This window comes from Lycium barbarum, chromosome 11 (genome assembly GCF_019175385.1).
Source record: "Lycium barbarum isolate Lr01 chromosome 11, ASM1917538v2, whole genome shotgun sequence".
NCBI lineage: Eukaryota > Viridiplantae > Streptophyta > Magnoliopsida > Solanales > Solanaceae > Lycium > Lycium barbarum.
In genome coordinates, this window is record NC_083347.1 from 7,722,278 (window position 1) to 7,794,366 (window position 72,089).

The following is a 72,089-nucleotide window of genomic DNA, read 5'->3' on the forward strand; positions in this document are numbered from 1 at the left end:
TAAGGGTACTTTGGCCCATAAAATTTCATTAAATGAAAAGTGAGGGCAAAAATTAAAGACTAGCGATTTGGGGGGAAAAAATTAAGGCAAACTTACTCAAATGACTACCTTATTATAGCTTCCTACCATTTGTAGCTACCCTTTTAAATATTATCATTTGTACCCACATTTTGACAAAATAGTGTATGTTTTCGCGTGTATTTGTTGCCAACAAATACATGAGAACAAGGTTAAAAAAAAAAATGATCCTTGATTTTAGCCTTTAACGGTGGAGCTATTAAATTAGATATTAATATTATTTTTTTGATGTATTTTAGTGATTTTTTTTATGTATTTCAGTGATATTTTTTCTGCCATAATGTATTTCTGTGTCTTTTTTTTTATGTATTTCAGTGAATTTTTTTTTATGTATTTTACTGATTTTTTTTTTGTTTTTGAAGTATTTCAATGGCTTTTTTTTGGTGTATTTCAAATACATTGTGTACATTCCAACTACTATGAAGCCAAATATATTCAAATTTTCATGTATTTGAATGGATTTCAACATATACATTCAGATACAAGACCAAAAAATTCAATACATGACAAATACATTAAAAAATAACAATGTGTTTGGCTATTAACAAAATACACTAAAAAGTGCACTCAAAAAATACAAAGACAAATACATTCAAAAACCGTGTATTTGTGAGATGTAGATTTTTGAATGTATTTGTATTTCACTTTTAACAAATACACATGGCCAGATCTGAGACACTACCACCACCAAAAAACCCTAATCTCTCCAACACCACAAAAATCCTAATCTGAGACACCACCACCATAAAAAACCCAAATCTGAGACACTACCACCACCACCAAAAAACCCTAATCTTTCCATCACCAACAAAACCCTAATCTCTCCACCTCTACGTCATCTTCTCTGCCGCCATCTCAAAATCAGTCCATCACTGCCGCCACCAACAATGCACACGGCCAGATCTGCGCCATCGCCTCACCGGATAGAGTGAAAAGAGAGAGAGAGGGGTGAGCACAGAGGGAGACGGAGAAGAGAGAGAGGGGAGACGGAGAAGAGAGAGAGGGGCGGCGGAGAGAGATAGGGGCGAGCACAGAGGGAGAGTGAGAAGAGAGAGGGGGGCGGTGCGGCCATGGTGGTGGTGGTTGAGAGAACGGGAGAGAGATTTTTTAGGGTTTTGAGAAATGAAAAATCTGAAATGGGTAGTTTGGGAAAAAAGAAAGATATATGTGTTTGGGTATGTATTTTTTGATATAGCTACCATTTGTAATTTAGAAAAGTTAATTAGCTACTAAATATAATTAAATAAATAGGTAGTTAATATTAATAATTAGGTCTTAAAAGAAGCTACAATGAGTAAAAATTTCAAAAATTAAAGACCAATCCATATGAAGGGCAATCTAAGCAAAAACTTGAAATTGAGAACATCACCCCCTAAACCAGCTCAAGTTTGGGCGGGCCAGTGACCCGGCCAATTTTTGCTAGTCCATTTTGACCTGTTCAGTTTAGCCCATAAAAGAATTCAACTGATATGTAATTGAGATTGCCCCATGAAAAACCTCGTCAAAATGTTTTTAAGAAGATAAATTTTTTATCGCCATAATAAAGAAAAAAAAAGTTTTATTAGGTACTTAAAAGAGTATAAAAGAGCAAACAAAGACATTAAAACTTAGTAAAATTTGGTGGATGGGGTCATGTCTCCTTTTTAGCCCATTTTAGTCCAAGTTATTTCAGGACAAGTTACTTTAGCGAGCTTATTTATTAACTCCATCCATTTTAATATGCTCAAGTTCAGCACAGTCTACCCATTTGACACGACAGAGAGAACTATTTCCTTCTATACCCGAGGGATCAAATGATACAAAAGTAAATCATGAACAAATGTGCAACCCTGAGCAACAGTCTTAACCTCTAGAGAAAGATTAGCAAACAATTTTATGTAATTAATTAGTAATCATATATAGTAAACGACGCCACTCACAATAATTCAATTCAACTAATGGAACTACACATCATAATAGCTCTTAGGTGTTAAGATCAGTAGATTATCATAATTAGATGAATGATTTGCATACCCTTATATGGAATGTCAAATAATATTTGATTTGTGATATTTCCTAGTCTTGGATTGGATTCCCACGTAAGTAATAATAACAGACAAGGCCTTAAAATTGGAAATATATATTTCGTGTTATAATACATCAATCACGAGTCCGGAGCCTAAAGGATACAAAAATACACGGTATAAACTAAAAGGGGATTGCCTTCCACTATATACCAAAAGGGGTATAACGTCGAGGGGCCAACGTTATACCCCAAAAAAAATTTCCAATTGTCAGACAAAAAAAATAATAATTTAATAGTATAACGTGGACTGATCCACGTTATACAAATAATTTTGTATAACGTGGACTGATATGTTGTAAAACGTGGACTGATCCACGTTATACAATATATATTGTAAAGAGTCCGGAACCAAAATGCCCCCAAAAAAATCATTTTGAACCAAAATACCCCAACAACAAAAAAATGTTACAAAAGTACCTTTAGCGCAGTAAATCACGGAGACGGAGCCGTTAACTGCTTTAGCGCAGTATTTTACTGCGTTATAGAAGCAGTTAAAAAAAAAAATCTATAACGCAATAAAATACTGCATTATAGAAACAGTACCAAAAAAAAAAAATGGCAAACTTTTTTTTTTTTGCAACACTTAGTGTGTTTTTTCATACTTTGACCAACAATTAGTCGTGTGTCAAGACTCCGAAACGTCAATATTTTATATAGAACCTGATATTTTTTTCTGCGTACAATAATGTAGGCTCAATACATCAAGGATACGTATATGTTCGGATCGTTATTTTAGGGGTTGAAAAGGTGCTCGAAGTAAGTTTTGTTTGAAAAAACTTAGTGTTTGACTGTAAGGTTATTTTAGTCAACTTTATATGTCGAGAAAATTAGTCAGCTTTATTTTCAAAAATTGAAACCGCAGAACTGAAGACATTCACAGCTACATTACCCCGGGATTTTTACGTTGAAATCAATTGCGTATCATTATCTTATAAGTAAATAAAACTGAAAATTTCACGCCAATCTGGGAGAAAATTGAAATTGAATGGGATAAAAGGTATTTTTTTTAAAAATCGGCTCGGCCAAACCGCCTTGCAGTAGTTTGTCCGCATAGATCTCGAAAAAATATGCAAGTTAAAAAAAAAACGCGTAAATCGGACGTCCGAGCGCAAAGTTATGACCATCTAAAGTTTGACCACTTTACAACTAGTTTTTCACCTTATATTTTTTAGAATTAGATTTATATTCAAAATAAAATTATGTCTTGATTAAAAAATAACACGCTTAAATCAAAATCTTAAGAAATAAAACACTTAAACCTTAAACAAAACTTACTTCGGGTACCTTTTCAACCCCTGAAATGACGATCCGAACATTTACATATCCTTCATGTATTGAGCCTACATTATAGTACGCAGAAAAAAAATATGGAAAAAACACTAAGTGCTGCAAAGAAAAGATTTATTAAAATAAGATGTTGCGATCTTTTTATGAAAAAAAAAAAAACATTAAGTTCCTTAAGTGTGTTATTTTTTAATGCGTAACTTTCTTTCGAATATGTTGCAAAAAAAAATGGCGTAAATCGGACGTCCGAGCGCAAAAAATCGCGTATATTCAAAATTTTTTGGGGGCATTTTGATTCCGGACTCTTTACAATATATATTATATAACGTGGACTGATCCACGTTATACAAATAATTTTGTATGACGTGGATCAGTCCACGTTATACTATTAATTTTTTACTTTTTTTTGTCTGACAATTGGAAAAAAAAATTGAGGTATAACGTTGGCCCCTCCACGTTATACCCCTTTTGGTATATAGTGGAAGGCAGCCCCCCTTTTGGTTTATACCGTGTATTTTTGTGCTCTTTACCCTCTGTTTGGATGGTTGTTTCCCATGGTTCATTAATGTACAGTATGGTATGGTACAGTATAGTGTTGTATTGTATTGTACTGTTTTAATAAATACAATGCTTGGATAGACTGTATCTTTTGTTGTGGTTTAATAACATTTGTATTGTTTGGTTTAACTGTATGGTACTGTATAATAACTTATAAGTTTACAAAAATACCCTTAGCTCTTAATTAGAAATTAGACAATATATATTAATAAAGTTCAGATAAAGAATAAAATAGGAACTTTAAAAAATAAGTAGCTAGTGAGCGGGGGTGGTGGAGGGGTGGGTGGTTATGGGATGAGGTTGGGGGTAGTGGGTGGTGGTGAGGGGTAGTAGGTGGTGGAGGGGTGGGTGGTGTGAGGTGGGTGGTTGTGAGATGAGGATGGAGGTAGTGGGTGGTAGGCTGGGGTGAGTGGTTGTGGGGGTGGGTGGTGGTGAGGGATAGTGGGTGGTGTGAGGTGGGTGGTTGTGGGATAAGGGTAGGATGGGGGTAAGTGGCGTGGGTGGGGCGGATGGTGGAGCGTGGGGCAGTGGTGGGGTGGCGGTTAGTGGTAGCGTGGGGGTGGGAGGGGGGTGGATGGTGGAGAGTGGAGAGTGGAGCAGGGTGGGGTGGGGTGAGTGGTAGGGTGGGGGTGGGGTGAGGTGGATGGTGGAGGGTGGGGTATAATGGGAAAATGAAATACGTACCCACGGAAAAACCACCAAATCCGTGGTTACAAAAATTGGGACTTTTCATGGTTATATAACCATGGGATGAACCACGGGTTACAACACCATATCACATAATTTTAAGAACAATGGAAACAAACATGATTTTATACAAAACCATACATTAATGAACCACACGAAACCACCATCCAAACAGGGGGTTAGGCTCCGGACTCCATCAATCACCATCCTTTGAAAACAAAAGGAAACAAAATATCCAAAACTTATTTGTGTTACTAAATATTTGTTTTAATATATATTTCTAATTGGATTAGGTATCACGTACGATGTTCAACCAAACACTTCTCTGCTTCTTTTTTAAAATCTATATGTGTTGTAATTTTAGGTTCGTGCAAATTCCTAGCACCTAAAGAGTAGACGATAAATTAATCAACCAACCAAGTGTGACGACATTAAGTTATCCAATTGGAACAATCAATAGCTCTGCTAATTATTTACCCGGTTTTTGGATAATCAATTAAATTTATGAGCGGGTATAAGATATGTGGCTAAGTCTTAGTCTATTTGATAAAAGAAGGATATGTGTATGGATACGATGCGATCAGATCAACAACAATCGGTGGTTGCCTATACGCTTATAAGTTCACTAATGTGTGAGTGATAATCGACTGAAATAATGCGAGGAATAGACACCACAAATATCAACGAAATCAAGTATTTTAGGAGAGAGAGAGATTTTGTATACATATATGTTTAGCTATTACAAGTGTTCTTGGAAAATGAAGAAGCCAGCCCCCTAAAAGGTGGGGAATGAGCTCTATTTATAGTGTTGCCTCTATGGGTCTCATGTCGTGTGACCCCTAAAAGGTGGGGAATGAGCTCTATTTATAGTGTTGCCTCTACGAGCCTCATGCCGTGTGAATCATAAAAATAATAATAATAAGGACAACTCTGAACGGATTTAGTGGGATTAGGTTGGCCGTACGGTCTGACACACGCATGGTTGGTGGTTGACCATGACAGGACGCTACTGACGCGTGGCTCACGTGCAACGGCTATACCGGACCAACGGCACGGATACTCGGACTAACGACCTTGATCAACTCAGTGACGAAGGAATCGGGCCAAGTGGTCCCCCGATTAGATCCGGACAAGCGTTCCTCTGATTCAGAATTAGTGTCTTTATGTATGTTCTTGTCCCCCTCTTCCTCCGGTTTTACGTCTCACCGGTTTGACTCATATCCGATTTTTACCGTATACACTAATAATATTACTTTCACTAATTTTAAAGTTTAGAAATTAATCTGACTTATCATGATCAAAATTAATCTAACTTATGAATAAAGTTGTTGCTTTGGTGTGATGTCTTCTTAATATCGATCGATATTCCTTAAACAGTAGTGAAACAGAGAATGATATCTTCATGACTTCATCTACCGTAAATAAATACACGACGAGATACTTTGAAATTTGGAAATATAAGTAAGACCACATTCTAAGCATGTGATATAATTTTTGTCCATTTAAAAAGATATACTTTTAAATTTGAAAGCGAATAACTTTATACTTTCTATTTTATCTTTAGGGCCTATTTGAAAAGCCACTCAGGTAATTGGAATTGGGTGTAATTGAATATAATTACAGAGTTTGGCATTTTTGTTTGATCAAGTAATTACACAGTTAGATGAAAATTGAGTGTAATTGAGAGAGTATAATTACACTCTCCAATTCTCAGAAATTGGGTGTAATTGAGAGAGTATAATTACACAGAGTTACTTTTTAGTTTGTTTCTTTTTTGCTTATTTTAATTTATTTTTATTTTTAATTTCTTTTGATTTTTAATTTATTTTTTATTTCTATTATTTTAATTTATTTTTTATTTTTAGTTTTTAATTATTTTATTTTTTTAAGTATTTTTCTTTTCATATTATTTATTTTTCATTTCCTTTATTCTCATTTCCAACCTTTACTTCTTGTGGTTCCATGTAACCGTGTTATTATTCTAATTTTTGAAACTACACATCTTAATATTGGAAAGAATGAGTCATTAACAAATTTGGCATATAACGAGTGACGTTATTAAAGTAGAATTTCGTTGTGAATGAGGTTATAGAATTATATTTTCCCTTTCTTTTGAATTATTTACTTAAGTTACGTTGGAACTTACTTATGTAATGTTGGAATTTGACATAAGAGTATTATGTTAAACTTTTTCTTTTGGATTTTGAATTTAGGTTATAATTTCAATTTTAAGTTATTTGCTTTCACATTGTATGTTGTTTATTTTCACTTACATTTGATGGATTTTTTGTGTTAAACATTTGAATAATGTTATCGCATTATATTTATAAATATTATTTTTTGTCAAACATCCAATCCATGACGTTCTCACAAAAAAAAGTCTTCTTTTAAGTTTTATAATTAATTAAAATTAAATATTATTAATTTAAAAAATATATATCAATTGTTTTTTACAATATTAGTTACAAATAGGGGTGTACAAAGTAAACCGACAAACCGCACCAAACCGATAAACCGAGTCAAACTGAGAAAAAAATCCAACTAGTGGTTTGGTTTGACTTGGTTTGGTGTTGAAAAAAAAAACCGACCATAATTGGTTTGGTTTGGTTTTAACTAAAAAAAGTCAAACCGAACCAAACTAACCCGACATTACATGTATTCAATTTTTAAAATATTTTATACATAAAAATATTTATTTGTAATGTAATTTATAAATATTTCTTAAATTTTTTCATACTTTTTTATCTATTATCATATTATTCAAGCTTGAACTTAGAATTTTGAATGTCAATAAGTTTTATATCCTATGGATGTTAGTAACTCAAATAAAGTCCAAACCAAAACCAACTCAACACTAATGCTAACAAAAGAAATTCAATTTACCATTAGGAATGACAATAATGTTGGATATCTATTCTTTAGTTTTGCATAATTGATTTAGAGAATGAAAATACATAACTTAAGTTTTTTTTCTATCATGTAATTAATACTTATTTGTCGTACTTATTTTAGCATGACTTAATATTTTTAGATTATGGTCATTTTCTTTATGGCTTGTTAATTAGCAATATTTATTTTAACCGATTTTATTAGCTTTTGTTAAATATTTTAATACAATGTCATCACTCTTCTCACATTTTGTGTTATTTTCTTAAGAAACACCTTAATTATATAGTTGTACCTTACTAGGACTAAAGAAATATTTGAAGTAAAAGTTATATGTTTTGTAGCAAGATTATTCCGAAAAAAAACCCGAGAAAACCGAATAACCCGAGAAAACCCGAGGTTGAAAAACCCGAATTTTATTGGTTTGGTTTGGTGTATAAATTTAAAAACCCGACGCAATTGGTTTGGTTTGGTGTTTAAAAAATCCGAACCAACCCGGTCCATGTACACCCCTAGTTAAAAATATATGATTATTAATTAATATATTTTCAAGAAACAGTATGTTATTAAATAACTAATTTAATATCATTTATAAAGGCAAATATTTTTTAAATATTAATTTTAAATTTTTTATAATTAAATTTTATTGTTAAATTAAACTAGCTGTGTAATTACACTCGTGTAACTAAACAACACGCTTGCAATTACACTGTAATTACGTTATGACAAACAAACAAATCGTTGTAGCTATACTATTGTGTAATTACTACCCTAGTATTTACACCAATTAATTACCCGAGATGCCCATTGTAGATGGGTGTATGCTGTATGCTTTTTCTTTGCTTTGCCATTCCATTGTCTTTGTCTTATTGTTATTATTATTTTTTTTTGTCTTTTTTCTCAATATTTGAAAACCTTAAGGCTGGCAAACTCCAAAATTTGCCACGTAGACAGCTTCATAGTTCACTCCTTTTGCTGTGTTGCTCTCTTTCTTCTTCATTTTGTTTTTTTTTCTGGAAAGAAAGAATTTTTATAACTGGAAAATAAAGTGCAGGAATTAAAGTCTTTACAATGCCGGAATAGATCTAAACGATTCTATTCCTACACAATCTTTGTTAACATGAGATGCGATAAAGCGTGGGGTGGGGGGAGGAGGGGGAGGAAATTTTGAATGGAGGGAAATTAGGGATTTTGATCAAAAGATCAAAATGCCCTTAGGAAGTCTCTATTTTAATTAGTTGATAGGGGTTTTTTTGCGAACTAAAAAATGGGTATATTGCTATCCTACGATCTTCATGTTGTAGATTAGCAAATCCCTATATATACAGAGAGAGAGAGGATTGAGGATTCAGGAGTGTCTTTTTAAGATGGATCTGTCCTTTATGATATACTGTCAGTAGATGATATATATCAGGTTAGTATCATAAAGGACTGGACTCTTTTTTAAAAAAAAAAAAATAGGGGACAGGTTGTGCTCTATGAAAGCATAGTTTCAATTTTCTTTGTCGTGCCCCGAACCATGGCCTGAGCGAAACACGGCACTCGGTGTCTTACTGCATGTGACCGAGCAAACCACATAGCTTGCTGAATCATCATGAGACATAACATGAGCGGAATATAACGTGAATGCATGATGAGCCTTTATGAAACGTAACAAGTCATGATACTTAATAAAAATACTCGTTTAAACATGAGTGTGGAAATAACATGAATGAGCCAAAAATGGCTATACGACTTCGAAAGTCTAACATAATATAATTGACTTGTCTAGTCTATGAAACCTCTATCATGAGTCTGACTGGAAACATACTTGCTGGGACAAGGCCCCCAGCATACCTTAGATGCATAGCTAATCATAAAATAAAGAGTTGACTAAACCCGAATGAGACGGGACTCACCAATAAGCTGATACGAATGTTGTCCTACTGAGCAGATGCGTCGTCCTGTAAATCAGTACCTGCATCGTGAAATACAGGCCCCGGGGCAATAAAAAGGGGACGTTAGCACATTGAATGTACTGGTATGTAAAGCAACTGAATGAAATAACATGGGACATGGAATATCATAATAGAGACTGAAATGAAACATGATCATGAACATGAGTACATATACATATATAACATGTGTAAAGTATCGTGAGTAAGGAGAGCAGTAAATATAACCGACAACATGGTCTGGTACTTGCGTCCTACCAGCAGAACACTCATACCTTGCCAGGGACATGAGATTTAATAATATTATGAAAGGATCCAGTCATTATGAGAGATCGTCCTAAGCATGGGTGGAGCGATCCTCATCCTACAGTAGCTACGTAGTTTCAGGCTGCTTGAAGCCTTCTCGGTAATTAATGCAACTCCCAAAAACATGAACATGGAAAATAAGTGGCACTTACTGCCCATGGCTTTTCATGAATCATAACTTGCATGTACATGGATATCATTCGGATTATTCTTGCATGAACTTATAAAACATATATAGCTTTTCTTGAAAATATCATAATAGTTCATAAACTTGCATGTAAGAACCCATGGAATGCAAAGTATGGGTTTTCATGGACTACGGACAGATTCTCAATAATCATAATGATGTATCAAGAACACAATGAAGAATTTATAACAATTTAATACATAATATAACATGGGGCATGGACCTAGGATTATCATGAACATAGTTCAAACCCTTAGTTTTCGTAACGCTTCATACTTTATGGAAGAAGAAGCGTAGAGAAGAACAACGATGTTCCCACACGTAGATAGCAACCCTACATACCTGGTAATGCTCCAAGCTTGAAACAAAAATCTAAACTTTAAAGAAAAATTCCAATCCTTGGTCTTGGATTCCTTTTGGTGGGTTTTCTTGAAAACCCTATGTTAAGAACATGAAATTCCTACTAAGAATTCTTGAGAAATTGATGGACTTCACTTAGGATGGTCTTAAGGAGCTTACCTTGATGCTTGGAAAAGTTGAGAGGAGAGAACTTTAGTGTTAGGGCTTGAGAGGAATGAGGCTTATGAAATAAAAAACTGAATTCCCGCCTTTTAATTGTCTCAGTCGAGGCACTGTTACGGATCATGTTACAGTCTATAACACTAGACCGTAACGCGTGTCAAATTTCCAGAGAGGGTCTAAGTTTTGAGGTTGGGTTACGGACACGAGATACGGACCGTATCTCGTGTTACGGTCTGTAATGATGAACCGTCCTTTGGTCCAAGTTACGAGACGGTGATTTTTCAAAGCCATACCCGTTACGATATGAACGACGGTCCGTAACACATATTACGGTCCGTCCCTTATAGCGTAATGCTGGATTTTATGAATTGAAACATATTTTCGATTCCAACACTCTCCTTCTTGGATTACTAACCTCTTGGGTCATGAATATGGTTTAGTACGGATTTACGAGGTGTAACAATTCAATTCAAAATTCAAATTGAAGTATGATACTTTTTTTATATCTAATAATGAAAACATAGTTTCAATTTTCTATTCAATTCAAAATTCAAATTGAAGTATGATACTTTTCAGATATCTAATAATGTATCATAGAGGAATAAGGAGTGTTTTCTTTTGAAGGAATGAATGTATAATCTATGATACTCTGTCAGTAAATGATATATTCTATGTATGTATCATCTAGGACTAAGAAGTGTTTTTTTACGAAATGGACTAGTCTCTATGATACCGTATCAGTATATTATATATATACGATATGGGTATCATGGATGATTGGGCTTTTTCTTGAATAAATGAATCTGTGCTTGTGAGTCAGTCATCTATGATGCCCTGTCAGTATATGATATATACCATATGAACGTCATAGAAGACTGAGTAGTGTTTCTTCTAAATGAATAAATCTGTCATCTATAATACCATGTCAGTATATGATATATACCATGTTAGTATCATAGAAGGCTGAGTATTTTTCTTGAACAAGTAAACGGTTAGTTTTCTATAATACCCTGTCAGTATATGGTATATACCATAGCAGTATGATGGAGGACCGAAGAGTGTTTTTTTGAAGAAATAAATCAATCTTTTATGATACTCTGTCAGTATATGATATATACCATGTGAGTATCATAGTATACAACTACAATATACTTCAACGGCTACTGATTTAGCACATTATATGCTAGAATAATTTGTTTTTTAAAGAAACCAATCATTCCTCTATGATATCTTGCAAGTATATGATATATCATGAGGGTCAATTATCCATGATACCCTTTCAGTATGTGATATATACTATGCGGATATCATACAGGATTGAGTTGCATTTTTCTTAAAGGAATTAACCAGTCCCATGTGATACTCTACCAGTATATGATATATATCATGTGGGTATCATAGAGGATTGAGGATTGTTTTTCTTGAAGAAACGAACTATTCCTCTATGATGCCCTGTCAGTACATGAAACATACCATGTGGGCATCATAGAGGACTGAGTAGTATTGGAATGATTTTGTCATTTATGATACCCTATTAGTATATGATATGTATTCGGATGGTATCTTAAAGGACTGAGTGTTTTTTCTTGAAGGAATGTAAACTGAGTGTTTTTTCTTGAAGGAATGTAACTGTGAGTCCTCCATCATAACATGTCAGTATATGGTATACCATGTGAGTATCATAGAGGACTGAATAGTATTTTTTTAAGGAATGAATTAATCTTCGATGATACCTTCTATGATACCTTGTCAGCATATGGTATATACCATGTGGGTATCGTAGAGGATTGAGCTGTGTTTTTCTTGAAGAGGTGAATCAGTCCTCTATGATACTCTATCAGTATATGTTAAATATCATGTTGGTATCATAGAGGATCGAGTGTTTTTCTTGAAGGAATGAACCGTTAGTCATGTATGATACCCTGTCAGTATATGACATATACCACATAGGTATCACAATATACTGTAACAGTATACTTCAACTGCTACAGATTTGATATACTATATGCTAGAATAATTTATTTTTTGAGAAATAGAAGAAGAAAAAATAATATACTCCCTCTGTCACAAAATGATTGTCGTAGTTTGACTTGACGCAGAGTTTAAAAAATAAAGGAATACTTCTGAAATGTGTGATCCAAAATAAGTCTTAGATGTTTGTGTGGCTGTAAATCATTTCATAAAGCTAAATTGTTTCTAAATATAGAAATGTGTCAATCTTTTTGGGACAAACTAATTAGGAAAGTAAAAAAATCTTTTTGGGACGAAGGGAGTATCAGTTATCCTTTTTATTAAAAAAGAAAATAAAGAAGCCAAAAGTGTGTAGAATTAGATTATGAACAAAAAACAGGAAATAATTTGAAAAAAATTTAACTAGAAAAGGATAAAAAGTAAATGAAAATCACCATAAATTAAAAAAGAAGAATAAATAAAAATAGCAAAAAGGTGAATGAAATTAGAATATAGAGATAAAAAAGAAGGAAAAAGAAAAGAAATAAATGAAATTAAAAAAGAAACAAGAAATAAAGAAATAAGAAAAGAAAAAAAGAAGAAGATAAGAAGTAGAGAAATAAAAAAGAAATGAAAAAAAAGAGACAATTACCTACAAAAGGTACAATGGGTATAAAGAGTAAATATTTTTTTGGGCATGAAAGTAAGGGGGACATAGAAGAATAATTATTTTGTGTGTAGTGGGCATTGATATTCTTTACCCTTTATATAATCATACAAACGTTATATCATATTTAAGACCACAAGTTTCAGAGTTTTATATCCACGCAATTGTTATAACATAACATGTTTTAGATTAAAAATTTCAAAAGTCATCAATTTTGTGTCGATATTATGTCACATAAACTTGAACAGAGGGCATACTAGTGTACTACTCAACACTTTACCAAAGAAATTTAAGACTGTTTTTACTCGTATTTTTATTTGGTATGATGATGACATGAGTTGAGCTTAAATTAAATAACATAATGAGTGAGAATTCATATAACCGATTCAATTTAATTGAAAATGAAGCGTATTATTGTACGATCTTGTTATATATATTAGAGAGCCTTTGGAGAAGCGTAAAACAGATCATGTATTTCTTATTTGGATTAGAACATTAAGAAATATTAGTATTTAAATTTAATTTAATAAACTATTAATAAGTGAAAGTTGCTAGATATGACTAAGGGTATAATCGTAAATATTCATTGTTTTATGGCTCAATTGTTAACTGTCTATTAACCTTGAATGGTAAACACGTGTTTTCCCTTGCTATAATTTGCACGTCATCCTTGCTTTTCTCTTTTCTCCGTTTTCCTCTTGTAAGTCTAGAGCTTCTGTGGAGAAAATACGAGTAAAGAAAGTCTCATAGCTTTTACTGACTACCAAATCATGCAGTAAGGGAATCGCTGTAACCATTTCTTCGAGTCAATTGAGGTAACTTAGTAATATAATATTTTAGTGGCGGAGCCAGAAATTTGGAGAAGGGTGTGCAAATTTTGTTCTCACTTGTGTTAAGGGTGGGCAAAATTAAATATATACTCATAACCGCTAACATTTAACCTATGTACACCGCGTAATTTTCCAGGGAAAGGTGTGCACCTGACCACCCTTTGCCTAAGGTGGCTCCGCCCATGTAATATTTTCTGTTCATATCCTATTTGGCAAAACAGCTTTAGTCGCTTTCTTGAAAATGCATATATGAATATCTCTAGTCCACCATTTTCAGTTTTGCATACTGAGCCAAGGTTCAACATATTCTCTAAGAAGAAGTAATAAAATTTGCGGTTTTACATGAATTAAAAGGATAAGGGGTTGATACTACTATACTAATAAAAAACTCAAACATCACATCTTTCACTTGCTGCGGCAATTTAATTTAGCATACCCCTTTTTAATAATGAGTTGAAAGAGCTGCACTCTATTTTAATTTATAGTCTTTCATCCAAATCAAAAAAAGATTATTCATTTTATTGCGCGGATTGCCCTTCTTTTGGGGTGGTCTTTAAATTTTTCCCCTCAAATTGGTGGTCATTAATTTTGTCCTTCGCTTACTACCCTGAGGTTCCGGGTTCGAACCCTAACTCAGTAAAAAAAAAAAAAAAAGAGAATTTTGCAAGACAGAGGTTTAGATTCGCAAGGCAGAATTTTGCCTTCAAAACTCTGCCTTAAGGCAGAAATTTAAAGCAAAATTTTGCCAAAACTCTACCTTAAGATAGAGTTCGAAACTCTGTCTGAAGCATGCAAAATTCTATCTTGCGAATTTTTTTAAAATTTTTAATTAAGCAGGAGTTTAAACCCGAAATCAAGAAATTTTTAGCGAAGAGCAAAAATTACAAACCACCCCCAGCGAAGGCCAATCCTGCAAATTGCCCAAGAATATTTGAGTTCTTTTATACTTAGGTCGTACATGGTACAAGTATCTAGTATTATTATTTTATGAGTTCAACAGGAAATTATATTTCCTTTTTTTGTGCAGAATGCCCTTCAAAGGCACCGGTTTTTAATTTTTGTCCTTTGCCTAAAAATCTATGGGTTCCGGGTTCGAACCCTCGCTCAATCAAATATTAAAAAAAAAATCGCAAGGCAGAAGTTTGTAGCAAATTTTGGTCTATTTGGGCAAAATTAGGCCATTCGGATAAAGTTAGGCCTATTCAGGCAGAGGTTTGTCTTAAAGTTAGGCCTAACTTTTTCCGAAAAGTAAGGCCTTAAGGCAGAGGTTTGCCACCCGAATGGACAAAAATTAGGTGAAGGGCAAAAATTAAAGACCAACAATTTGAGGGACAATAATTAAAGACCAGTGCCTTTTGAAGGGCAATCGTGCAAATGACCCATTATATTTTCCCCCGACAAATATACGCAAGAACTTAAATAATATCCTTAAGCGGCCAACTTAATTATTGGACAACATAATTAAATCCGGTAATTAGATTCGAAAATCTACTGATGACACGGCTAGCATATTAATCCAACTTGATCTTTAATAAATACTTTTTGTCCATATCCCATATAAAATTGGATTGCATTTTCTCTACTTGTATATAGAGCATTTTGCCTCATGGTTTGAGTACTAAATTTAAATTATTACTCTCTTTCTATTAGGATCTGTCACTTTTTTCTTGTTTTATATAATCTCAATCTTATGTTATCTTTCCATAAACGGAAAAGGGCCAAAATTACCCCTGAACTTTGGAAAATAGTTTATCCATACCCTTCGTTATACTTTAGGACCAATTATACCCTTACCGTTATACTATGGGGTCAATTATACCCTTATGTCTAACAGCTGTCACGTGGCATCATCCCAGCCCTTCAAAATTATTTTCCCCTCAAATAATTTTTTACCCACTAAAATAATCCAACCAGACCCGATTTTTTTTTCCAGCCAAACTGATACGGACCCAACCCAATACCCCTTGGCTCGAAAGAAAAAAAAATCAGGTCGGGTTGGGTTATTTTAGTGGATAAAAAATTATTTGAGGGGAAAATAATTTTGAAGGGCTGAGATGATGTCACGTGGCAGCTGTTAGACATAAGGGTATAATTGACCCCATAGTATAACGGTAAGGATATAATTGGCCTTAAAATATAACGAATGGTATGAATGAACTATTTTTTAAAGTTCAGGGGTAATTTTGACCCTTTTCCGTTCCATAAATGGTTACCTGTGGTCCAAATTAACATCGAGTATGATAACTTAAAAAAATTGTAAGAGTCTTATAACTCTCTTTCTATTCGGATCTGTCACTTTTTTCTTGTTTTATATCATCTCAATCTTATGTCATCTTTCCATAAATGGTTACCTGTGGGCCAAATTAACATCAAGTATGATAAAAAAATTGTAAGAGTCTTATGAGTCTCTTTCTATTCGGATCTGTCACTTTTTTTCTTGTTTTATATAATCTCAATCTTATGTTACCTGTGGTCCAAATTAACATCGAGTATGATAACTTAAAAAATTGTAAGAGTCATATAAGTAATACTGGAAGAAAATTATAATTAATCAATGGTTGTGATACGCCTAAGAGATAAAAATATGATAACTTAAACAGATACTCTTTTGAATAAGACGATCAAATATCTTTTTTAAGCGATACTTAAAAGTCTTAAAAACTCCGCCTGTGTGAGCTCGCTCACATTGCCGGTCCCAAGCCCGGATAAAGGAGGAGGGTTGCCGAGGGTCAATCGGAAACAGCCTCCCTACCCAGGTAGGGGTAAGACTGCGTACATCTTACCCTCCCCAGACCCCACTATTGTGGGATTACACTGGGTAGTGACCAAGACTTAAAAGTCTTAAAAGACAAATAATTAATATGGACTGATAGAGAGTAATGAAATTTAAAATTTACATGGACACGCGGCATAATTGACTCATGCGCAAATCAAATAACAGAGGTGAGGTTAATCTTTCTCAAGTTTCTATGATTTTTTTTTTTAAAATTGGAAAAAATCTAGTAGCCTAATCAATAGATTTTGCTTCTAGAAGTAATTTAAAATTAAATACCCACATTTTTCTCACCGCATATATAGGCTCAATACTTCTATTTCATTTGTTACAGCACTGTAGCTTGACAGGACACGAAATTTTAAAAAGAAAAAAGAAAAAAAAATTGAATTTCGTAATTCTAAAATAAGTATGTATACAACGTCTCAAAATGTCTTTGAATATTATGATTTTAAACATGTCATGTGAGATGTTAGAATTACAGAGTCACTAAATATAGAAAATGATATTTTTCTTTCTATACATACCAAAAATGAAAATAAGACATACAAATTGAATAAATAAAGTATTTTTATGAAACAATCGGTGGTAGAGTCACAACTTTTCATTAAAAAGAAATTTAGTGCATAAAGAAGTAAACACATAAAAAATTATGAAAATTTATAATATACTATATATACATAAAATTTAATTTTGACCTTATATAAAATATACTTTTCGATAAAAAAGGTTTGGATAAACTCCCTTATATCTCTTATACCTCCTAGCTCGGATGAACTTCGTTGCGCCCCTAGATCCGTCAATAAATACGATACCGTCTAATAACATAATAACAAACAAACAATGTCAATTTGTGGTTGTCTATTATTTATGGAAAGTCTGTCGCGTAATTGTGTGCGTCACATCTGGCATTTCAACATTTGAGCCTCAACCATTTCTTTTTACCAAAAACGACAAAACGAAAAAAAAAAAAAAAAAACATACAGATAACGACTTTATTAATATTAATGAGAAAAGGAGTAGGTTTGGTCCTTTTAACATTTTTATTTACAATGTTTCCCTCTTATTTGACGATTTTACATATTAACCTTCAAAAATCATTCCAATAATGTATCTGAATTCTTTGTTTTAAATTTAAATTTATAGATTTTGAAGAACCGACAATTCTATTAATGATTCATTCAAAAGAAGTAGATCACTTCACCATAAACATATTAATTTCCAACAGGTCTCTTCATTTTCTTTACCAATAACTGCATGCATTTTAAGGGTAAAAATTGAAATTGCCTTTCATTATTGTTCTTATTTTTTAAAATCAAGTTCTTTTTCAAAGTTGTTGATGCTTGAGAATATTAAAAAAAAAAATCATTGCTTGGAAATAGTAAACTTAAAAAAACTTTTCAAAATAAGAATAGAAATGGATAAAAAGCCAATCCCAATTGGACATGTATGCATGACCCATAAAAAATTGTGTGTAGATCTTATCCAAAGCTCATTCCAATAATGTATCTGAAATTATTGTAGATTTGCTGAAATTATAAATATAAGTCACATGTACTCACCATTTTGCACACAAGCAGTCATTTTATAGAGTTCACTTGTAAAACAAAATAGTATTCCCAGTAACTACGTTACGAATAAATGGAGTTGTCTTTCGTTTATCAAGAAGTAAATAGATGTGTTATAAATAGCCAATTATACTCCTTCCTTTCCCTTTTACTTGTCCGTACGCATTTTATACTCTCCTTAAGAAAGCATTAATTAAGTATTTATTTTACTAAATTGCCTATATTAATATTTTAAATTGAAAATCTGAATTTGACTACTCATAAGTTATAAAAATAGTTAGGAGTATTTAATGACGATGGTAAAATTGAAAAAAAAAATTCTTTCTTGATTTGTGAAGTGCACAAATAAAATGAAAAATACATTTTTAGTATATTTGACCGGTAAAAGAAAACGGAGGGACCACATTCTTGGACCAAATTTAAAGAATCTGACAAACTAAAAGCTAAATATGCAAGATCAAATAAGTGAGGGACTAAAAGCTACACAAAAAACTTAGCATTGGCATATGCCTAGGTTAGAAATTTCGTAGAGATTTACGACAATAATCATCTCATCTTCACAATCTTACGTAAATATTTCCCCCTTTTTTAATCTAAGTGAAAAAGTAAGTGAATATAGCACATAAACATTGATCATATTTTACATGTGAGATTAATTAATTTAAGCTTATTTTCCTGACTGTTTTACTTGTGCTTTTCTCTCTTTGCTGTTCACACAAAAAAAATGTTTTCATTGAAGTTGAAAGCTGACGTCCGAAATCCAAAGAGATATATGTATGAAACCTCGGTTAGTTCATCGGATTATAAATAAAATACCAACAACCCAAGAGAAATATATCAGCATAAATAAATTAAAAAAAGGAGTCATCTTGAGCTTAAAAAAACAATGGATGATTTTGAATTTGACATCGACCAATTAGATCAGCTATTGGACTTTATTTCTTCTTCTCCACCTCCTCCTCCTTCAACTACTCTTCAAGAGCAAGATTCATCAATTTCATTACAAACACAAAGCTCTAATGATCTTGTTACAATTAGTCATAAGCCTAAAGAGAAACCAATTATCACCAATATTAATACTGATGATCAAAGTCAAGATGCTGCTAGAAACCCACCCAAAGGGAAAGAGAAGAAAAAAGTCATACGAAGAGACATTGAAAGGCAAAGAAGGCGAGATATGGCTAAGCTTTATCAGCGTTTGCGCCTACTTATTCCTTCTAAGTATCTCATGGTTAGTACAAACATTTTATTTACATTCAGGGTGTGTTTGATACGAAAAAATGCTTTTCGTGTTTGATTGGTGAATGAAAATATTTTTTTGGCAATTAAACATTGTCGAGTTCCACGTTGGTTGTGGGAGGGTCGATTGGTCTATTTATATGGTCTTGACTCGCCTTTTCAGCTAGTTTAATTTCGAAGTTGACTTTGGCCCAACATTCATTTCTTATCAAACACCAAATTTATGACTTTCTTATGGAACCATTTTCCTAAAAGATGATTCTCAGGCATGCCATATGCACCAAATGGATTAAGATCTATATCGTGTTAAATGGGTTATATCTCTGTGTTCCAAGTTAGAGATGGGTCATTTCTTTTCTTCTATGGTTTTAGGCGATTCTGATCATCTCAAGAACTAGTTTTTTGGTTGAGTTAGGTTCAAATGTTTATTGCTTATCCTAGTATCAGAGTACAGCTGGTCTATTATCCCAATTCTTTGTTTATCTGATGGTGGACCCTGTGTTATATTGTCCACATTCCAGATATCCAGTCCTAAGTGTCAGGGGGTGTTAGAGTCTTTAACTGGTGCGGAATGTGGTAATTTATTTTTTGTATAATCTTAGGCAATTCTAAAAACTAGCTTTTGTGGTAATTCTTATATAAATCTAATCTTATTTTTGTTATGATGATATAGGGAAAGAGATCCATATCTGATCATCTAGAAGAGATAGTGGACTATGTAAAAGACTTGAGGAAGAACATAGAGGACTTGGAAAGAAAGAGAGACAGTTTGAAAAATATTTGTAGCTCTGATCACTTGGCACCATCTTCTTCCTCCATGAAGTTAAGTGATCATGATATTAATAATGGCAATGATGATGATGATACAATAAGAGTGAAATCATGCAATGAAGGAGTGGAAATTTCAGTAAAAGGAGGGCTCCCTCTATCAAAAGTGCTTAAGGTTCTTATGAAAGAAGGGCTTATTGTTAATTGTTGTGTTTCCTCCACAGTTAATCAAAAGCTTCTTCACATTATTCAATCTAAGGTAAGCAGCTTAATTAATCTTCTCTTTTCTCAACTTTTAATTAATGCATTTCTTTTTTGCTTTCGAAAGAAAAACAAAGTAACATAAATTAACTAAGAAATCAAGCGAGGGAATGAAACCTCAACAACATTTCGCACAACATTTATAGAGAGGCTAATTTGTTAGTGGATAATTTAGTCATTTAATATTTTTTTCAAGAGTCTTGTTTTGAATGACATGAGCTTATGCCTTCTAATTATTAATACATTATGTACAAACAATCATGGCCGTCCTTGTTTTGTTTTGGTTTTCAAAAAAAGGGAGAAATTACCCAATATGTATACACATGGTGGCACTAAGCTGGCGTTTGGACATGCGATTTGAAAATATGGTTTGAAATCTCAAATCATCCAAAAAGGTATGATTTGGGGTTTCAAACCATGGTTTTAAAAAATTTAAATATAAAACTTGACTCATAAGTTATACTTATTTTGTAAAAAAAGAACTATAATTTGGTAGATATTTTTAACAATTACTCCCACCAACCATTTATCAACCTTTATTTATGTCTACCATGTGGAAGGATTATATTAAAGAGTAGTTACATTACTATTTATGTTAAATTTTCTTTTTTATTGAACTAAAGTTTGATCAATTGATGTTGTATTTTTTAGAAAGGTTTTCTACTAGCGTATTAATTTTGTTATGAATTATGACTTGCTCATTTGGTAAGATTGTATAAGAATTGAGAATATTTTGATAGTTTTCACAACTTGTGGGGTTTTTATGTCTATAAGAAAAAATACAACTTAAGAAATCCAAATTGCATGTTCAAACATATATGGTTTCAAAATGATTTCGAACCATGATTTCAAACCATGTCCAAACGGCTCCTTACGAATCAAATAAAAGACAAGATAATAATAAATAAATGGTTCACATAATATTGCTTACATAATAGGAAGAATCAAATTAATAGACATTGTTTAACTTATATATACGGAAAATAAGGTATATTATCTCTTACTATATGTTATAGGTACAAATAATTTAATAGTGTTAAAGTTTTATATCATAGTATTGTTAATAAACTATTTCTGCTATTATCTGTTATTTCCTGTGCTCTGATTATCATGTGTTATCTGTGTCGCTTGCATTATTTCATTTCCATATCGCTTTAAATCTCTTATCCGAATCTCTTAACCTTATCTGACTTCTTTTTATGCTTTTATTGAGCCGGGCGTCTTTCGGAAACAGCCGTCCTACCTTGGTAGGAGTCAGGTCTGCGTACACTCTACCCTCCCCAGACCCCACGATGTGGGATTTCACTGGGTTGTTGTTGTTGTATTGTTAATAAACTATGTTCAAAGTAGTAAATTAGTAAAACCAGTTTCTGTTTTGAAGAAACCAAAACTGTTAAAGACAAAAATTAGAAAATATCCGAGACAACAGAATTCACTGTGTGTCCTTAAGGAATTTAATCCCCTCACTGTACCCGAGGTTATGGATTACTTCCTCCCAGGAGGAAACGGATATACTTTTCGCAGAAGTGGCGATACTTCAAACGTCTACGACTTCGTCGAACTCAAATTGGGCAACAAATCACGCAAGGACTCGATATAATTTTGTTTGCAGAAAAGTAGTGTAGAAGCCGAGCCGAGCCGAGCGACGACAACGCGAGGAGAGACCCTCTTCTCAACTCTTTAAGAGCTAGAAGAAGTCTCTCTATATAAGCACATAACAAATGCTTTCCCTCATCTATGTGGGACAAAGTGCATTTACAAAAATTGCCTTTGCACTCATTTCCGTCCATTTCTTTTTCCCTCCATTTCTCATTCACACCACTTTAATTTAAAGCCCAACCACTTAATGGGTCTTTAATCCCAATAATCCCCCACATGAATGGGGAATGGTTATATTATGAAAAATATACATAAAGAAAAAACTGTGTGATTTATAAGTAAGGATTAATCTCATCTGGATAAGTAACAACAGACTTGCCATCGTGGATGATAACCTGCAACTCTTGAACTTGCAACTCTGGAACTTGAGTAACAACAGACTTGCCATCTACCATTTTGTAGTCCAGGAACTTGGTGGCTATAACCTTCTTCAATCCGGCATCCTCAGTTTTATATTTCTTTTCCAACGCATCCCATAGTTCTTTCGAAGTTCCCATATTACTATATACGTTGTAAAGATCATCCTCCAGTCCACTAAGAATATAACTTGCACAAAAAATCTGAGTGCTTTCACGCCTCAGTTACAACAAAACGTTCATTATCAGGTGTTGATTCCGGCAGAACCGGAACGTCCTCCTTAATAAACTTTTGAAGGCTTAAAGTAGTTAAATAAAAGAACATCTTTTGTTGCCATAGTTTGAAATCAATCCCGGTGAATTTTTCGGGCTTCTCTACTGGAGCCGGTGCCCGTGCAGCACGACTGGAGGAAGCAACATTGGTCGTAGAGCCAACCGCGGGGGTTGGTGTGGCAGCAGCAGTAACATTAAGATTTGGAGTTTGGTCTCCCATTTCTATTGACAAACACAAACAAAATTAACAAAATCGGTGAAGTTTTTATATCTTCAAACCGAATGCACAAACTTTAAGAAATCAGTGAAGTTTTTATATCTTCGAACTGAAAGCCAAACGTTAATTGCTCGATGAAGTTTTTATATTCTTCAAATCGAGTGGACAAACGAGTAGAAAGTTATGAAAACTTTAACCTCAAAAGCGGAGTAGAAAATATGAAGATTAGATTTTGGTCTCCAACGCTGGGAGTAGAAAACCACGAAGGTTTTAATCTCCAAAACAAAACAGAGAAGAACACAGAAATATCTATAATTAGATTCCTTAAGCTTGTTAGTAAACTGTGATCAAAGTAGTAAAACTAGTTTCTGTTTTGAAGAAATCAAAACTGTTAAAGACAGAAATTAGAAAATATCTGAGACAACAGAATTCACTGTGTGTCCTTAAGGAATTAAATTCCCTCACTGTACCCGAGGTTATGGATTACTTCCTCCCAGGATAAAATGGATATACCTGTCGCAGAAGTAGCAGTACCTCAAACGTCTACAACTTCGTCGAACTCATCACAAATGGAAAAATGACTTAAATAAATTTGGTTTAAAAAAATTATCAATCAATCATTTGACTGAATCCGAGCCGAGCGACGACGACGGCGCGAAGGTAGACCCTTTTCTCAACTCTTTAAGAGTTAGAAGAAGTGTCTCTCTATATAAGCACGTAACAAATGCTTTCCCTCATCATAAAAAATGCTTTCCCTCACCTATGTGGGACAAAGTGCATTTACAAAAAGTGCTTTTGCACCCATTTCCCTCCATTTCTATTTCTCTCATTTCTCATTCACACCACTTTAATTTAAAGCCCAGCCACTTAATGGGCCTTTAATCCCAACAGATATTACTTCCTCGGTTTTAGTTTATGTGATATTATTTTCATACTAGTTCATTCAGAAAAGAATGACACATTTCTATATTTAAGAATAAATAACTATACACTACTCTTTTTTTCCTTGGTGAAAAGATTATATAGTCACAACTCACATGAATGTTGATGCATGCTTGTTTAATTAGGCCATAGGATGTAAAAAATTTAGACACACAAATATTATAAAATATTTGAGACCGCAAATTTAAAAAATCTGTATTAATTTATTTAACTTCGTCTCGAGACTATGTCACAAAAATTAAATTGAAACGAGGCGAGGGACAAGTTAAACTCTAATTACTATTAAGGCGAATAGAATCCTAGGTTGACTTTGTGTTTGTTGAAATCTCAATATCTCGAGTCTAATCATTATGTTTAGTCATGATCTGATTGAAATAACTGAAAATATTTGCAACTTATTTATGTGCAGGTGAAGACAAGAGAGGATATTGATCTCGCAAGATTACGACACAAGTTGATGAGTTTATCTTAGAATATATATATATATATTTTGAACCGAGGTGGGACTTGAATGAGTTTATCTTAGAATATATATATATATATTTTGAACCGAGGTGGGACTTGAGATTTTTTAGGGATTTCTCTTTGAATCCCGCCTAAATCTCAAAGAACCAATAGAAATCTTGGATTTATGACTTGGTATTGATCCCGAGGGGCTCAGGAGTGATTTGGATCATTGGTAGGAAACTAGTTAAGATTAAAGATTTAAATTGACCACGATCAAGATCGGTTATATATATATATATAATTTTGTTCGTTGTACACTTAAATTGTTGTTTGTCCTAATTATAGTTTTGAATTTGGTAATTTGATAGCCTCTATTTTTGTACAATGACATGAGAAAAAGCGTGGATACACTTCTTTTTAAGTGCGTGCAAGTGAAAGAAAAATTGAAAAATCAGTTTCTAAGTGGGGTATTTTTAAATTGTTAACCGCCACATATTATATACAATAATTTATTTGTTCCAAGTTAGCCATATCTTCTCGCTTATCCTTATTACTAGCAATATATGCCCTATTATATTACACACATATTTTACCTCAACTTATATTTTTAAATTTTTCTTTAGGTACATTGATTATTTGATTCAACGGTGTACAGTTTAAATATATAAAAACGGCCTGACCGAATTTCCATTATCTTTAGCCACATATGGTTTTAGCCAATATAATAAATTTTCAAACTGTGTATTTTTTTTCTTTTCTTCATATTTAGATGTAATGAAGATTTGTTTTAACTGTGTACTTGTTTTTTTGGGCTAATTTTGTGGGGAAAAATGGTGAAATCCCATCATGTGTATTAAAAAAGAATGATATAGCCTAAATAATGGAGTTTCAAACATTTTTTATATAAATTTGGCACAAAAAAATGATCTAAAACAGTTAATGAATTTAAAGGATAAAAAATAATATTAAATGTTAAAAAATACGTGACAGTGAGTGTAACACACCTCTTTGAGCTGAGGTGTCGGGGTGAACAGGGGCGGATGTAGTAAAGGCTTAGGGTGTTCACCCGAACACCCTGGGCAAAAAAGTATAGTGTATATTTAGGGTAAATTTATGTGTTCATGTACATATATTGACTTTTGAACACCCTGAACAAATGCAAAAGTTGGTTCAGTTATTTTTCCGAACACCCTGATTGAAAGTCCTGGATCCGTCACTGGGGGTGAAGACTGTCAAATTGCTAAATATAGGAATGTAATTAAAACCAAAATAATTAAAGAATGCACCTAAATAAAAATTGGCAAATTCTCAAACTATTAAGCCTTTATCTTATAAACCGTGGATTATAATTTTTATATTTTGGCCCTTGGTTCCTTTATTGTTTCATTTATTGCTTTTTGAGTTGATCGGAATGGACTTATCAATTTCATATTTGCCGTACCTCTTCCCTCTAAAACAAAAAGTTTTGGCTTCTATATATATATATTGACGATATATTTATATCATCGGATCACTTGAAAAATAATTAGAAATAATTTTAATTAATAAGTGTGAATTCATAACATAGAATAAATAGTGCATAACATGTTCTAATAAATTATATTAATGTTAAAAAACAAATTCACTTTATCAATATATATGACTTAAATGTAAAACAAAAGCATGAAAGATGGGATCTTTGAGTTTGCCATTAGAATAACTAACTTGGTTAAACAGAAAATATCTTCCACTTTGCAATTTGCCGCTCTATTATTTTCACGCTCACTAAAAGAAGCACTTGCGCACATTTTCACTTGTTGCACTTTGTGCTTTCAACTACACTACAAATCACCTAAAATAACAGCAAACTATCCCCAAAAAAATAGACCAGAATTCATTATTGGAATTTAGGTTTAAATGCAACTCATTTGGTAGCAGACTCTATATGTACTTTCCCCTAATAGTTAAAGCTATGATATTAATTGCACCTTCAATTCTGTGATCTTATGATCCGTATTTGGAATAGACTTTAAAGCTATTTATCATTTCGGCATAGAAAATTTGGCCAAAAGATTGCATCAGATCTAAATAATTGGCCTGTTGTATTTTTTCATACCAATCATTTAGGTTGCAGACCCTACATGTACCTTCCCCTTATCGTTAAAGCTATCATATTAATAGCACCTTCAATTCTGTGATCTTATGGTCGGTAGTTGGAATAGACTTTAGAGCTATTCATCATTTCGGCATAGAAAATTTAGCCAAAAGATTGCATCAGATCTAAACAATTGGCCTGTTGTATCTCTTCATATCAAACACAAAAGGGCAGCCCGCATTAGCCACGTTTGGAAAAGACCGCACCCTAGGTCACACGGAAATAATTTTACGGAGACAACATACCAAACACACGTGATCTATTTCTACTTTTATTACTATTTTCTCCGTCCCAAATTAGTTATTATGTTTCGTTTTTCAAGAGTTAAACTATGTAAATTTTTATCGACATTTTAAAGTGTGTTATTCAATTAAACTGACATGAGAAGGGCTGCAACTTGTAGTACTTTTTGTATATGTTGAATATCTAAATTTCCATTGTAAAATATTGAGTTGATCTATTCCCATTTAATTTCAAAAATTAATCAAATTAACTCTCAAAAAACGAAACCTAACAAGTAATTTAGGACAGATAAAGTATATAAATGGAGATAAGCAGGTATCTCATCCATGGCATTACGGTAATTAATGAATCATCTAAAATTATTGCATGGAAATTTTGTAAATCCAGACTTCAAAAGTTGTACTCTTTTCTCAGTTGACTGAAAAATCAGGTGGCTTTTTATTAATCTCACTCCCGCCTCACCTTTTCATGCCTTTTTTAGATGCTTAAAGTGCTCCTATGTGGGGCACTTTTGCCCTTGATGTTTTATTTTACGAAAAATGATTTTTTTTAAAATGACCTTTTAACGTATTAGATATCACTAAAAAAATTCTCCCCCTATCTGTTGGATCAATCTTGCATGTAACATATTTTGAGGCATAAAATTATTCTTAACGTACTAGAATTGGCTCAAAAATATCCTTTTATTGACTATTAGATCAAATTTACCCTAATCTATTAAGGACATAATTATATTATATTTTTTAAAATTTTAATTAAACACGTGACTATTATTTGTTGATTCACATAAATATTTTGACCCAATTTAAAAGGACCCAACCAATCCATGTTACTTTTACAGCCTTTTTGTTTTGGAATCTTGTCAGATCAACTTCGTCCATACACTGATCTGTGGTTACTCTCTCAATTTACGTGAAATAGTTTAATTAGACACAAAATTTAAAAACTAAAATAATATTTTTAAATTTTGTGATCTAAGACAGGCCAAAGATATTTATGTGGTTATAAATCATCTCGTTAAGCGTAAAAGGTAAAGTTTAAAGTTAAATTATTGCCAAATAAGGAAATGCATCATTCTTTTTAGGACGGACTAAAAAAGAAAGTATATCACATAAATTGGAACATAGGGAGTATTTGATTCCGAAAATTTTGAACTTCTTTTCATATTTTTTTTTTTTTTTAAAAAAAGTGATCGTAGAATATTAATTTTTTAAAATAAAATGTACAAATTTAGAGATTATCTCAATTTGTTTGGAACTGAGGAATAAATATTGTTGTTGTACATATTGAGAGACCAACAACCTAATATAATGTTATAAAATAAGAAAATTCATTACATTACTTAAACCAGCTTCCTGCACCACCTACCCAAGCAAGAGCTGTGCTCGTAAAGCCTTTTGATGAAGAAAAAGAGATGGCAAAAAGAGCTGCAGGAAAGCGAAACTAAAGAAAAGTATAAATAAGGAATCCATTTGATGCCGAAAGGTAAGAATACAGGGTCTTACTTACTTCAAAAAAAAATATAGAAAAAAAAGACCTCAAAGCAATCGACTACATTCAATATAAAGGAGAAAAAAGGCTTTACCCACCTATTCTAAGTTCGAACTACCCATCCAAGAGCATTTGATAAAATTATTCTATATTCCATCAAACTAACAAATGCCATTAGATTTCATCAAACCACAAAATGCATTTACATTGCATCACAATAACATAACTAAACAATGACGCATTTCACAAACAATATATAGAAATAAATGAGGATCATGACTTCCAATATTACCCCAAAAGCCTAAATCCAACTCGCAGTTTACCAGAATTAAAGGAAAAAACCAAACCCTCTTAAGCAAATTTAGAAGAGGGCTAGGATTTTTAAGGAGGAACAGAAATGTTGAGAAGAAGGGGAGTTGGGCTATTTGGGTTTAACATATTAACCCGCGGGGGGGGGGGGGGGGGGGGGGTGCTGTTTGATACACTAATTAGTCTTCTAATTGTACCAGTTGGAGTCATTTATTATTTAGACCAACTAAGTAATGGTAGGGGCATAGATAGGCCAAACTATAAACGGGGGTCAAATATTGTGAATTTCACATACAAAACTGGATAGCCAACCTACACAGACAAGAGCTCTAGAGGCAAATAAATTTGTACTGGATAGCCTCCAGAATAAAGCATTAAAATGAGGTTTAAACAGTGAGGTTTATGCCTGTTAAACACAAAACAGCTGGAGATGGGAAATGAGAAACAGCAGGCTGATGGAGTTCCACGGAAACTGGAGTTCACTGTTGCTTCTGTATCCTCTTGTCTCTTATAGGCAACTCGATTGGCTTCTGCGCCTTGTGAGGATGGTCTGGACCCGCATAGACCTTAAGATGGTTAAATAATTGTCTACCAAGCTGCACAAACAGAAATGTGGAACGATTTAGAACTGCTACAGCGAAAAAAATATAAAAGAAAAGAGCATCTTTACGGTTATAGGAAACAAGGAGAGAAAAAGTGCAGAAAGGAAAATAGAAGAGAATGAGAAAGTGTTTTTCTCATCACTTGTATGGAGTTCATAATGAAATAAAGATGGAAAGTTAAGATTCCTCGCACTCCCAAAAGCTAAAACAAAAATTATTTCCTCTCATCATTTTCTTTCCAACTCTCTCTTGTCAAACCAAACAAGGATACCTTTCCCGGCTTTTTTTTCCTGCCTTTCGAACAAATGGCTGATACTTGTTATCTCACAGGCCTAAGTATGTTAATTAATACAAGCAGGGACAAGAGTGGACCATACTGATACTGAGATCCAATAAAGAATTCATCACAGAACAAACAATCCAGATGCATAAGAAGACAAGTTCGCAAGATTCCCTTATTCCTCTACTTACAAGAAAACCTAAAGTATAACACAATTGGCATAAGATAATCAAAGTTAGAACATATATTAACTCATTTCGTAGCAGCAAACCAGCACTCACAAACTTTTTATTATTTTAAGGGACTGAAGAGGTGGAGTTTCCTTCGTTTAATTGACATAACAAAGAAACCTCAATACATGTCGCTGTATGAACGGGATCTCCACAAACAGTAACACAGAATAGCAGATTTACATCATTGTATGAATGGAATCTCCCAAAACTAGTGCAGAATAGCAGACTTACCCTCTCTTTTGGGAGCATGCCACGGACAGCATGCTCAATAATTCTTTCGGGAATTCTTTGTTGAAGCTGATCAAAAGTCTCTACTTTCATCCCACCGGGTCTCCCTGAGTGCCTCCTATAAAGTTTTTGGGTCCTCTTCTTCCCAGATACAGCAACCTTCTCAGCATTAATCTTTCGATGTTCAATTACAAAGAAAATTGCTCAGTCATTAAACCAACTGTGTAATAGCAGATAGCTTACAATTAAATGATAGCAGGATAATTTTACTGTTCTAGTGAAATTACCAACTCACTGATGAAAAGGGAAAAGGCATAAATTGACAATAGCAAAGAGATGATAGAAGAAATGGGCCGGAAATGAGCATCACCAAGGTTCTTACACACACAGATTTCAACATAGTTGAACATAAAATATGCATATTGAAAATGCACATTATTAATCAATACTCCCTCCGGTTCACAAAATAAGCGTCCACTTAACCTTTTTATTTTGGTTCAAAATAAGTGTCCACTTACATAATCAAGAAGGAATTAATTATTTTCTTCCAAATTTAACCCTATTTAAATAAGTGAGTTTTTATGTAATCAAGAAACTATATTAATTAGGTAGTATTTAATAGAGGGTAATTTAGTCAAAATACCTATTTTTATCTGGGACTTGATAATTTCTTAAGGGGTGTGCTAAAGGCTAAGTGGACACTTATTTTGAATCGGAGGGACTACTATTCAGATAGGAGGAAAAGAGAAAAGATAAGGAGGGGCGGTGGACCTGTAAATAGAAATCACATTCCACTCTTAAGAAACTTAGACGCAGGGAACTCCATAATTATGTTACAAAAATTTGGTGGCGTATATCAAAATTAATTTCATACTGATATAAAGATTGAACTGTTTGGAAATCTTAAGTTTTTTGTTTATCAGATGTCCCCGAAGGGACCTGTTACAATTTTTTTAAACAATGTCCCAAAAAGGGACAAAATCTTAAGGTTTGCTTGATAAAAATTTAAAAGAGCACAAAGTAGTTCCAAATTTCCTAAACAAAACCTATATAAATTCAAAATTTTAAAACTTAAATATTCCACATAAGCTCAGGGAACAAGAACAGAATGGAGATTTGCACTTGAACAATTAAGAAAAACATTCAGAGACTGCACGTACTAGCATAAAGTTATGGTAGATTCGCCACTTATCATGATAATGTAAAAGGGAAAAAATCCAATACTCAACGTCATATTTTCATGGCCTTGTACCTGCTATCAAAGTCTTTTAAGACTACATGTCCCATATTCTTTTAAGAATCAAAGAGGTCTTAATAGGACCTGAAATTTCTAATGGAAAAGTAGGACTTTTGTCCTTTTGTTTTAATCACAATGCAGAGAAATGAACGTTCATTTAGCACAAGAACCTACCACTATTACAAATGCACCCATGTCCACGCTTGGAGTGTATGTTGCAAGATTCTTCCCTCTGATATGTATTGCTATAGTTGATGCCAATCTTCCAAGAATTTTATCAGTGGCATCAACAATGTACCAAGGTTTGTCCGTGTTCACATGGTCTGCACCCTTGGGATACCATGTTTTATTCCAAATGTCCTGGAGGCAGGAAGAAGAAAAAATTACTTGCAATACCTTAATCATCTAATCACATGTACAAGCATAAAGCATTCATATTCTTGCTTCAGCAACACAATGACATCCAATAGATAAAAACTCTTCTATCCACACTCATTAAAATCAAAAGATATGTAGAATAGGAAATACTCAAAGCATAGATAAAAACTGTTCTATGCACACTCATTAAAATCAAAAGATATGTAGAATAAGAAATACTCAGAGCTGTCAACATGAGGTTCTAACCCAACAGAAAAAGTACCTCTAAAATAACAAACTGGAAACTTAGCTCAATTCTTGATTTTCAATGAACTTAAACCAGGTATATGTGCCAGCTAACTAGGTTTCAACACTGACCTATAGTTCTCCTCTAAATCAAAAACTTTGCAAATTCTGCCCCAAAACTACAGAAATAACAACTTGCTCAAAACAACCCCAAGCAAAGTCCAAATTTATACAAAATTAAAACGAATGTTGAAGTCTTCTACGCATTTAATCTGGAAAACGAAGTACTCCTAAGAATCAAGAAGAGAAAATGATAGTCTATAAAATTATCAATTTTCACAATAACCCAACATTCCAAGAAAGAAGTATCTCTAACTGGAAGCTTAGCTCGATTCTTGATTCTCCATGAACTTAAAGCAGGTATATGATTGAGAACCATGATGTTCCAGGTTCAAATTTCTGCAGAGGTAAAAACACTCGGTAATTCTTCCTATTTATCTGTCCAAGCCTTGATGAGCAGAGTTACCAGGTACCTATGTTGGTGGAAGATAGCAGGTACCAACATAGAATTAGTCGAGGTGCAAGCAAGCTGGCCCGGACACTACGTTTATAAAAAAAGCAGGGTATAAGCTCTGACCTATAGTTCTCCTCACAGAAACTTAGCAAATTTTGCCCCCAAAATATAGAGATAACAACTTGCTCAAAACAACCCCAAGCAAATCCCAAATACATACCAAATTAAAATGAAAGTTGAAGTCTTTTACACTTTTAATGTGGCAAACTAAGTACTCTTATGACCCAAGAAGAACAAGAGTAGTCTATAAAATTATTAATTTTCACAATAACCCAAAAATTCCAGAAAAAAGTACCTCTAACTGGAAGCTGAGCTCAATTCTTGATTCTCAGAACTTAAAGCAGGGTATATGCGCCAACTACCTAGATTCTCCAATTAATCACAAAGTTAGCAAATTCTGCCCCAAAACTACAGATATAGCAACCCCAAGCAAGTCCAAATGCATACCAAATTAAGATGAAATTTGAAGTCTTTTACACTTTCAATTGGGAAAACCAAGTATAGAAGAGAAAAGGGTAGTCTTTAAAATCCTCAATTTTCACATAACAACCCCAAGCAAAGTCCAAATGCATACCAAATTAAGATGAAAGTTAGAGTCTTTTACACTTACAATGTGGAAACTTAAGTACAGAAAACAAAAGGGTAGTCTTTAAAATCCTCAATTTTCACATAACAACCCCAAGCAAAGTCCAAATGCATACCAAATTAAAATGAAACTTGAAGTCTTTTACACTTACAATGTGGAAACTTAAATACATAAAACAAAAGGGTAGTCTTTAAAATCCTCAATTTTCACAATAACCCAAAAACCAATGCCAAAATCAAGACAAGTAATCTAACGAAAAGATAAAAGAAAGAGAGTAAATATTCCCAGGGCCATCGATTTCAGACTCTTCGAACATCCATCGTATCTCAATTCGTAGAAAAAAGTACCTCTAATTGGAAGCTTAGCTCAGTTGTTGTTTCTCAATGAACTTAAAGTAGGGTATATGTGCCTCTCTCTTAATCACAAACTTAGCAAATTCTGCCTCAAAAATAAAGAGATAACAAGTTGCTCGAAACAACCCCATGCAAAGTCCAAATGCATGCCAAATTAAGATGAAAGTTGAAGTCTTTTAAACTTCTAATGTGGAAACTAAGTACTCCTATAAACCAACAAGAGAAAAGTAGTCTATAAAATTACTATCCATGTCACAATAACCCAAAATTCATAGAGAAAAAGTACCTTAACTGGAAGCTGAGCTCAATTCTTGATTCTCAACGAACTTAAAGCAGAGTATATGAGCCACTACCTAAGTTTCAATTCTATATTATACTTCTCCTCTTAATCACAAACTTAACAAATTTTTCCCCAAAACTACAGAGATAGTAAGAACATGCTCAAAACAATCCCAAGCAAAGTCCAAATTTATACCAAATTAAGATGAAAGTTGTAGTCTTTCTCGCGTTTAATGTGTAAAATTACGTGCTCCTATGACCCAAGAGGATAAAATCGTAGTCAATAAATTATCAATTTTCACAATAACCCAAAATTCCAGAAAAAAGGTACCTTTAGCTGGAAATTAAAGCAGGTCTATGTGTCAGCTACCTAGGCTTCAGCTCTAACCTATAGTTCTCCTCTTAATCACAAACTTAGTAAATTCAGCCCCACAACTGAATAAATAACAACTTGCTCAGGACAGCCCCAAGCAAAGTCCAAGTGCACACCAAATTAAGATGAAATTTGAAGTCTTTTACACTTTCAATGTGGAAACTTAAGTAGACAAAACAAAAGGGTAGTCCTTAAACTCCTCAATTTTCACAATAACCCAAAAACCAATGCCAAAATCAAGACTAAGTAATCTAACAAAAAGATAAAAGAAAGAAAGAGTAAATATTTACATACAGGGCCATCAATTTCAGACCCTTCAAACATCCATCGTTGTTCAAGAGGAATATGAGGTGTCTTTTCTTGGCAACGAATTTGAGTAGCAGCTTTAGGGGTCTTATTGGGCACAACGGAAGGCTTTGAAGCAAGTGAGAAACCCAAGAAAAGGGTCTTATTGTGTGATGAAGAGAAAGATTTGGGTGGTGAATGTGAGGCAAATATTACTGAAGAGGAAGAGCAATGCACAGCCATTGTTGTTCTTCCCCGTTAGGGAAATGGTGTAGCAGTGCTATAGAGTGGATAAGAAAATGAGGATAGAGCGAGGGAGTTGTTTTTCCTTTTATATTTTGCGTTGGCCTACTAAACTTGCACCCTTCTTTCATTTCGAAACTTTAACTGAGGCTGTTTCTATGGAACCCCGAACTTATACTCAAATATATCTATCAAATACAATTCAACTTATATATAGTTAACTTTGTAGTAGGATAGAATTATTCTTTGTATGCGCGAGCAGATATCCGATTAGTTTCATTAGTGTCATTTTCTTACTTAATTACCAACTTCCAAATTCATGTGCCACAATTTTTTGGTTGATCATTGATTGAATTGATTTCTAACAGGTGTTATTGTTTTGTTGCATTTAGGTAGTGAAATAATTAAAAATAATCTAAAGATTTTGTTGCAGGGTATGTGATTTTAGTAATATAAACTACATGGATTTACAGTTTACATAAGATGATTTTGTTTGAAGTTTCTGGAAATGAAGAAAAATATATGAAATTTGGGTTCAAGATGGTCCATCAACCAAATGGGTAGTTGTGTAATAGTATGCTTAGATAGTCAAAGAAATAGGTTCATAGCTGTTGTTTGAAAAATGTTATGTAAGTCAGATTGTTTTATAGACACACTTGAGGACGAGATTAGGGGTTCAATAGGTACAACGCTTAGTTGAGGTGTCAAAATAGAAAAAAGGAGCAAGTTTTGAGGGGGCGCAGGGAAAAGGGTCAAAAATGGCCCTCTGCTTTGGCAGAAGGTTAAAAATATCTTTCATTATAAATTTGGATTAAAAATACCCCTTCTCTCATTAAAGTTTTCAAATATACCCTTATCTTAATGAAAATTCTCAAATCTCTCAAAATAACCCAATTCCATTTTTAAACTCGATTCAACTACATAAAAAGACCATATGCGACCAACTTGTTCCCGAGTACTACATTTGGAGCCATTAGGCACAGGAGCGATAACACATATGAGTTTTTTATTTAGTTGAGTCGGGTTTAAATGGAGTGGGTTTAAAAATGAAATCGGGTTATTTTGGAGATTTCCGTTAAGACATGAATATATTTGAAAGGTATTTTTAATCTAAATTTGTAATGGAGAATATTTTTAACCTTTTTCCCTTAAAAATATTAAAGAACATGATAAAAATGATCTCTTATTTTTCATAATAGGTTCAAAATAGTTCTTTTTAAGTATCGACTGAGCTTTTTTATTTTTTCAAGTTTGTTAAAAATGAGCATTATTATTTTTAATAAATTGGACAATTTACACGATTGCCCTTATTCGGGTGGTCTTTAATTTTTGTCCCTCAAATTGTTGGTCTTTAATTTTTATCTTTCACCTAAAATACCTCGAGGTTCTAGATTCGAATCTCGGTTCAGTAAAAAAAAATCGCAAGACAGAATTTCATAGCAAAATTTAAGGCTAACTTTTGGAGAATTCCAACAGAGTAAAAAAAAATCCGCCTTGAAAAATTTGGCAAGGCAAACTTTTGCCTTAACGCAAATTCTGCCTTAAGGCAGAAGTTTCGCGAAGCCTTACCTTGCGAAATTATTTTTTTACTGAATGAAGGTTCGAACCTAAAACCTTGAGATATTATCGGCCACTTTTTTTAAGTGAAGTGCAAAATTTAAATACCAGCAATTTGAGGGATAGAAATTAAAGACCAACGCCTTTGGAGGCCAATCCGTGCAAAAAAACATTTTCTTTTTTCAAACATGTTGGGGGTACAAATAACACATAAGTTAAATCTAAGGGTCTATGTGAAGATTACCCCAACAAGATCCTAGTTCCGGTTCCACCAACACATTGTTTATTGATGACTCCACAGTTTCCGGACTCTGACGTGAGAAACTCTGAACTTAATAAAAATGGCATTTTCAAGTCTTTCATCACCACCACTTCCATTACTATTCCATTCTCAAAAACCAAACCTTCCATTTTTAGCATCAAATCTCCAAACCCCATTTGACTACTTTCCTCTATTGTCAACTCTAAACCCTAAACATCATCAAAAAATGTCAAGAACATCATCAATGAAAGTACAAGGATCAGTTAATGATCTTGGAATTGTTGAAAGAACAATTCAATTGGTTCAATCTTCACCACCCACGTGGCAATCTGCTTTGCTAAGTAACATTATTATCTTCACTGTGGGTTCTCCACTTTTAGTATCTGGTTTGTCACTTTCTGGTATTGGAGCTGCTTTCTTGCTTGGTACTCTTACTTGGAGAGCTTTTGGTTCTAATGGTTTTCTTCTTGTTGCCACATATTTCGTTATTGTAAGTAAAGATTTAAGCTTTTTTTTCATTTTTACATGCTTTATTTGTGCAGTGCTATGCATATTTTAAGTATCTGAGAGAAAATAGTAGGAAGAATAAATTATGTTTATGCAAATGTCAAATCAAGAAAAAATGAAAGTAGAATACTCAATCATGACTAACTGCTTGGAGCCAGGATCTGAAGCTTATGTGTTCTTGATTATAGTCTTTCTTAGTTAATGGGTTCTAGATTAATAATCTGTACATGTTCAATGGTTCTTTTTAAGTTACTAGATTCGAGTCTTTCATCGTCGGGACTTCCATTACTATTCCATTGTCTAAAACCAAAGCTTTCATTTTTCACCTCAAATCTCGAAACCCCATTTGACTACTTTCCTCAATTGTTAACTCTAAGCCCTAGACATCATAAGAAAATGTCAAGAACATCATCAATGAAAGTACACGCATCAGTTACTGATCTTGGAATTGTTCAAAGAGCAATTCAATTGGACCAATCATCACCACCCACGTGGCAATCTGCTTTGTTAAGTAACATTATTATTATCTTCACTGTTGGTTCTCCACTTTTAGTATCCGGGTGCTGCTTTCTTGCTTGGAACTCTCACTTGGAGAGCTTTTGGTTCTAATGGGTTTCTTCTTGTTGCCACTTATTTTGTTATTGTGAGTAAAAATTTAAGCTTTTTTCATTTTTACATGCTTTGTTTGTGCAGTGTTATTTTGAGGATTCTAGTTTGTGCATATTGTTTTGTCCCATTTTAAGTATCTGAGAGAAAATAGTAGGAAGAATAAATTATGTCTATGCATATGTCAGATCAAGACAAAATGAAAGTATGATACTCGATCATGAATAACTGCTTGGAGCCAGGATATGATGCTTATGAGTTCTAGATTTTAATCTTTTTAAATTATTGAGTTCTAAGTTAATAATCTGTAAATATTCAATGGATTTTTAAGATAAATATAGAGTTTGAACCAAGGGTTCAGCTGAACCTGTAGCCAACACTCTCCCTCTGCCCCTGCTTGCAAGTCCCTCTTTCTTGTCTAATTGAAGGAAAAGGTCATAGTTAACAAAAAGAAATAAAAAATGAGCACTTTCACCCTATTGATAGATTAGTGGAACCTCATAGCGCAAAAAAAAAAAGAAATGTACCAATATTAAGATTTAAGGATGTGTTTGGTATCATGGAAAATGTTTTCCTAGAAAATATTTTCTTGGAAAACAACTGGGTTTCTTACTTATTTTCTAGTGTTTGGTAAGTAAGCAAATTTTAGTATCCCATGAGCATTTATATGAAATCTACCGAAACACTATGGGGGTGAGGACTGGGGTTTCAAGGGTGGGATGGTCAAGGATTGGGGGTGGGGGTGTTGGGTGGGTGGAGAGGAGACAATGAACTTGGAATGTCACTCGTGGAACTTGTTTTCCCTACTTCCATTAAGGAAGTTATTTTCCTCATTTTGAAGGAACTTGTTTTCCTAGAGAAAAATATTTTCCAAAACATTTTGACCAACCATACATGGAAAAATTGAAAAGCATTTTCCTCCATACCAAACACACCCCAACTGTCTAAATAACTTCTGGTCTGTCTTTCTTCTGAAAATATTGATGGATGCTATGAAGGAATTTATCTCCTGCTGAGGCTGATAATTCTGATAAAAGATGTTAGCACACTTGTACTAATAAGCTAAACCAAACAGGGCACAGCTGCAACTAAGGTGAAAATGGCTCAGAAAGAGGCTCAAGGGGTTGCAGAGAAGAAGAAAGGAAGGAGAGGACCTGGAAGCGTGATCGGCTCTAGTGCAGCCGGTTGTGTTTGTGCATTCTTATCAATTAATGGCGTTGGTGGGGAGGCATTTACTCACCTGTGGGTACTTGCATTTGTAGCCAGTTTCTGTACCAAGTTGAGCGATACTGTCTCGAGCGAGATAGGAAAGGCATATGGTAAAACTACGTGAGTACAGACTCTTCAATCTCTGGGTAACTATTAAGAATTTGATGAACTCTAAACAGCAACGTTTTTTACATAAACTGGAAATCACATTCTTTAACTGTTTCTGGAGTTTCTGTTAATACTTAATTCTAGACCTAGTGAAAAACATAAGGAGCTGGAAAAGTGTCTTGTTTTTTCCTTTTCCTTTTCTGGAAAGTTTCTTAATTTGGTAGAATTGCTTGTCGATATATATTTTTTATAATGGTGGTGCCCAGGCCACTAACACACACCTCTACCATTCCACCCGGTATTTGCTACACCTGACTAGCACATGTACCGAGCAACTCTCCCCACCAAGGCTTAGGCAGATAGGAAACAATCACTTAGTGTATTTTTTCTTTGCCGGGATTCGAACCCTGGTCCTCAAGGTTTGCGCCCACTTTATTGACCACTAGGTCACACCCTTGGGTGCTAGAATTGCCTGTCAATATTGCAAGTTTTATGTGATTTAGTTTTCATCTTAGGTATTAGATAATCTTTGTGACTAAACACTTCGGTAGGCTGCTATTTGCAGTTCATGTGCAATTTTACATAGTACTAACTAGAAAGTTATTTCCTTTGGAGGGAAATCATAAGCAACGCAGACAACTTTTCACTTTTCTCTGTTCAATACTGACATTAGTAGGATTGGTATCTTTAAGAATTGTCTGCTGACTACTTGCACAACAATTGCAGGTATCTTGTCACCAACTTCAAGGTAGTGCCACGGGGTACTGAAGGGGCTGTGAGTGCTGAGGGAACCATAGCTGGGCTTCTTGCTTCAGTTCTCCTAGCTTTTGTTGGTTATGTAACGGGTCAGGTATGCCTTCCATGAATCATTCCAAGTTTTGAGAACTTTTTACTTGTGGGTGTGGGTTCTCTTGTATTATATTGGGATAACCCGGAGATATAGTCAATAGTATTTGCATCAAACGATACTAGTCAATAATAGGATTAAGGATATGGAAGAAAATGTCATTTTGATATTTTTTGCCGTTAGGTGCAATTGTATGATTAACTCTTTAGTCCCATGAGGTCTAAAATGGTCCAAGTTGAGACCAGAAAAGAATATAGGTGATAAGAAATGCTGGAGAAAAGTTAGATGATCTGTAATTGTTATACAGAGTAGTTGTTGAATATTGTTATAGGAAATAGTTGTTGTAGAATGAAATGTTGGGCTATCTGTGGGCACTATTGTGGCTTGATGAGTGGGATTGATGTGTCTACGGGACTTTTAGCTTATTGCTTGAGGTTGTGCGGAAGGAAGGATCATCTGTTTGCTGCTCTTACATAAGATATTGTTTGTGTTATTGAAAAAATTCTTCTAGCCTCAATTATTGTGGATAATTATGCCTCTCAGTATCAAATATGACGGGGATAGAAGGTTGTGAGTCTCATGTCACTCTTAATTGTCTCCAAGTTACCATAGATTTTATTGTATTTTTAATTTGTAAGTGTAATCTTTTGAAACCTTGTTGATAGAATTCTAAAGAGCATAAATTGAAAGGGGTTTTCATTGATCTAGAAATCCTATTTTTCTCCTTCCCTTCTAGGATTTGTGTGAACATATTGAGTTTTTTTCTCTATGAAGATGTGCAAGATTGGAGTGATACTTATGCGTAGTGTTTCTTTAAAAAAAAAAAAAAGAGTGCTAATATGTGTAGTGGTGGCTTGGTTCTTGGTAACTCTAAGTCTTTTATCATGATAATTGGGTGGGAATTACCCGCAAGGGTGGCTCAATTGGTTGAGCAAGGGGCTTCCATAATGGAGGTCTCAGGCTCGAAACCCCTTACTTACGACAGCAGGGGATTTGTCTTCTGGATCGAGTTCGTCGCACAGGGCTTTCCTAGTGCGGGTTATCTCTCCTGTGTGGTTTGTTGACTATTGCACAGGAGCGGGGTTTACCCTGTGCGCACCCAAAGGGTAGCGTCAGCGTGTTCCCTTGTCATCCAAACCAAAAAAAAAAAAAAAAACGATGGGAATTTATGTATGTTGATTTTTTAAAGAATTACGTGCTTGCATGGAGTTTGTACCTTGCTACCCATGCCCTTCGCAAGATATAGAGCCCGTTTGGCTTAGCTTATAAGTTGCTGAAAACAGCTTATAAGCTGTTTTCAACTTTTTTGAGTGTTTGGCTGGCCAGCTTATAAGCCATTTTGTGCTTAAAATAAGCCCAAATAAATAAGTTGGCCCGTTTGACTTAGCTTAAAAAAAAACTGCTTTTTTTAAGCCCATCCAAACAGGCTCATACTTGTCGCCAAAAGAATGGGAATGTCAGTATTTTTGGAGTCAAAAAAGTTTTCTTTGTCTATAATTTTTTCAAACATTTAAATAGTCTAACTATTAAAATATTGTGATTTTGGTACATTTTTATGTAATTACTAAATAACAAAGTTTTATTTCAAAAAATTATGGAATGGATCTCCGAATTAACATGGGACATTAGATGTGTGAACTCTCGTACTCCAAGCCCTATTATTCTTTTTGGGTCAAAGAGTGTATTAACTATTTTTCGATCCGAATATACTAGGAAATGGGTGATTTGGCGGAAAGGTAAATCCTTGCATAATGTTACCTGATTGGCTGATGTTTTGGCCAATGTTTAGGGTTGAGCTACCCAAGGCTGTTAACAGAATCACAGGAATCCAATAATGATTCGAGTAATTCAATAGCTAGAACAGGAATTCAATGGAAGAATTCGAGTGAATAGCTCAATTTGATGGAAAAGATAGAAATGAGAGAGAAAGTAGAGTTCTTGTATTAAGAATCAAAGTAATATCCAGGAATGATTACAATTGTGGAATCTTGAACTACTTATAGCTAATTCTACAAAACAGCTCATAACCAACTCTAACCAACTTTCCCGCCAATGAACTATTAGAAATATTTCTAACTAACTCAACTAATTAATGGACTAACTAATTGCTGATGTGGACAGTAAACCTCTGAACTGTTTCTACAGCTTCTAATATCATGTATCAGTACTCCCTTCCTCAAAAGATCCTTGTCCTCAAGGATCAAAACCAGGAAATGTGGTCTGCAAAACTGTACTGTATTCACAAGTAGCAGCATCAGCTGGGAAATCCACAATTTAACCAAAGCCAAAATGGAGGGATTTTCAGAGGTTATATCATCAATCTTATCTTCATAAACTGCTGCCACAATTTTGTAAATGCTTCCCGAAGTAATTGCTATGTCAATTCTATAACCAAGGATGTCATAGTTTCCAGTAACGTCAAAATTCACCATTGGCTTAGCTGACTTGATGTTAAACTCATGGTTAGCAATCAATAAACCTCCAATGTTGATATTATTTTGTTTCTCGGTTTCAACTTCAAATGCTTTACACTCATCTAACTCTAGTTCCTCTAGCTTTTCTTCTATCAATTTAAACTTGCTGTTAAACCCATGGTTAGTAATCAAGATACCTTCAATGTAGCAGATTTTAATGCAGACAACACTAAGCTTCCCTTCTGAAGTAGCAGGACTGTTTAGCTCATCAGAGAGAGCTACTAAAGGCCTTTTAATCTCCATAACATGTTGTTCATCACGTTCCATTTCCTTGCTTTCATCTACAACCATTTCTATGTGAATTTTTCCATCAAGTGGTTTAACTTCAAATGCTTCACACTCATCTAACTTCAGTTTCTCCAGCTTTTCTTTGATCACAATAAAGGAATGCTCATCATCCAGAATGCTATTCAATTCAGGCACGCCCATACCATCAATCCACAGTTCTGCAATTAGTTTTGGTATTTCTTCTATTGTTAGGAAGATTGATTTTCTAATCTCTTCACATGAGCCGGTCTTCTTATCACTCTCCAAGTTTAACCATAAATTGTAGGAAGCCGTGATCTTGGAAAGAATTGTATCAGGTCCAACTTTCCATGAGAGCACTTCTTTCCAAGACAATCTTGAATAAACATCACAAATTTTGCTGTTAATTGTGTTTTTCACCCCCTAAAACCTAATTCGTTCATATTTATCCAAAATCATAATCTCATATTCCAACATGAAATCATTACAAGAATTCACATCAAAATAACCAGCCAAAATAGGGTACCAAATAGGGTACCAAGAAGCCAAAGGTACATGATCAGAATTCATATTATTTCTTGACATTCCATTTCTCTCAGGCAATTGATCGAACATGTAAGGAGCAGCTATTTCTCTTCCAAATTTAGAATATTCATCAAGAACAAGAAGATTAAAATCTACCTCATGATCTTCTAGAAATCGAGAAGGAGAGAACTGGGAATGCATAAGGAGTTCGACTGTTCCAGCTTCTATATTCTTCTTGTTTCTTGTTTTTACTAACTTGTCTTCATCAGAACGAACTTCTTCACTGTTTAAAGAAGTTGTAAGAACTTTGTTACCATTTTCTATAGAAAGAAGATCGAAAACCAAGCCTCCAAATTCCCCTATATTACTGTCATCTTCTGCCGAAAGTGCATCAAGAGACCTATCTGCAAAAGCATCTATATCACCTTCATTTTCCCTAAAAAGTGTGGCTAGACACATGTCTTCAAGAAGTTCAGATTCTGTATCCAGAGAAGATATTTCAATATATTCATCAAATTGTGGCTGAGATTGTTCCTCTGGTTGCTGCTTCAGAATCCATCTATCCAACAATTTCAGTGCACTTTCCAAGCCTTCTTCAATATCTTGGAGTTTAACTTCAATGTTTACGAAATGATTTTCAAGTGTTGACATTCTTCTACAGTCCAAGAACCGCAAGGCTCTGATACCAATGTTAACAGAATCACAGGAATCCAATAATGATTCGAGTAATTCAATAGCTAGAACAGGAATTCAATGGAAGAATTCGAGTGAATAGCTCAATTTGATGGAAAAGATAGAAATGAGAGAGAAAGTAGAGTTCTTGTATTAAGAATCAAAGTAATATCCAGGAATGATTACAATTGTGGAATCTTGAACTACTTATAGCTAATTCTACAAAACAGCTCATAACCAACTCTAACCAACTTTCCCGCCAATGAACTATTAGAAATATTTCTAACTAACTCAACTAATTAATGGACTAACTAATTGCTGATGTGGACAGTAAACCTCTGAACTGTTTCTACAGCTTCTAATATCATGTATCAAAGGCTGGGGGAATCCGTCTTGAGTATCGTTATGTTATTTCATTTTTGATGAGTTAGCTGTGGAAACATTCACTACATCTTTAGCTTTATCTTTGCTAGTATGAGAGACAGATACAATGCCATTCAGTCTACTCTATGTTCTCAGTTTTTTTTTTTTTCAAAATTGTTTCCAGATTAACGTACCTGGGGCTGCAATTTGTGTAATAGCTGCCCAGATAGCAAACTTTGGCGAAAGTCTAATAGGCGCTTCACTTCAAGACAAAGAAGGATTCAGTTGGGTAAGTGGTTTAATGAGTAAAGGTTTAACATTTACTCTGAGATGTTAAGTAATTTGCCCACCTTTTTTTGTCCCTTAATGTTCAGCTCAACAATGATGTTGTCAATGTCATCAACATATCCTTGGGAAGTATTTTTGCCGTCCTAATGCAGAAAATAATATTCCAAAGTTAGCAAACTTAATTTATGCACATACTTGGAGCATGAGCTTGAATTGTCGCGTTCCATTGCATACTGTTGTAGATCATATTCTCGAGATGCAAAAGAGATAAGTAACGGGACTTACAGGTGGACAATACCATCCGAGCCAGAAATGAAGACTTGCTTAGATATTTATTTTACTGTTATGGTTGAGAAACAATTCTGATAAATTCTCCCCTCAAATTTACTGAATTGTTTCAGTGTCGATGTATTGTTTCCAACAGTCATGTCGCAGGATTTTCAGTATTGCACAGTTTTATGTTTGTTACTTACTAATTGTTTATGTAAGATCCAATTGTCTGCACTTGTAGATTAGTAGTTTACTAATTGGAATAGTAGTGTCAGAGACTCAGTACTGATGTAATCTTAGTCATAGTAACAGAAGCATTTTTCTACTTTCTGTTGATAATTCTTGCTGCGTCTGAATAGGGATGTCAAATTCCCGAGTTGTGTTGAATTTAAGTAGGTCAAAATTGGTTGAGTTAATTGGTTGAGTTAATAAATGCGCGGGTCATTAACCTGCTCAAGGTTAGTTGGGCTTGAATGGGCTAAGAGCCCCGTTTGGATTGACTTATTTTAAGTGTTTTTAAGCCAAAGCAGCTTTTAAGCCATTTGTAGTGTTTGGATAAAGTAAAAAAGTGTTTTTAAGCATTTATTCTTAAGTTGAAATAATCAAAATAAAACAAAAGTCAAAAGCTATAATTTTTAACTTATGGCTATGCTTAAAAGTCACTTAAAATATTTTTTTTTGCACGGATTGCCCTTCTTTTGGGTGGTCTTTAAATTTTGCCCCTCATATATGTGTTCTTTAAGTTTTGCCCTTAGCTTGGATACCTGAGGTTCTGGGTTCGAATCCCCGCTTAGGCATAAAATAAAAAAATAATTTCGCAAGGCAGGGCTGGGGGGAGTGTATGCCGGATCCGGCATACAATCCTTAAGGAAAAACTAAAGTTATGCCGGAGGGGGCAGACTTTGCCTTGAGACATATATATATATATATATATATATATATATATATATATATATATATATATATATATATATATATATATATATATTTTTTTTTTTTTTTTACTTTTCAAGGCAAACTTTTAATTATGCCTTAAGGAAAAGTTCTGCATACTTTTAGTTATGCCTTAACTAAAAGTGTGCCCCATAAAATATAAGGAAAATGCATAAAAATCCCCTCAAACTTGTCCCGAATTATCAGTAACACACCTATACTTTACAAAGGTCCTATGACCCCCCGGATCATTTTAAACTGGAATATTGACATCATTAAAATGTCACACCCAGATCTTTGTGTCGCAGTGTGTACACGCGCCTTATTTTCCAGTACTTCTTTATCCTTTTGTCTTTCTTTATTTGCATTCTTCTTATTCCACCATCTCCCCCAATCCCACCATATGACAACTCCCAAACTGCCATAGCCCTATTTGATTTTTCCTCACGACAGGGAAAAGAAAAAATAATCTCAAATTGATCTCTTTAAACATGGTGCTAATTACATAAGCTTTTTCGTTGATATATGTCAATATTCTTTTTTCCAAAGCTTCGTTGCTGACTTTGAATGCCTCCCCTAAAATATTCTTTTTTCTCCATTTTTGTGTTTTTACTTAGCTCGTTCCCTTTCCTTCTTGAATCACTTCCTTTTATGGTATTGCATTTCTTGATTATTATTTTTTATCAACAAACCCCATTTTTTCATAGAAAAAGAAAAAATAAACTATAAAATAAAGAGTTACTACTGAGATGTCAATTGATTATGATTCATAAATCTGCAAAAATATTATTCATCTTGATTTTCCCTTTCCACGTGTCATTGTCCGATTTGGGTGATAATTGGGTGGGACTAGTTGGAATAAACTTTCATGACTTGTGAAATCTACAAGCAAACTATCCATTTGATTGTGCTTTACATTACACTATTGATATATTAGGTGCTGATAAATGATTGAGCAAGTGGCCGGAACTGTTTTCCGGCTAAGTGAAGAAATTGAAGGATTATCTTTTGTTTCTTTTAGTGGTGTTGAATGATTTTGGGGGAAGATAACAGAGATTCATGAGAAAAGAATATTGTGGATGAAAATGAAAGGAAGAGAAGAAAGAGATGGCTGGAGAGGCTTGTGGGTGACAATTTGCCTGCCACGGCTTATTTACAGAGGTAAAAAAAAGAGAGGGGAAAGGGTTACAGGGAAAGAAAGAGAGAGTTATTATAATTAATTGTATAGTATCTAATTGAGAAATGACACTTGTATATCTTAGTCAAACTTTGACTTAGTTTTTTGTCTCACACGACTATACGAGAGTGAGCACACTTGCCGTGCCACATCATCACTTAAGGTTTATAATTCCAATTCAAAATAGTACAGGGTTTATAGGTCCGTCGCAAAGTATAGGTGTGTTACTGGTAATTCGGGACAAATTTGAGGGTGTTTTTTATGCATTTTCCCTAAAATATAACAAAAGTAAGCCTCATAAGGCGAAACTTTTCCTTAAGGCATAATTAAAAGTTTGCCTTAAGGAAAAGTTCTCCCTTATGAGGCATACTTTTGGTTATGCCTTCATTAAAAGTCTGCCCCATAAGGCATAGTTCCTTAAGGAAAAGTTTTGCCCCATAAGGCATAACTAAACTATGCCTTGAGGAAAAGTTATACCCCCTCCGGCATAATTTTAGTTTTTTCTTAAGGACTTTATGCCGAATCCGGCATACACTCCCTCCAGCCCTGCTTTGCGAAATTATTTTTTTATTTTATGCCTGAGCGGGGATTCGAACCCAGAACCTCAGGTATCCAAGCTAAGGGCAAAACTTAAAGACCACAAATATGAGGAGCAAAATTTAAAGATCGCAAATATGAGGGGCAAAATTTAAAGACCACCTCAAAAGAAGGGCAATTCTGCTAATTGCCCCTTAAAATATGCCTATTCAAACGGGCTCTAAGTCAACTATGCTAAACAAGGGTTCATAGCTCAATCCTTATCATGTTTTAGTTTCGTTGTTTATTTTCTTTTGTGTGTTTAATTACCTAATATCGCCCTTATTATGGCTTCATACATATAAAACAAAAATGGTTCTTTTTGAAGATATTTTGATGAGATTTTTCTGAGTCAATTTAAATTACATATCAGTCCAATTCTTAGATGGATTGGATTGGGCGGATTAAAATAGATTGAACAAATAAATGAGTAGGTTAATTTGCGCAAATTGAGGAATCATATTTTGATGTACTGACACATGAAGCTATGAGTACTATGTAATTGTCTTTTAGCTAAAATACACTTCCACTCTTAGATTGAGAATCCACATGTCTATTCTTTTTTTTGGTAGCTGAAGCAATTGGATTTGTCTCTTTCGAGCCATACATTTTGGAAGATCAAAAAGTAAAAGAGAGATTATGAAAAGATGGGTTGAATGTGTGATAATCTATTACTTTAGCAATTATATTGTTTAAAATATTTGTTATGCGAAAATTTACATGGAAGCATCGATCCCACGAAGAGGAAGCAACAAGACAAACTTTACTTGTATGGTTAATTTAACTGTAACGTGATAGTATTAAAGAATTTAAAACGATGCTTCTATGGGTTTTGGGTTTAACACCTACTATTAACATATCTAATGATACATTTATGTCGTTTTTTTTATTTTTTCCTTTTCTTTTCTTTATGATTGAGAAATCTCCTAGGATTAGTAGCGCAAGGTCCAAAAGTTCCTCCTTTTACTTTCTCTACTTAAATATTAAAAAAAAATTGTGATATGATTCAAACATGTAACATGTTGCTCACGCCTAACCCACACTTCACCCACCCATTGCGTTCTTACTACCACACTAAGGTTGTGTGACAATTTCTCTTTCCTTCATTGAGGACAGTAGCAGAGCCACCTTTCTCTAATATCGTCGAAAACTATACTATGTAACTAGGTTTAAAAAATTCTTGTAGATAGGTACTGTATGTTGAGTCCCTTAACTTTTTCGTGTGTTTATTTATTTATTTGCATTTTGACTATGTTACTGAAAATCATTGCTTGTCACTGACCGTTGATTCTTACTATGAATTTTAGAATGTTCATTATACTATCTAAAATGTTTTGTAACTTTTATTTATTTAAGTAATTCTAAGTGATAAAAAATCATTAAAAGAGTAACAATCATATCTTTATCAATATGCTACATTGATGAGTAAAATTTCCCCCCAAATCAAAGTCAGCACAAAGGTGTCCAATTAAATTATGGCACGGTAGACAGAAAATCAGCTAAACTAGCTGATGATTCAGATCCATAATGAAAACAGCGATGAATGGAAATTGAAAGCTTTAATTGAAGGGTTTGCTTTTTTCAGTTCAATCAAAAGATGGAATTTGTATTTGATAGATTCTAAAGTAATTGACATATAAATGTAAAGGAAAATTGCAACGTGATTTGCGGGAAAAATATTTTTTTTAGTACTATTACTAAGTATTTATTGCGCCAACAAATTAAAAGATCTGATTTGGACAAAAAGAAAAAATTAGATGGGAGCCACTGCCCAACTTTTTCAATGGTAATTAGGGGAAAGGAAGAAGTTTTTGTAGGGATTTGACATCTTAAACTCATAATAATTTACCTAAATTTAGATTGTTCCAAAAGGATCAAATGAGAGGTAAAACGTCTTATCTCAATTTTAAGGATGTCAAACTCAATATCTCTAAGTAAAAATGAAAGAATTTCAATTATTTAACCAAGTCTTTTGATGGTTATAATCCTTTATTTAGTCAGGGGCGGATCCATATAGAGGGGTGTGAGTTCACGTGCATTCATATTTTCCTTCATAGCCATGTATAGTATGTTATATCTTTTCAAAACTATTTAAATATATGTACACTCAAACAAAAACAAACAAAAAATTATATGATACGGTTATTGGATGAACGTCTCTAAGTGAGGTTCGGAATTCAAATTTTGTCTTGTTGTTTTTTTTTCCTTTATTTTCCAGAATTGGGACCATCCATGGAGAATAGGCATGTCTAGTGGTTTAATAAATAAAATTTTCTTTTCTTTTCTTTTTTGTTTGGTTTATTCTTTCAAATATCAAAGTCTGATAGAAATTCATATTCTCCTTTTTTCATTTAAAAAAAATTATATAATCAAATCAAAAATCTTGGAGGAATGAAATATTTAGGGTTTAAGTAATTCTAATATTTTCGACTGGAGTATTAAATTTATAAATTCAAAAGATTAAACTTGTCAAATATAAATTTTAAATTTACTTTATAATAATACACTCATCTTCTTAAAATTTTGGATATGGGATGTGGCCTTCCTTTAGTTATACTTGTGTAGGTCTTGATTGAGCATAACTTTATTTTGGTAGAGAAGGCACACTCTTTAGGACAAACTTTTCTTGGTCAAACTCATGACTCATATATCCTATATGATAAACGTGGTTTGTTAAAGTTAACTTAAATTCATTCGCTATACTTTTCTTTTTCGTTTATTCAACAACCCAAAAAGAAAATGAAGACAAAAAAAATTGGGAAAATTCGATGTATGCTATTTTCGTCCCTTGTACAACACCTAATCCAACATTTCTATATCGTACGCGGGATGTTTGTCAGGATTCGTTAGAGTCTTCTTGATTTGGTTGGTGCCTCAATGATGAAAATTGGACAAAATAAAATAAAAAGATCTAACCATTTTTAAAAAGTTGAACAATAAAATATTTCATATTTTCGCTGAAACAAAAGTAGAGATACTAGGGATTGAACTTTTTGAAAAAATAAAAATAGTTGAGTTCATAGAGGAACACGTTTAAATTTCTCAACATTCTTACTAGGATTGAAATTTCATTCACCACTTACAACTTCACATTCAATCTCCACTGATTACCAAATAGTAGTCACTACTCATTAAATACGAATCTCGATAAATATATTTCTAAAATTGTTTGTAACTAGTACATACTAATATGTAGATCATCATAACGATTGCACCGACACCAGTAAAATTGCCAATCTATCACTGTCACTAATAACAGCATATTTTTGCAACTCTTTTAACCATACATATGTACAAGTCTAATGCAGTGATACACGGAGACTGATGGACTATGGATTTGATAGGCTTTTGATGACCCTCATAGTTTTGGCACGAACAATATATATAATATAAATATAAACTTTTTAATTTTTTAATAAATATTAAAAAATTAAGTGCAATGAATGAGAACCTTCAAGAATGAATCAATTAGGTTTAAATCCGTGATTCAGTGATAAGTATGAAGGTGCAAATTTTGAATTACGTTTCAATCTCAATATAAACAAAAAATACTTTTTTTTTGGGGGGGAAAGAAGGGGAAAATGGGGTGAGATTACGAGGTGGGGAATCGAACCCTAATCAACAAGATGAAAGTTCAGGTAACCAATCAACTGGGCTACTAAGATTCTCCAAAAAAAAAAAAATATTAGGTGATTTCTTCTCATCTAAATTTTTTAATATGCAACTCTATCCTATAAGTGTCTTGTTGAACGGTAACAAAGTAGTTAATAATATGTGTATACTATATATAAAGGTGCACGGGCAAGGGTGGAGCTATGTGAACTGTGAAGTTACAGGGTATTCGATTCTTTAGCTGAAAATTTAATTATACTACCCAAATAGATCAAGAATGATTTTTTGTTATATAAATTGATGAATTCTTTTGACATAGAAAAGATTATGAGCGGAACTAGAAGTCGCTGTACGGATTAGTGGCTTCAGTTCAAACTCTATATCTATATTAAGAAATTTACTAATTAACTATGTACAAAAAATAAATTCAATCTCAATTACTAACACTTCTTTATCCTAAAATTTAGAAATTATAAAGTTCAAATCATAACTTCGCCTTTAATATATTGATAAAAAAGATCCAAAAGTTACTTTAAATTACATATTTAAAACTCAAACGTGATGAATTTTCTTAAATAATCTCGTATAAATTCATGATTCCGCCATTGGCACGACATTTGCCACTAGACACGGGGTACCAAGTACCAACCCTAAAGAGTTGGAAAAATAAAAAACAAACCAAGATCTATAAATCAGATTAGTGTCCAAATACACACGGGGAATAGTTTTATTTAATTATGATTATATATATATTATTAATATAAAGAAATCGCAAGAGCCGGTTGAGATGTCACTATTAATCCGAGTTGACCACAAAATAAATCCTCATCTTCCAAGTGCCTGTCTTCATGCCTTGCATAGACTTTTTCCTTTTATTTTACTTAGTGCTTCACCTCTTGAAAACTATGTACTAACTACAATTTATTAATTATTAATTGCACTTATTTAATCAAGTGTCGCATTTCCACTCGCCTCTTCATGTTTTGTAAACTTAAACTATTCGTTTTCCCACTTTTTATTAGTTCTACGATGTTGATTTTTAATCATGAGTACTACTACTTCTTCTGATTCTTTTTTTTATTTGCCGTTTTAATTAAATAAGTTTGATCTAGAACAGTTGCACAAAGACATTCGATAGTATTATTTTTAAATTGATCTAATTTGCTACAATGAATAGTCTTCTATTTGCAATTTTTCTTATAAAAAGACCTATCAACCTTACCAATTTCAGAAAAAGTTTGAGGAGAGATAAGTTAATTTAGTTGATACGACTTTTATGATTAATGTTAGTAAATGATTTTCTCGACTGTGCTAAAATTTTAAACGATCGATAAAAAAATTATGAGGAGTACCGACAAATCTCTTTATAACGGTCAACCTCTATAACAATATTTTACCATAACATGAAGTTCTCTTGAATCGATATCTCATGTTGTATTTTATTTATATATAATTGGTTTTTATTATGTATAAAAACAACATCAATCATTGTAGATATATTATTGTAAAATTACCTTTTTGTAACAGCCTTAATCAAATATCTATGTATTTATAACTAGTGAATCTCTCCGCGCTTTGCGCGGTTCCTAAATTTATCTTAATTTTCTTTTTCTACCTTAGAAATAAGAATTGTAAATATAATTTTCTTGTAAAAGTAGAACCAACATGAGCGAAAAATAAAGAAGAAGAAAGAAATACAGAGAAGACCAAAACAAAGTCTCAAGACTCTCCTTGAGTGCATTTACGTGGAACAAAAACAAAGAAGATCAGAACTCAAAACACTCCAACTCACAAGAAAAAATTGAGAAGATGAAATATTCAAAAAACATTACAACCCAAAAGTATAAAGTAATAATATCTTAGAAAAAGAATGATAATTACCTCCTAATAGCCTTAATCAAATATCTATGTATTTATAATTTCATAGTAACCAAATAGCAATCTATTAATTATATCTTATAAACGATATAACTTGTAATTTAACGAGGAATCTCAAACATAAAAAAATCCGGTGAACTATAAATAGGAGAAAATTAAAATATGAAATTTGCAAAAGTAGTTATGAATTTATCAATATTGTGTTAGCTTTTTGAAAATAAAACATGAATATCTTTTGAGATTAAAATTTAAATATTCATAAATCTTTTTATAGTATAAAATTTTTAAAAAATTACTCCGTATTTTCTTTGGGCAATCCTTAAGTATCAAATATTATTAGAGGTCTATCGTATATAATAGGCAATCGCTATAACTTACTTAAAAAGAAAGGTTTAGGTAAACGAAATTGTTATAGGAATATTAACTGAATCATCTATCATTTATTAAGCACCTAATTGAATCAAATGTTGCCTTTCCTAGTAACCCCCTTCACATTTCATAAACGTATATAAACTATTCACGTCCCCACTTATATTATTCCTACTATGTTGAATTTTTTAATCACGTCTACTCCTTTTATTTTTTATCTGTATAGAATAGATCTCTGGCTGGCTTTAGAATAAAACCCCTGTTGGATATTGTTGCTTCCATGGAAGCCTCACCTTCCAGTAAAAAATTGTCAAATGAGAAGAAAGTTTCAAATACTCATGGAAATGGTCCATTTGTCTGTGGGTGGTGGGGTTCTTTGTTGAGCAGTTGTTGCTCTTTCCCTTCATATTTCTATTCTATATTTCTATTTTGGTTCATCTCTTTCTCCTTGTTCCTAGATGCTTTAGTGGCCTTACCCTTTTCACCACCAACGACACCCCTTTATAATCCTACCCGCACTGGAGTGGATAATAGTGTTAGTTTTACTCAAAACCATAAGCGCAAAAGCACATACACTGATAACAAATTAGTTATCGTTTCAGCTAGTTCTGCTTTGGGTGTTTTGGTTCTTCTTTTCTTCACTCTAATGGCGTTGTTCAAGTGCTTAGGGTTCAAGTTAACGCGGCGCGGGGGCGCTCCTGATGCTAGGGTGTCGGGAGATTTAGAGGAAAATGAGAGCGGCTCAATAAAATTAATGGCCAAGAGATTATTCACATGTGATGAGGTGGAGAAATTCACCATGAATTTGTCGAAATCCAGGTTGATTGCTTATGGAGGATTTAGCACAGTTTATTTAGCCCAATTTCCAGACTCAAACCTGGCTGCTGTTAAAATCATGGATTTAAGCAGTGAACGTTTTCAAAGAGTTTACAAGCAAGAATTAGACATATTGCTTCAAATCCAACACGAAAACATCGTGAAGTTTCTTGGTAACTGTGATAACGGAAACGAAGGTATGTTAGTGTTTGAATACATTCCAAACGGGACTTTACAGGAAAAATTACATGGCATTGATACAAAGAAAAAATTACTCTCATGGAAAAATCGTATGGCTATAGCATTTCAAATTGCTAAAGCTATTGAATATCTACATGATAAGTGTCCATTACCAATAGTACATGGTGATATAAAAGCATCAAATGTTTTACTAGACAGGAAATTCAACTGCAAGTTATGTGATTTCGGGTCAGCAAAAATGGGATTTTCGTCTACAATTTTGCCACCGTCAGCAACTACAAAATGCGTGATGCTTGGTTCACCGGGCTATACTGATCCTCATTACTTGAGAACTGGCATTGCTTCGAAAAAGAATGATATTTACAGCTTTGGAGTGATTATTTTGGAATTAATCTCGGGGTTTGAAGCACTTTCATCTGATAATGAAAGGTTAATATCAAAAGCTGGTATTATATTAAGGGATGCAAATAAAGTAGCAGAAATGGTGGATCCAAAGCTTAATGGAAATTATGATTTGGAAGAAGCTAAAGCTATGGTGTCATTAGCAGGATTTTGTCTTGGTGATTCACTAAGCATTAGGCCTTGTGCTTCAGAAATCTTAGATACTATGACAAGTAAAATTTCATCAATGTCCTTTATGTTTGATAAAAAAATTTAGACTGATTATTATTATTATTATCCTTTAAAGGAGTGAATAACATGTCTTTGAGTGCTGATTAGGTGAGTTTCTGTAAATTAATTTGTATAGGGTTAAGGGTTGCGCCATGTTTGTTTGCAAGAGAGCTTATACTTAGTACTCAATAGGCAATGAATTCAGTTTGAGCAATTCCATGCTTCAACTTTGAAATTTGAATGGTTAGTATTTCACAAATTCCCAGGAGCACTTTTTTCTTTCTATTTTATTTGATTCTTATTTTCTTGTCTTCAATTTTGTTTTCTGTGCTACCAATTTATTGCGTGCGTTGCAGTTGTCAACAGTTCAAATTTTTTGAGTTTTCCAAGGTCTTCTAAGTCAATCTTCCAGGCAAACACATTAATGCGAGGGTACAATGTCCACACCTAAATGTGTGACCTAATCAACGAGGTGTATCGGAGTTTAAATGTTATGGGTTCAATGTTTTAAGTTTCATATTACTAAATTCATTATAATTATGGGTTTATATACACTAGTACTATTTTGTCATAATTTTAGTGAATTTTCACACATAAATATGTGCTTTGCGTCGAAAATATCGGGTTCAAATGAACCATTAACAGAATGTTGCATCCGGCCTTGATCAACATCAAATTTGCTCACGCTGGTCTCAAGCTCAGATAAGGAAATAGCCAACGTAAAACTTGTTAATTTCTGGTTTAAATTTAGTGGAGATAAAATTAGTCGAGGTGTCACCACAAATTTCTCCGGACATTACAGTATTGGGAATATTAAAAAGATGTTCCTGACGCATCATAAATGACGTACAAGAGAAGCGACCCCCCTAAAAAAAAGGAGAAAAATGGCTCTCACCACTTGATGGGCAACCACAACTATTCGTATAAGATTCGTAAAGTAAAAGGCTAGCACGTTTATGTCTTTAAGGCTTTTTAAAGCATCTAAAGAATAAGTTATATTATCAGCAAATTAAGGCCAATCGGATACCACTACGGCAAACTTTCAGCCATGGCTCTATGCAAAAGCCAAAGTGCTTGCTTCTGCTACAGAGTTTGGAGCGAGTGGCGAAATCAAAATTTTTATTAACGCATTAAAAGCATGCTATAGCGTTTAGGATCTACAGTAACGGAATCATGAATTCTACTAAAAGGATTTAAGAGTGCTAAGAATAAAGTGATACTTACCACTTGTCAACATAATTCAATAATATGTAGTACGAAGTGGTTCAATTGAACCCCTTCCAATAGGTAGCTCCCCCACTCAGAGCCGGGTGTAAATTGAACCCCCTTTCAATTGAACCCCTTTGTGCATACCCTCGGCTCAAGTGGGATCTCCACGTATTTATATATATTGATTTATGTTATTATCTGTTATTTTTTGTACTTCGATTATTAGATTATCAGATTAATTGGTGGTAGTTACTGCTCCTTTTTTCAGATTGCTCTATCATGTTTTTTTAATATTTTGTCATGCCTTATTCTCTTGCGTTATTTCTTTTTCGTATTGCTTTAAATTGCTTGTCCTTGAGTCGAGGGTTTTCTGGAAATAGTCTCTCTACCTCCCAAGATAGGGGTAAAGTGTGCAAACACTCTACTCTCCCGAGATCCCACTTTGTGGGATTTCAGTGGGCATGTTGTTGATTGTGTAAATAATTTATTGAAAGTTATTTTTGAAGTGTATAATCTTCATAAATTCTCAAGCTGCTCAAGTCAAAGTCTATTAATGTAAGTGCTCTTACCCAATTAGCAGGCCAATTACATGAGAGGAGACCCAAGTTTAGCCTAACTTTGCACATTTCTGCCATGTGGGGGACCTTATGTTAGGCAACGCATGTGTTAACATAACGCAGCAAACTTCAATTCTTTTACAGCTCTTACGTACAATAATTGGTAGGTACCAATGAGCTGCCTGTTGATTTCGACCACTTATTACTCCATCCACTGAATATGATTTATTGAACGATAAGCAAAGCTTGGATAAAGGTACTTTAACAGCCCATAAAGAAGAGACTAGGAGCTAGCATGCCTATTGAAGTTTTATATAAAATTAAGATTACCATGTGGAGCACCTTTTAGCTGTTATGATGAAGTTAAAACTACTAGTGCTTGCAAGTGACAGCGAGTCGGGTTTGTGCGGGTTGAAATGAATTAGACAAAACGGGTCGAAACATGACCCCCCATGTTTAGTACGGGTAAAAAATGAATTAAGTGACAGATAACGTAGCTATTATCTGTGATAGTTTGAAGTTTGAATATATATGGTTCTTTTATGTTCAGAAACATGTGTATATATATGGCTGTTTTATGTTCAGAAATAGGAAAAGGGAGCCTTAGTGTGTGTGGGGATCCATGACACTTACTGTATTAATGCATTTAGGACTTCAGAATTAGATGTTGAATATTAATCCGTATAATTGTGTTATAAACGGATATCTAAATGGTAATTGATTTTGGACAATGTAATTAAATTGTTAGGAAAATTTTCACGGGCCTTTTTTTTTTTTTTAATGACATGAGAACCCGCAACCGCTATCCTTCAGGTGCGCACATGGTAAACCCAACTCCTGTGTAATAGCTTGCAAACCACACAGGAGAGATAACCCGCATTAATTTTCATGGGCTATTTGATCAGCCAGAATTACAAACATTTGACAAAGTGAACTACAATGCACAATTCTAATGTGCAAGTTTGGGTCAACTAGAAGAATAAGTGAAAAGGAGTAAACTATGAAGATACAATAGCCAAAATTGTCAGAATTCAGCTTACACATCTTCATTTCTTGTACAACTTCTGAGGATTGGAGTAGAACTAATAATATACTATTGGCATAAAGTGAGTTCTATGTAACTGCAGCAAACAGTGCAGATTACTTACAAAGGAGAAACACACATTAGTCAATTGCTCAAACAACTTCAACTCAAACTTCAACCTTCAACTACCACACAGCGCTCTATCTAAACACCTATCACTAACGTGAGTGAAAAGCTTAGGGATCTGAAACACCTATCAATAACGTGAGTGAACAGCTTACGGATTTGAAACACCTATCACTAACGTGAGTGAAAAAGCTTAAAGTAAATGCACTAACACTGCCTTCTTCGTTTCGGACGAGTACCGCTTGGAGGTTGCTGTTGAAGGTTCGACGAAGGGGAGTAACTAATGTCAGGCACAAATATTGAACAGTCAAATGGATTCTGGTAAGTTTTGGGCCAGTAAAGTCCAGAGGCCGTAGGTGGAGATGGAACTTGTGGCACTGCCCAAGATGTGTCTGGCACCTGACCCAAGCACTCATCACCGTCTAGTTCTTCATCTTCAAATCTTAAGATTGATGAGGAGTCTGACTCTCCGAGCTTGCCGTTATCCGCCTGATAGATTTCATGCAAGAAGAACTAAATTAGGAGCCACGACGACTATTGAACATAATGCTGTGCAAGTGGGAAAATGAAACACAGTTGAAACATAGCAAAAGCGACGTATGAACACAGAACCCAGTCTGCTTGGGTTTCACCAGTTTTGTCTAAGCCAAGTGATAACACATGAGCCGCTATTTACAGCCAAAAACATTGCTATCAAACCCTTGAATAAAATCATGTGCCAACATGAATCTCCACCTTTGACTAGAGTCATATTTAGCAAATATATGGTCGGACTCGGAAATGTATCTTCATCTACCAAGCACCCATAGAAACAACAAAATGACTGACACCTAGGCATATTTTTTGTGGCGTGAATGACCAAAAAAAAAAAAAAAAAAAAAAAAAAAGCACGACATAATAGCTAAAGCTGCTTTTGATTGTCACAACCCTAAGCAAGGTTGTTAACCCAGCCACATGTTAATACTTATGGTGCGCCTTGACTGTCTATATTGAACAATAATCGAGACTCAGGAATCCAAGCATTTCAAGGCCCACATTTACTTGGCGAAGTGCAAGTCCACCAATATTGTAATACACTAATACTCCAAAGATCTTTAGCACCTACAGGTTTTCTATATGACAAGGGAAGGGCAAATCCGTGGTGAAATGTGTCGGTCCAATCAAAAGATTGAATTGGGGGCTAACAATGTCCATTTTGCCTAAAGTGGTCCAACCACACAAACTTATTTTTCCAGTTTCCTGTCTTCAGATAAAGATTATTCCTTGGTTACTTGTTGGCACAAATACGCGTACACAACTTAATGAAATCCTTAAGTATAGATAACAGCGCATGCATACCACTCAACTGTGAAGCCAGGAATAGACTTCAACAGGGATTTCTCAAGTTTGGTTGATTAGTCCAATACAATCAGATCCAAAGAAGGAGACAATAGAAATAAAGATGCTAACTACTAAAAGAACAAATAATGAATGGTAAGATCTAAACCATACCTCAAATGATCAGTCATCCATTGTACCCATACTTCTGATTGATATGCAGTCCAAGAAATTCATCTAAATTCCATTGTGATATACTACAAACAACAAAAGCTACGACTTAAACCGTACCTTAGATGATCCATCCTCCATGTATCCATAATTCTGATTGAAATCATTCAGACCAATAAATTCATCAAACTGCCAGAGTGGCATGCTCCCAGCTGCAGAACCTCCAGCAAACGGGGATTTACTAGGAGCAAAATCCCCAACCCCACTAGCCTGTGTTGGTAATACTTTGTTAAATTGAGCATCCAATGATACTGGGGCATTTCGTTTAGAAAGTGGAGCAGACTCTGGCTGAATGGACTGTGACGTCCCTGAGGATGATGCACCACCAGGATCAACTGGTTCAAGTCCTACTTTTACTCCAGTCAGCAAAAATCTTTGGTGGGCTGCGACATGAGGATTAGCCGTGTGAATACCAATATCACATTTTCGGCAAAGTAAAGCCCGATCCTCGAGACAAAAGAAATATCCAACTGTTTCCTGCACAAATAGAATCCTTTTATCAATATCTAGAACACTAAAACTGGAGATAAGACATCAATAAAGGAAATTGATAGATAGATAAACATGAATTATATACTCCCTCCGTCCCAATTTATGTGGCACCATTTGACCGGGCACGGAGTTTAAGAAATAAGGAAAGACTTTGTTATGTTTACCAAATTGCCCTTGCTTTAGTGCTTACTTTTGTTGACTTTTCTTCACAATAAGTACATCTTTAAAAGTAAGTGGGACCCAATAAGGGTAAAATATGGATGGTTCCATTAAATAATTTCCAAATAAGGAAATGTGACATTCATTTTGGGACGGACAAAAAAGGAAATGGTGCCACATAAATTGGGACAGAGGGAGTACATCTAAAGTCATACTGAAGCACAGAAGAGAAGGACTTTCATTACAAGGCAGCAAAATTTGATAAACTTGGGGAAATATAACTGCTTTGGCTCCACAAAAGAAAAGGCAAATAAAAACCTTAGCCATCAAATCAAATCTCCAGGAAAAAAAATGAAATCACTTTTGCTAAGCCAAATGGGTAACTTCTGCTTCATGCGACCATACGAGTCGCAACTAACAACCACAAAATCCTTGAGGTGATTAATATCTGCAATTAGTAATTACTATAGATAAAAAGTTCGGTAATGTTCACGATTTGATATCATGAGCACATGATCTTCTCCCGAAGAAACTACAGGAACAAATGATTTCATAAGCATTACAGATCTCAACAAGCTCATTTAATTCATTTAATCCTTAAACTTTCAACCATTAACTGAGCTTCTATATGTTTATTGAAACATGGAGTTGCATCCTCCTCAGCGAAGCGGTTTTTTCTTCTCCCTTTTTTAGAAAAAAAAATATTTTGAGAAATGCATCCCACTTAGAGCAAAGGTGTTGGTTGGAAAAGCTACCCATAGTTCCGTATATGAATATTCATAATTATGAACAGGATAACGGGTTATGCTAAGACTCCAGATTAAGGTTTTTACTACATAGAGGATAAATTCCAACCCCCCCACCCCCTCGGGCACACACACATACATCCCAAAACCACTGTTTTGCTCCTTTTTGTTAAGGTCAATAATTTAAGGAGACTGGAGGAAATCATTATGTTGAATGCTCAATCTCAGTATGTTTTTCCTCTTTAGGTAAAAGCGTACAAATGGATTTTCCAACTAGGTCCTTGACTCACAACAGACAATCCTTAACCATTGAACCCTTATGCGAACAACTAATCATAATGAGTTTTCGTTCTTGATACGTGTAATACACTGGTTCTTCTGATGATCACACGTTTAAACTGAATTCTATCATTACATCTGAAATTCCTGTTTTATTCCTATAACATGTGACACTCAATTATCCGTTTCACTATATCTATAAACAGATGTTGAGAAACCTCTAAGCAAAAAAGTACGAATCTATCACCTCTTACTTTCTTAATGTCTCGGCAAAAGGACTGCCAAATAAAGGAAACAGGTACCACATAGTTTTAACATTAAGAACCTCAAGACGAGCTCTCCACATGCCATATGCAAACCATATCCTACATTAATTTCCATGAAGCAGCAGCATTCCATGGAACCATAACCGATCGAGAAGGCATAAATTGCAACTTAGACCTCCATATATCCATTAGTGAACAAGATTTGCATATCGCCCTAACGTCTCCTGTGCGCAAAAGAATACCCCTAATCTCCTTTTCATACTTTGTTCTTTCTTTCCTCTTCTGGGGTATTCCTTTTTATTTTCTGAAGGGGAGGGGTGGGAACATCAGGGGAACCAATAACAAAAGCTATAATTTCTACTGAAACAACATGGATAAACGAAATTAGATTTGCACCTAGATATTAACTTCACTTACATATGTTTCCAGAAGAAGAAATTTCAAAAATTAGTTCAGTAGCACTCACAAAATAAGACTTATATAAACGGTAGTATCAATAAATAAAAACAACTACTATGCCTCAGTCCCAAACAAGTTGGGGTGGGCTATACCAATCCTCACTTCTTCATTTAAGCTCATTTCATATTATCAACAAGCACAAATATCTATGATTAATTAATGCTACTACAAAACAAATAAATCAAAAATCATGACTTTATCTATGATTAATATATGCTACTACAAAACAAATACATATCAATATACTCCCTCCGTCCCAATTGTTTTAGGCATCTTTTGGATTTAGACATTCAAACAAGTCTTTCTTTGACTGTAATTTATTCATATATACTTTATATATTTTGAATTGTCAATAATCAGTGGCGGAGCCAGAATTTTCACTTAGGGGTTCAAAATTTAAAGAAGTAAACACACGAACAAGTGAAAGGGGGTTCAACATCTACTATATCTACATTAAAAAAAAAAAAAAAAACCATGCATAAACAATGTAATTTTTCACCGAAGGGGGTTCGAATGAACACCCTGGGCTCTACCTGGCTCCACCCCTGTCAATAATTATGACTTATAATACTTGTTACGTTGTTTCTAAATATGTAAATTTTATTCAAAAAAAAACTTAAAAAGATTCCATGCCTGAATTCACGGTCAAAATTAAACCGTTGAGTCTCTGAAATTCGAACTGTGCCACATAAATATTAAACCCTGTAAACCTGCCGATGAGTAAATAGAAGAACAAAAGTGTAAAAATATGAGTACCTGACAGATATCACACTTAGGCATAGAAGAATTAGAAGCAGAAAGAGGAACTCTCTGATGTTTACTAGCAAGTTTATTAGCAGCATGTACTTTCTCATCACATGACCAACACAACGCTGCCTCATCTGCACAACACAAAACATTCGCTTCTGCAACCTCACACACGTTACACTGTATCTTCATCACTACAACACTTGCCTACTTACCAAAGAAAAAGATCTTTTTTTTTTTTTTTTAGTGTATATTTGTATTTTGTATGTATGGTGGTTTTATTGAGAAATTTGGGAGAAAAGAAATGGTGGATTTTGAGAGAACGTGTCGGGTTTAGGACGGTGACCCGATGAGCTGGATTTTGGGGGTTGGGGTTGTACTGTAGGAGATTTTATTGTGTCGCATGATTATCATCTTTGTTTAAGACTCTGTTTTTTTGGTTTTAATAATAGGGGATTTTTTTATGTAATCATATTGTAAATATCATCATTATCTGTCTAGCAAGAAGCCAAGTATTTTGGATATTATAGTGTCACGTGATCTTTCTGAGAATTGTTGTTGGTTTTAATACTTCATCCATCTCAAAATATTTGTGATTTTTTAATTTTACATATCCCTTAAGAAATAGTATTAATTAACAAGGATATTTAACTATTTTACCCTTATTTAGTCTAAGCTATAATCTCTCTTCATTAAATGTTTACTCTATTTTTGTGTCATCATTAATGACACTAAGGGTAAAATGGTGAAAAAATAATTAATTTTGCCCTTGAACTTTTAAAACGACAAATAATTTGAGACAATTATTTTTAATAACCATGACTAGGGGTGTAAAAAGGAAACCGACAAACCGCATCAAACCGATAGTCCGAACCAAACCGAGAAAAAACTCAACTAGTGGTTTGGTTTTAAAATGAAAAACCCGACCACACTTGGTTTGTTTGGTTTTAACTAAAAAAAAACAAACCGAATCAAATCAACCCGAGATTACATGTATAAAATTTCAAAAATATTTATACATAAAAGTATTTATTTATAATGTAATTTAAAAAAAATTCTTAAACTTTTTCATAGTTTTTTGTCTTTTAAGATATTATTTCAAGCTTGGAATTAAAATTTTGAATGGTCCAATAAGTTTTATAGCTCATAGATATTAGTAACTCAAATAAAACCCGATAAAATCAAATCAATACTAATGCTAACAAAAGAAATTCAATTCTAACATTATGAATGACAATAATGTTGGATATCTATGAGTTCTTTAGTCTTATATTGGTTTAGACAGTGAAAATAAATAACTTAATTTTATTTTTTCTTTAATATTTAGTCATGTAATTAATATTTATTGCCGCGCACAACATGACTTAGTTCTTTTAGATTATGATCATTTTCTATGTGCCTTATAAATTAGCCGTAATAACTATAGCATGATTTAGTACTTTTAGATTATGATCATTTTATTTTATGCGATTTCTTTACTTTTTTTGTTGAATTTTTTAGTACAATGTCATATCTCATCTCACGTTTTATGTTATTTTCTTAAAAATATCTTAATTAGATAGTCGTATCTTACTAGGACTAAAGAAAATATTTGAAGTACAAGTTATATAATTTGTATGAAGACTTTACCAACAAAAAAAAATGAAAAACCTGAACAACCCGAGAAACTCCGAGATTGAAAAACCCGACTTTTATTGGTTTGATTTGATTTGGTATTTGAAAAACCCGAACTAACCCGGTCTATGTACACCCCTAATCATGACAAATATTTTGAGATAACTATTTTTAGCAATCACGATAAATATTTTGAGACGGAGGGAGTAGTGGATTTTGATATAAATATCATCGTCCAACGAAGCCAAGAATAAAACTCATTAGTCAATGATTGCAAGTTGATACAATCCATTTAAATTCAAAATCTATATCTATATATTAATATTAATTAAAAAGAAGATAGTTTACAATAGAATTGTTACAAGTGGTAGAATAAGAAAATGGGATGTGTTAGTTTTAGGACAAAAATCAGTTTAGATTTTTTTGAAACTAGTTACAATTGTTCTTAAAATTTCCCATTATCAGGATCTGACCACAAATTTAGGGACGTGGCTCTCCACATTTTGATTTTATTTGCCTTCAGTATGTGTACATATTCTTTCCCCCCCCCGCCCCTCCTGCCCCCCCCCCCCCCCACTTTAATTTTTAAACCCTTTTTCTCTTCTCTCCTTTTCTTAATTACAGGCTCTTTCTTTCTTTTCTCTTCTCACATCTATTTGCAGCAATTGTACGTTCGTCTCTTAGTTTTTCTTCTCTTTTTGTCCATTGTAAACATAGGTATAACATATGCATCCACCGTTTGATATTACATTTATAGATATATGCTGGTTTGTATGCATTAGAGTATTGAGTGTGTACGACATTAAGATTTTTTTTTTCTAGCATGCAAGATACAAAAGAATGAGAATACATTTCAATTTTTTTTTTTAAGTAACCCCATAATTCTTAAACCTACCCCTAAGGATCTTCTCTCTTCTTTTTTCTTTGTTTTCTTTATACGCGGTAATAGTGGCAGGAAATGGCTTGATGCACATAAGTTCATGTAGTTTAACTGATCTCTGTTATGCACAAAGATGTATTTGGTATATTAATATAGTGCATAAAAATATTATCATTTCGTATTTGTCAGCATATTTGTCGCATTAGGTTTGCAATTTATTCAACTTCTTTGTGTAGTTTGAGAGTTTAGATTGTTAACTTTTTATACTTGAAACACTGTTGTTTTGAATTTTTACAGTCTTCTAACTTCTAAAAAATACACAGTTATGTGACTTGGATTGAAACAAAAAAATCAAGTTCTTATTGTGTGGTTAAAGCTTTTGAAAAGCAAATTAAATCTTATCCAAGCTCTACATAACTCCGAAGTTTTAAACTTGGGGTTAAAATTTTGAATCTAAATAAAAACTCCTATATAAAGTTGCAGTTATTTTTTGAGATAGTTGGTCAGTTTTGAATTTGTATGGTTACAGTTATTTTTAAAACAATTTGAATTAAAATTTCCATGGGGTAACCACTTTAAGTTTAGCTTTATCATGATATAAAGTTTCAAATTTAGAGATAAATTTATTACGAATCTTAATCAATGATATTTGCAGGCTCTCTTGATCCAATATCTATTAGTTGGGCAAGGGTGCTGATGAAGAAGGTGATTTGCAGTTTCAAAACATCATGTGTGACCGGGAGAAAAAGTAAAAAGCATGAAAACAGAAGCAACCAAAGCCAAATGATGTATGAGCCTACGAAATACAATTCTTTGAGCTATCCGAATAACTTTGATGTTGGGCATTGAGTGCTAGAGGAATTGAATTTCGTAGAAGTCGATCTAATTCTGTGAATCACTTTCATATGTTTCTCTTTGTTTTATGTTTAGTTGTCCATCATTTATTTTTGTCGAATGGGTAATTAAAGTATCTCAAATTAATTAAGGTAATTAGATTTTTTTTCATTCTCCTTGATAGGTGGCGGGTTAAATATGCTAAGCTCGTGTCTAGCTTTTAGATTAGGCTTATGTTTTTATCTCTCTTTTGTTGCTCATTTGCATGACCTTGGAATCTGGCTTACTACTTTATTAGTCATCAACTGATTTTACCCGACCATTTTGCACTTCAATATGTTTGTTTAATGTTTCGTTTTGCCCGTAGACAATCATTATTCAAAAAACTTTATACACGTGACAACCATTTTGCACTTCAATATGTTTGTTTAATGTTTAGTTTTGCCGGTAGACAATCTTTATTCAAAAAACTTTATACACGTGACAATGTTTGATGCTCTAAATTCTTTTCTTAATGAAGAAATGTATGCGGATCAGAAGATTTTTATAATAGACGAAGAAATGTTTGTCACTTCTTTTATTTCTAGTATAAAAATAATTCTCTATTTCTATTTTATACATATAAAGGTTGAAACTAAATTATTTGAAATCTCGAATATTGAAAACACAATTTGTTTCAAATATTGTACATTCTGAAACCTCATTATGGTGTTAGCATTAGGCAAATTAGAAAATTGAATTGTAGGCAACACTAATATTTTTAAGATGAATTCAAACTTTTGGTGATTCAACTTCTTTCATGTTATTATGATGTTGTGTTAGTACAATTTCTTAATTTGTTAGCATTATGCAATTCAAGATGATCAGAACTTAAAGCCAAAATTGTTACAAATATCTCTCTGTTCTTTTTTTTTTTTAAACAATCTGCGCATTGCGCAGGTACCTATACTAGTAAGTACTATATACCAGAATAGCATAAATAGTTTTTTTTTTCCTTTTTCCTTTCCTTCGTTTACGAATTGAAGCGATAAATAGCTAAATTTCAAAGGATCGTAGCAGTAAAGCCGCTTTGCTACTTAAAATACCCATCATGTATTTAAGTCATCAATAACGGATTATATCCGCGGCTCGATGAAAATTTTACTAAATTTTGATATTATAATGATTGATGCTGGAATAATAACGTTAGCATTAACCTAATGTAAGGAGTCGTGGTTCATCTCTTAAGACACCATCAACTTTTCAAATTTTAATGCATTTACATAAATAAACAGTTCAAATCTATACAAGAAACTTTCTGCTACGCGTGATATTATGAAATTTTAAAAGAAATGAATATATCATAAATTCTTTCTCTTCCTATTAAGCATTATCCAAAATAATTTAAGAAAATTTATAATGGGAAGGACTCGTTTAGAAAGAAATTTAGTACAGTAGTCTCATTTATTACTCTATATATTCTACTAATAAATTATGCTAGTGGCATCTACTAGCTCACATAATATCTAATTTCCTTTCGAAAATGAACTCGATTCTTTGCAAGTGGCGGCAAATAGCTTTGATGAGGCCGACACGCGATTTAGTGTGTGCCCCACTGCCCCAACCTAAATACCTCGTTACTTTTTTATGTTCGATATCTATCGTCCCTACTTTTAATGATTTCTCCACCGGCTTGCGTGTGATTGTCACAACCAGTGAATTCAGATTCTCTGCATTGCAATAAGGTTACTGCCATTTGACATTTAAGATGGTATCCCCCCTCCCAACCCCCACCCCACCAACCCAACCATCCTTTCCTTGAAGAAGTTATTAAAACCGAAAGACTTAATGCATATGCGGCCCCTAAACTTGTCCTTTTTATTTTATTTTGATACTTCAATTAAGTGTTGTTCCTATTGAACACCTGAACTCGTCTTCAAGTGTGTCTATCAAACACAATCCGGCTTACATAATATTCCATCTTCAATGTAAGAACATGCTAATATATATTCTAATATAATTATGCCATCTTTTAACTAAGATTAGCAGCAATTGAGAGTAGGGGCGTCAATGGGACAGTTCGGTCGGTTATTTTAAAAAAATTACACCATTCCAATTCTTCGGTTATTTTATTTTGTATAATCAAAATTAGACTTTTCGAGATCGTCTCATCATCTCGGTTTTTCTTCGGTATCGGTACGGTTCGGTTAATTTTCGATTATTTTAGTTTTAAATGTCATCTAAGAATACACCACAATTAAAATGTAACGACACAGACCTCTACAAACCTATTTGTAGTACACCATCAAATAAATCTTCTATTTGTTTCTTATGAAATATTTAATATAAAAGCTATTAAAAAAATACACAAAGTAATTAAACTGAAATGTGTTATATAGAGTAGCAAGACAACAACGATGCATCATCACGACGTGAATCCTCACTGATTGACTAGAGAGAAGAATAACTTGCCAAAGACAACAATGTTGAATTGAGCCAAAACAAACATTAGCTTGTAGGGCACAGAAACCACAGCTTGAATTTGATATATATACATCAAGCAACATAGTAGAGGAGAGCAAGATGGAGGTAAAATTCTGTTAGTGCTAACTATAACCAAAACTGCCTAGTTAAATCATCTAAATCTATGACCGTTTGACTATGTATATGAGGGATCCTTTTGAAACTAAATCCAATCAACTAAAGGCCCAAAATTTAGCCTTTTTTTTTTTAATATTTGAAACAGAACTTATAAAATATATTTTATATATTCAATTTAACATATTTGTAATATATAAAATATATTTCATACATGTAAGGCTATTCGGTTCGGTTCGGGATTTTTTTGGTTTTTTGTATAAATTAAAAAGACCACCCTAATTGTTCGGGACGATTATAAGCTCAAATAAAATCCATGGTTTTATTGAAAAAACACTGTAAATCGGTTCGGTATGGTTAGGTTCGGTCGGATCGGTCGGTTTTTCATATTTTTTTGACACCCCTAATTGAGAGGGGAAAAAAAAAAGGTAGCCCTTAATTAAGCTCGCAGTTAAAGAGCACAACCAGCAGAAACCGATACATCCATGACCTAAAGAATAGTTTACCACATGTCTAAAATATTACTCCACCTTCATTTTCCTGATTTAATTTTTGCTTCTAATAAAAATCAGATTTAAGAGGTTTGATAGACATACCTGGGACGAGTTCAAGGGTTCAATAGGAACAACACTTAGTTGAGGTGCCAAAATAAAAAAAAGACAAGTTTAGGGAGCCGCATATGCATTAAGCCAAACCGAAATATGCATATAAGAAGAAGAAAGATATTATGAATTGTGTAAAGAAACTATTTATAATGCGGGGGTCTTATTCCTTGAACGACTTGAGTAATGGTAGAATGACAATTGAACGTAACCTTGTGAACCTTTAATATTATTGAAGAACCTTAATTGAACGTAACCTTGTGAACCTTTAATATTATTGAAGAACCTTCTTTTAAACCTTTAATATTATTGAGGAACCTTCTTTGAACTTTTCTTCTTATGAATTTTCCACTAAGCTTGATAAGAAAAGAACACGAAAGTGAGTCTCCATCGTGCAATTGTCACTACTTATGGACCCGAACTTGAGTGCTCTATCCATGACCAGGATGGAGGTCCTTCTTTACAGCATTTCTACAAGATTATATAATTCTTTTGTTTTATTGAATGAAATTTCAACGAATGAGATCTATAATAACCGTGCACATGTTTAGGTTCGGCATCAATGGGAAAATAAAAGGGAACGACCAAGATTTCGTTAGTAAGTCATAAGAAAAAAATCAGAACCATACGGAATGCTTGTTTTCTCAAATATGCAGTGTCCATGCATTATATCCCTTTATATCTTCAATGCCAGAAAATTTTCAGAGCAAATTTCTAATGATCAAGTTCCCTCGGACTTCTTCTGGACAGACAGCACATATTATAGCCTACAGATAAAGTACTCCAACAATAAGGATGAAACCCACAAACTACACAAGCTCCATCATAACTGCACCAGAAGATACTGCTCTTTTCCAATCGATTTAGTGTGTGTTGTGTGTAACTCCGGGCCTACATAACCCTCATAACACTACACTAAGGAGGACTCAACTCGAACACATCGATATTATCAGTCTATAAGCCTCTTCAAGCTGAAACTACCTCTTTTGCAAGATCAGAACTACTTTGAAGTGTGATCCACATCTCCTAGTAATAGGGTATCTGGAGTTATAAGTCTAGAGAGCAGATGCCTAGGCACAACCGTCTTCCTGCAGCCTACGAGCTGAGGAAGTGTAAAACTACCACCATCAAGCATTTTGCACTAGCATGAAAAGGTTACAAGAGTTAAAACGGAGGATCCGCTCAACCCTTACACCTTCATGAAGATAAATTTACAAGAACTGATTCTGTTATGTACTCTCACGATATCAGGTGGGATGGCAAGAAAACTTTCAACTTTGGAGCTTTGGAAGAGAGTTCAATGATATCCCCATGTTGAACTGAGTGGACTAGATGAGAGCCATCGATATAAATCAGCCCTTCTTTGCAATACCATGCAATCTCCATCAACTCCTCAGGCTTCACGGTGCCGTGCATCAGACTATTGTAAAGTCCAGGAGCAATGGGTTCTCTCACTATATACTGGAGATCTTTGGATAAAACTGGCATTGCAAATCCACCTGTTGAGAGCATTGCAGCTGTTGACCCAGCAGCTGTTGACACTCTAAGTCCACTTGATCTGCAATGCACCAACGAAGAACAAGACTGGTCCTCTTTCTTTGTTCTGTCAAGAGAAACAATTATCAAGCACCTATCTCAAAGCAGCATAGATGAGCAGTATGCTTCATATGCTAACCCCCGACCCCCCAAAAAAAAAAAAAAAATTTACCTGAATGAGAATCGGGAAACTGTAGCAGGACAAGGATGGGCAATTAAAACATCATTAAGTGCGTAAGTTGGCAGGTGCTTTGAGTTGAGAGTGATTGACATCCTTGAGACTTCAGAAGGTCTAGCACGATTTTCAAGGATATCATCTATTATCTGCAACAAAAGGTTATTAGTTAAGACCTTGAGCAGCTTTTAAAAATTAACCCCCGCCACAACAAAAGGATCCTAAATCAAGAGTTGTGGTAGCCTCATGGTGAAAAAGTTTATGTGAATATGCTTTCTGTGAGCACGAAATGCTCAATTTTGCTGGGAGTCACCCTTTATTTTTTATTTTTTATTTTTTTGCTGATGACATGGGAACCCGCAGCCGCTACCTTTCGGGTGCGCACAGGGTAAACCCAGCTGGGAGTCACCCCTTTATATACATTAACTCCACATGAGAAGAAATTAACAGCACTCCAGCTGAAGCAAGTCAGTATCAACGAGCTAGTTAACAGTAATATTGACAGCCTGATCCCCCAACTAAAACTAAAACATGACCATGATACACTAGGAGATATGTAGGGACATCATTTTGTTGAAGCAGACTGTCTCATGATTCTTGGAACCACAAATTGCGCTTTCTGATCCCCATGCACATTATTCCGTGGTAGTCTGAATAAACAAGTTTTTATGCTCCATGTTTTTATGAACAGGATCTTTTGAAAACTTCAAATGCAAGAGTAGAAAACAAAATTTTTGCTCCTTTTAAGGGGGTAGCATAATCCAGTATGGGGGAACCATAAAACAAACTATTAAGAACAAAGTAATTGAACATGACATACTAATTCCAGACAGTTCAACACAATCAGCAGTTCTTCTATTTATTTTTCTTTCTCAAAAAAAAAAAAAACTGACCCTATACCTCAAGGTTATGTGGCTCGGTTGCCACTGGAGCCAAGTCTCACTGGTGATAGCAAGAGTAAAAAAAAACAAAATCTAGACACCAAAATGACCAAAAAACCAACCATTCCACTGCACACTAGAATTGTATCAATAAGCATACAATTGAATTTACTCCGACGTACTATCATTCAACAGTATTTTCGCACATTAAACTAATCACAAGCAATCATGCGAAGTCAATAGTATATTAACGGGAAAGCTTAAATAATAAGTAACAAAGTCTCACTTGTTCAAAGTTCTTGACAGTTGCCGCACAAAGATATCCTGTACTCCTTGTAGCGTCAAATTCTTCATTGTATTCTTCAACCTAAAGCACATAAGAAGTGACACAGCGACTTGCAACAAAAGTCATCATAGAATAGACAGACTTGAATATGGATTCTGAAGAAGTTGATAGCCACAAACCATAAACAATTGCAAACCGAGCTAACCTCTTTTGCTTGAGTTGGGTCAGAATTTACTCCTAGAACAGGAATCGAATCGTCCATAAAATGGCTTGCCTGCAGTAATGTACCATCTCCTCCTATAGTAACTACTAAATCTACATCACGGATTGGCTGACATAGATTAAAACGATAGACTGCTTCCCAATCGACAAGCTTTTTCCTCAAAATGTTCTGACAGAAGTTTATAGCCTCCTTGTGGACCAGACATCTACTGTCTAGATATTTCAATACCTGCAATAACTGCAGGAGAAGAA

At 33.9% G+C, this 72,089-nt stretch overlaps 6 protein-coding genes across 8 annotated transcripts in view; 3 read left to right on the forward strand and 3 right to left on the reverse strand.

Annotated features, from left to right (window-relative positions):
* The first annotated feature begins 18,963 nt into the window (after positions 1 to 18,963).
* Positions 18,964 to 24,817, forward strand: LOC132618728 (transcription factor bHLH118-like). Its single transcript, XM_060333727.1, has 3 exons — positions 18,964 to 19,526; positions 20,208 to 20,561; positions 24,420 to 24,817. The coding sequence occupies exons 1-3, from the start codon at positions 19,182 to 19,184 to the stop codon at positions 24,480 to 24,482; spliced, it is 762 nt and encodes a 253-aa protein (XP_060189710.1). The 5' UTR covers positions 18,964 to 19,181; the 3' UTR covers positions 24,483 to 24,817.
* A 4,048-nt stretch (positions 24,818 to 28,865) lies between these two features.
* On the reverse strand, positions 28,866 to 34,609 carry LOC132617762 (large ribosomal subunit protein uL13c). The gene is made up of 4 exons (XM_060332836.1): positions 34,277 to 34,609; positions 31,389 to 31,574; positions 29,981 to 30,151; positions 28,866 to 29,230 (listed from the first exon to the last, which is right to left on the reverse strand). Exons 1-4 carry the CDS (start codon positions 34,508 to 34,510, stop codon positions 29,114 to 29,116), a joined length of 708 nt encoding a protein of 235 aa, XP_060188819.1. The 5' UTR covers positions 34,511 to 34,609; the 3' UTR covers positions 28,866 to 29,113.
* Positions 34,610 to 36,304: 1,695 nt separating this feature from the next.
* On the forward strand, positions 36,305 to 44,774 carry LOC132617608 (protein VTE6, chloroplastic). Of its 2 annotated transcripts, none has more exons than XM_060332653.1 (5): positions 36,305 to 36,819; positions 38,518 to 38,771; positions 39,486 to 39,609; positions 44,071 to 44,175; positions 44,417 to 44,774. In XM_060332653.1, the coding sequence occupies exons 1-5, from the start codon at positions 36,409 to 36,411 to the stop codon at positions 44,447 to 44,449; spliced, it is 927 nt and encodes a 308-aa protein (XP_060188636.1). In that variant the 5' UTR covers positions 36,305 to 36,408; the 3' UTR covers positions 44,450 to 44,774. The 2 variants fall into 2 exon arrangements, with proteins under 2 accessions (XP_060188636.1, XP_060188635.1); XM_060332652.1 differs by having other exon boundaries at positions 36,307 to 36,819; positions 44,261 to 44,774.
* Positions 44,775 to 53,140: 8,366 nt separating this feature from the next.
* LOC132618296 (probable receptor-like protein kinase At4g10390) lies at positions 53,141 to 54,899 on the forward strand. Its single transcript, XM_060333364.1, has one exon. It carries the CDS (start codon positions 53,270 to 53,272, stop codon positions 54,662 to 54,664), a length of 1,395 nt encoding a protein of 464 aa, XP_060189347.1. The 5' UTR covers positions 53,141 to 53,269; the 3' UTR covers positions 54,665 to 54,899.
* Positions 54,900 to 57,364: 2,465 nt separating this feature from the next.
* On the reverse strand, positions 57,365 to 62,654 carry LOC132616789 (B-box zinc finger protein 22). Its single transcript, XM_060331445.1, has 3 exons — positions 62,240 to 62,654; positions 59,143 to 59,559; positions 57,365 to 58,023 (listed from the first exon to the last, which is right to left on the reverse strand). Exons 1-3 carry the CDS (start codon positions 62,420 to 62,422, stop codon positions 57,742 to 57,744), a joined length of 882 nt encoding a protein of 293 aa, XP_060187428.1. The 5' UTR covers positions 62,423 to 62,654; the 3' UTR covers positions 57,365 to 57,741.
* A 6,703-nt stretch (positions 62,655 to 69,357) lies between these two features.
* Positions 69,358 to 72,089, reverse strand: part of LOC132617702 (NADH kinase) — a 4,455-nt gene continuing 1,723 nt past the window's right edge. Inside the window, exons 2-5 of one of the 2 annotated variants that reach the window (XM_060332771.1) lie at positions 71,821 to 72,075; positions 71,616 to 71,696; positions 70,446 to 70,597; positions 69,358 to 70,340 (exon numbers count right to left, since the gene is read on the reverse strand). In XM_060332771.1, the coding sequence (XP_060188754.1) occupies positions 69,977 to 70,340; positions 70,446 to 70,597; positions 71,616 to 71,696; positions 71,821 to 72,075 (852 nt within the window). In that variant the 3' untranslated portion in view covers positions 69,358 to 69,976. Of the gene's footprint in view, positions 70,341 to 70,445; positions 70,598 to 71,615; positions 71,697 to 71,820 lie in introns of both variants that reach the window. The other variant, XM_060332772.1, reaches the window with a different exon arrangement.

Coding starts and splice junctions, on each gene's coding strand:
- LOC132618728 (XM_060333727.1), top strand. CDS start 19,182: ATGGATGATTTTGAATTTGACATCGACCAATTAGATCAGCTATTGGAC. Junction 19,527..20,207: donor TTCCTTCTAAGTATCTCATG/GTTAGTACAAAC, acceptor ATGATGATATAG/GGAAAGAGATCCATATCTGA. Junction 20,562..24,419: donor TTCACATTATTCAATCTAAG/GTAAGCAGCTTA, acceptor ATTTATGTGCAG/GTGAAGACAAGAGAGGATAT.
- LOC132617762 (XM_060332836.1), bottom strand. CDS start 34,510: ATGGCTGTGCATTGCTCTTCCTCTTCAGTAATATTTGCCTCACATTCA. Junction 30,152..31,388: donor TGGGTGCATTTGTAATAGTG/GTAGGTTCTTGT, acceptor GAACATCGAAAG/ATTAATGCTGAGAAGGTTGC. Junction 29,231..29,980: donor GCATGCTCCCAAAAGAGAGG/GTAAGTCTGCTA, acceptor CTGTTTGTGCAG/CTTGGTAGACAATTATTTAA.
- LOC132617608 (XM_060332652.1), top strand. CDS start 36,409: ATGGCATTTTCAAGTCTTTCATCACCACCACTTCCATTACTATTCCAT. Junction 38,772..39,485: donor AAGGCATATGGTAAAACTAC/GTGAGTACAGAC, acceptor CAACAATTGCAG/GTATCTTGTCACCAACTTCA. Junction 39,610..44,070: donor TTGGTTATGTAACGGGTCAG/GTATGCCTTCCA, acceptor AATTGTTTCCAG/ATTAACGTACCTGGGGCTGC.
- LOC132616789 (XM_060331445.1), bottom strand. CDS start 62,422: ATGAAGATACAGTGTAACGTGTGTGAGGTTGCAGAAGCGAATGTTTTG. Junction 59,560..62,239: donor CTAAGTGTGATATCTGTCAG/GTACTCATATTT, acceptor CTATTTGTGCAG/GAAACAGTTGGATATTTCTT. Junction 58,024..59,142: donor TGGAGGATGGATCATCTAAG/GTACGGTTTAAG, acceptor GAAATCTATCAG/GCGGATAACGGCAAGCTCGG.
- LOC132618296 (XM_060333364.1), top strand. CDS start 53,270: ATGGAAGCCTCACCTTCCAGTAAAAAATTGTCAAATGAGAAGAAAGTT.